This window comes from Manis pentadactyla, chromosome 2 (assembly GCF_030020395.1).
Source record: "Manis pentadactyla isolate mManPen7 chromosome 2, mManPen7.hap1, whole genome shotgun sequence".
NCBI lineage: Eukaryota > Metazoa > Chordata > Mammalia > Pholidota > Manidae > Manis > Manis pentadactyla.
Genome location: NC_080020.1, coordinates 30429457 through 30501545, shown reverse-complemented (window position 1 = coordinate 30501545; position 72089 = coordinate 30429457). Strand labels below are relative to the sequence as shown.

Genomic DNA, 72089 nt, shown 5'->3' with positions numbered 1-72089 from the left:
ACATCTCCAGCCTCATTGGAAAGCTGCAGAATACTGAGAACCTGACTAATGATACTTAACATTTACCAAGTTCTTAATGCACCCAATCCACTGAGCTAGGCCTCTTTACATGAGCTGTATTTTTTGGCTCCTCACAGCTCCATAAAGTAGATACTGTGTTTCCCCATTTACAGATGGAGAAACTGAGACAGGAAAGAACTTACCCATGCTGGGAAATGGAGTGTGGGTAAAATTGTAACATTTCCAGAATATCTTGCCTGGCTTTAGTGCATTTGCATGTCCTCAGGGGTGGAGAGAAGTTCATCTCCATGTCAATGGGTAATTACCTGGACAACCAAGGGCATGTCTAAACCTGAGAGTTCAAAGGGAGGGGCTGGCTTGCTTGCTGGCTTGCTTCTTCAGGAGCAGAGAGAGACGGCCCTGGACTGCAGTTTGTAAGCAATACACAGGTTTTAAACTTTATTTCTCCCTTTGACTGATTTCAGTTTTTAGAGGTATTTTGCCCCAGGATTTCCTCTTCCTGGACTTACAGAGCCACTCACGTTGAAGCGGGCAGCACAAAGCCAAAGCACCTGCTCATGTTGTCAGGAAGTACTATCACTGTCTTGGTGCGACCAGAAAAAACCCAAGACTATAGAGAGTTGATAACCCACACAAACATTCATTTCCCAGCAGTGATACTCACTCCCTGAACTCTTCTAACCACAAACACTTATTTTCTGGATCTAAAACTAGAGCTCCAGGTTGGTACTACTGCTGGTGGAAGATATTTAGCATAGCATCTGTGCATTCTGAAAGGTAAACTCATGTGTGACGGGCAGAAAGTGTAAAACTCACACAAAAATGCAAGGAGCAATGTAGGAAATCTTGAATCACAGACTTACTGTTTGGAAGTGACCTCTGAGAACAGGAAAATCTAGCTGTTGGGGTTCCTCTGCAGCATTAGCCCACAGTCTGAGAGTTGAGTTTCTCTAATGGAATCATTCACAGCAGTTGTCAAACAAGAGTGTGATTGAAACCACCTGGAGGGCTCGTTAAAACACAGATTGCTGGGCCCCACCCCCAGAGCTTCTGACTGGCCTAAGATTTGAGAATTTGTGATGCTAACAAGTTCCCAGGTGATGATGATAACGCTGGTCCAGGGCTACGCCTGGAGACCTACACCCCACTTCTTTGAACAATGGAGAATTGAGGCATAGCAAGATGAAGTGGCTTGCCCAGGATCACACTGGGCAAGGATCTCTCTCTTCAAGCATGTGGTGACTTTATTATTTCTCCTCTCTCTTTTCCTGTATAATTTTTCCGATATGTTGCTTTTCCTTTAGAACAACAGAAAACCTGTCCAGTACCAGAATAAATGTGTGGAGTTAGAAAGTGATTGCCTTGAAAAATAAGAGTCAGATCATGCTTCTACAACAAATGATCTTGGAGTCATACTTAAATCCTTCTGAGTTTCTCACTCTTTTATTTAACAAGCACTCTCAGACATTCTCATGCTCTTGTGACCTTTGGCTAAGGTCAACACCATGGAAGTTAATGAAAATTCTGTTTGGAGTCAGACATCCTAGTTTTCCATAAAAACCTTCAGATTCATGTTGCTCCTCCATGTGATTCTTGCATCCTGCATGTCAGAAAAAAACAAGAGCCCATGTCCAATTCTAGTTTTGCTTTGGGCTTTTAGTTCCCTTTTCTAGCTTAAGGTTTTGGGGTTTTTAACTTATAAAGTGAGGCGTGTAATGTCTAAGGTCCCTCTTTCAGCTCCAACTTCTAAAGAGCTGAGTGGAAGTAGAAGAACTAAAGGAAGCCAGAATGACGGTGAATTGTTTAAACAGCACCCCCATTCCATGTAACCACTGGGAAAGAAACACACAGTCCCAGGAGAGTAATGTCATGGGGATGGCGGTGAACAGAAGCAAGGAAGGGGGAGGTAGGGAGCCATGCAGGGCCTGATCTGAAAAGATGGGAACAAATGAATCAGCACATTCACTGCAACTCATTCTGTTTACCAACCTCCCCTTCCCTTCAATGAATAAATAGATCAATGACACATGTAAGGATTTTTCAAGACCACTTTCATTTGTAATGATTTCTCATTTATGCTTAGCAAGAAGACCAGAGAGGCAAAGGATGCTTGGGCATTTTTACAACAAGAAAAGATGCTGTGAAGGGACACAGTATATTGGTCATTAAAGGACATTCACTCCCTGCACAGCAGCAAAGCATATGCCAACCAGAAATGTTATGAAGCCAGATTTGCCCCCATTTAGGTAAAAAGTGAAACTGTCAGAAGACTCCAGCACTATCATTTCAGAATTAACACCTGTCAAGGAGAAAAGGGAACGATCTCAGGTGCATAATCTGTCTGAGATCAAGGTCAGAAGTGAACAGGTCCTTCTGATTTTATTCATTTTTCCACAGGTACAGAAAGATTACATATAGCAGATGGAGGCTTCTAGCATAAAATAAGTTCCTGTGGCTGCATTTACTTGCAACAACAAGAAATATATGGCTACAGATGACCATCTGTTTCTTAATTTTAAGATACAGGGCAAAGAAAGTTTTTCAACTTTAGTTTTTGGATTTACTGGATATCCATTATTATTTTTAAGCACGGACATCATTAGCAACTCCCATACTGCATTGTTTGTCATCTAAAGTCCTGCATATTGTATTAGGGTAATTCCAGATGTCAACCTACATATATCAACAGCCCTTTTTATAAAAATGACTATGTTTGCAAATAAACACACATTCCTGTTAAGAGCACAATTTGCTTTTGTGCATTCTTCTTTGCTCTGAGTGATATATTCACACAGAAATGGAACTGTTTCTGGGATTATGGGAGATGAAAAGCTAACGGGATCCATTGTTTCTATCCTGAGACTTCCAGTTCAGACCCAGCAGATTAAAACAAAGGGAAGGCCTGACACCAAAGGGCACATATTACTCATTAGACTCCTCGTGCGCCTGGTGACTAATTGAGAGCTGTTCTGCTGATGCCCTGCAGAAGTTGAGAGACGGGGGTCTTCCCACACAGCTCCTGAGAAGTAGGCCATCCTGCTGTGAACACAATGCCTGGAACCTGTTCTGGCAGGAGGAACAGCACAGGCAAGATGCAGAGCTTTCGAGGGAATAGCAGACGTACTGAAGCACTCGCCAAAGAGAGAACGTGCTGGGTCACTCAGGATGGAGAGCTCGAGCCGACCTGATGCCAGGGATGAGGAAAGCCTCATTCTGTGGGTCCTGCTTCTGATTTCTGCTGCCAGTTTGTCATGGTGCACCGAGAAGCTAAGAGTTTGTAAGCCAATCATGTCTTCAGTGGGACACCTAGAAGTGGAAAACCTGGTACAGCACAACAATACAAACAAAAGTGTTATGAAAATATCCATGCTTCGACACTTCAGAACATCAAGCAAAACCCCAAAGAATACAATTTACCTAGTTAGATGCTGTCTGGAGTTTTCCAGATGCCAGTTTGAGAGTCAAGCTACAAAGAAGTCCCAGAAAATCCCCATAAAGGCTCAGAGCAGAGACTCCTAAGATGGATTCCCAGGCCTTTCTTTCCCCCAACAAAGAATGGCAGGAAGGACATAATATCCCCACATCCTTTACAATCATCAATATTTTTAGGGCTGTCACTGGAAGGAGATTGATTTAGGACATGTGCAACACCAATATATTAAAACAGCTTTGTCTTATTTATCTGATGTAGGTTCACAAATTAGTAATCTAACATTAAGAAACTACATTATTCAGATAGAGTTTTGCCTCCTGAACAAATTAACAGATGCAAAAGACAAAACTTCCCACCTTTCAGAGATGTGGTTCATCACTAGCTGCTCTAAGATGGGCACATAATAAAATACCCCACCTCTTTAGACACAATATGAGGGCAAACTATTTTAACTAACACTGTCCAGGAAACTAAAGATCTGAACTTATTACTGACTCAGGGGAAAGTCATTATAGGCTTTTGCAGCTAAAAATATTACCACCAATCCTGCATCAGAACTAATGGGATTCAAGGCAAGATGGCGGCGTGAGTAGAGCAGCGGAAATCTCCTCCCAAAACCACATATATCTATGAAAATATAATAAAGACAACTCTTCCTAGAATAAAGACCAGAGGACACAGGACAATATCCAGAACACATCCACACCTGCGAGAACCCAGTGGCTCGTAAAGGGGGTAAGATACAAGCCCCGGCCCAGCGGGAGCCGAGCGCCCCTCCCCCCAGCTCCCGGCGGGAGAAGAGCAGGCAGAGCAGGAGGGAGACGGAGCCCAGGACTGCCGAACACCCAGCCCCAGCCATCCGGCCAGAGTGCAGACACAGTACATGCCCAGGGGGCCCTGGATACTAGGGAAATAGGACAGCAAGAACAGTGAGTGGGCACCGGAGGCCTGGCGCCAGAGGACATAAGAAAAGCGAGTGCCATTTTTTTTTTTCTGTTTTGTTTTGGTGAACGCTTTTTGGAAGTCTTAAAGGGATAGGGACCCCAATACTAGGGAAACAGGGCAGCAAGACTGGTGAGCAGATGCCTGAGGCTGGCGCCGGAGAATAAAGATAAACGAGCAGCTATTTTTTATTTATATTTATATTTTTTTATTTTTTTAATTTAAAATTTTTTTTTTTTTTTTTGTGGTCGTTGTTTTGTTTTGGCGGGTGCTTTTTGGAAGTCTTAAAGGGGCAGGGCGGGCCACTTAATCCAGAGGTAGGGAATCCGGGATCTCTGGGCACCCTAACCCCTGGGCTGCAGGGAGCAGGGAGGCCCCTTACGGAGATAAATAGCCTCCAGGCCGCTCCCCCTCCAACACGAATCCACCATTTTGGAGCAGCTGCCCGAGCCAGGCCACGCCCACAGCAACAGCGGAGATAAACTCCATAGCAGCCGGGCAGGAAGCAGAAGCCCTGTCTGCGCGCAGCTGCCCAGCACAAGCCACTAGAGGTCGCTGTTCTCCCAGGAGAGGAGGGCCACAAACCAACAAGAAGGGAAGTTCTTCCAGCCGTCACTCGCCCCAGCTCTGCAAACTATTCCTATCAACATGAAAAGGCAAAGCGACAGGCAGACAAAGATCACAGAGACAACACCAGAGAAGGAGACAGACCTAACCAGTCTTCCTGGCAAAGAATTCAAAATAAGAATCATAAACATGCTGACAGAGATGCAGAGAAATACGCAAGAGAAATGGGATGAAGTCCGGAGGGAGATCACAGATGCCAGAAAGGAGATCGCAGAAATGAAACAAACTCTGGAAGGGTTTATAAGCAGAATGGATAGAATGCAAGAGGCCATTGATGGAATTGAAATCAGAGAACAGGAACGCATAGAAGCTGACATAGAGAGAGACAAAAGGATCTCCAAGAATGAAACAATATTAAGAGAACTGTGTGACCAATCCAAAAGGAACAATATCCATATTATAGGGGTACCAGAACAAGAAGAGAGAGGAAAAGGGATGGAAAGTATCTTGGAAGAAATAATTGCTGAAAACTTCCCAAATCTGGGGGAGGAAATAATTGAACAGACCACGGAAATACAAAGAACTCCCAACAGAAAGAATCCAAGGAGGACAACACCAAGACACATAATAATTAAAATGGCAAAGATCAAGGACAAGGAAAGAGTTTTAAAGGCAGCTAGAGAGAAAAAGGTCACCTATAAAGGAAAACCCATCAGGCTAACATCAGACTTCTTGAAAGAAACCCTAAAGGCCAGAAGAGAATGGCATGATATATTAAATGTAATGAAACAGAAGGGCCTTGAACCAAGGATACTGTATCCAGCATGACTATCATTCAAATATGATGGGGGGATTAAACAATTCCCAGAAAAATAAAAGCTGAGGGACTTTGCTTCCCACAAACCACCTCTACAGGACATCTTACAGGGACTGCTCTAGATGGGAGCACTCCTAGAAAGACCACAGCACAAAACACCCAACATATGAAGAATCAAGGCGGAGGAATAAGAAGGGAGAGAAGAAAAGAATCTCCAGACAGTGTATATAACAGCTCAATAAGCGAGCTAAGTTAGGCAGTAAGATACTAAAGAGGCTAACCTTCAACCTTTGGTAACCACGAATATAAAGCCTGTAATGGCAATAAGTACATATCTTTCAATAGTCACCCTAAATGTTAATGGGTTGAATGCACCAATCGAAAGACACAGAGTAACAGAATGGATAAAAAAGCAAGACCCATCTATATGCTGCTTACAAGAAACTCACCTCAAACCCAAAGACATGTACAGACTAAAAGTCAAGGGGTTGAAAAACATATTTCAGGCAAACAACAGTGAGAAGAAAGCAGGGGTTGCAGTACTAATATCAGACAAAATAGACTTCAAAACAAAGAAAGTAACAAGAGATAAAGAAGGACACTACATAATGATAAAGGGCTCAGTCCAACAAGAGGATATAACCATTCTAAATATATATGCACCCAACACAGGAGCACCAGCATATGTGAAACAAATACTAACAGAACTAAAGGGGGAAATAGACTGCAATGCATTCATTCTAGGAGACTTCAACACACCACTCACCCAAAAGGATAGATCCACCGGGCAGAAAATAAGTAAGGACACGGAAGCACTGAACAACACAGTAGAGCAGATGGACCTAATAGACATCTATAGAACTCTACATCCAAAAGCAACAGGATACACATTCTTCTCAAGTGCACAAGGAACATTCTCCAGAATAGACCACATACTAAGCCACAAAAAGAGCCTCAGTAAATTCCAAAAGATTGAAATCCTACCAACCAACTTTTCAGACCACAAAGGCATAAAACTAGAAATAAACTGTACAAAGAAAGCAAAGAGGCTCAAAAACACATGGAGGCTTAACAACACACTCATAAATAATCAATGGATCAATGACCAAATCAAAATGGAGATCCAGCAACATATGGAAACAAATGACAACAACATTAAGCCCCAACTTTTGTGGGACACAGCAAAAGCAGTCATAAGAGGAAAGTATATAGTAATCCAAGCATATTTAAAAAAGGAAGAACAAGCCCAAATGAATGGTCTAATGTCACAATTATTAAAATTGGAAAAAGAAGAACAAATGAGGCCAAAGGTCAGCAGAAGGAGGGACATAATAAAGCTCAGAGAAGAAATAAATAAAATTGAGAAGAATAAAACAATAGCAAAAATAAATGAAACCAAGAGCTGGTTCTTCGAGAAAATAAACAAAACAGATAAGCCTCTAGCCAGACTTATTAAGAGGAAAACAGAGTCAACACAAATCAACAGTATCAGAAACGAGAAAGGAAAAATCATGACGGACCCCACAGAAATTCAAAGAATTATTAGAGAGTACTATGAAAACCTATATGCTAACAAGCTGGGAAACCTAGGAGAAATGGACAACTTCCTAGAAAAATACAACCTTCCAAGACTGACCCAGAAAGAAACAGAAAATCTAAACAGACCAATTACCAGCAACGAAATTGAAGCGGTAATCAAAAAACTACCAAAGAACAAAACCCCCGGGCCAGATGGCTGTACCTCGGAATTTTATCAGACATACAGGGAAGACATAATACCCATTCTCCTTAAAGTTTTCCAAAAAATAGAGGAGGAGGGGATACTCCCAAACTCATTCTATGAAGCTAACATCACCCTAATACCAAAATGAGGCAAAGACCCCACCAAAAAAGAAAACTACAGACCAATATCCCTGATGAACGTAGATGCAAAAATACTCAACAAAATATTAGCAAACCGAATTCAAAAATACATCAAAAGGATCGTACACCATGACCAAGTAGGATTCATCCCAGGGATGCAAGGATGGTACAACATTCGAAAGTCCATCAACATCATCCACCACATCAACAAAAAGAAAGACAAAAACCACATGATCATCTTCATAGATGCTGAAAAAGCATTTGACAAAGTTCAACATCTATTCATGATAAAAACTCTCAGCAAAATGGGAATAGAGGGCAAGTACCTCAACATAATAAAGGCCATCTATGATAAACCCACAGCCAACATTATATTGAACAGCGAGAAGCTGAAAGCATTTCCTCTGAGATCGGGAACTAGACAGGGATGCCCACTCTCCCCACTGTTATTTAACATAGTACTGGAGGTCCTAGCCACGGCAATCAGACAAAACAAAGAAATACAAGGAATCCAGATTGGTAAAGAAGAAGTTAATCTGTCACTATTTGCAGATGATATGATACTGTACATAAAAAACCCTAAAGACTCCACCCCAAAACTACTAGAACTGATATCGGAATACAGCAAAGTTGCAGGATACAAAATCAACACACAGAAATCTGTGGCTTTCCTATACACTAACAATGAACCAGCAGAAAGAGAAATCAGGAAAACAACTCCATTCACAATTGCATCAAAAAAATAAAATACCTAGGAATAAACCTAACCAAAGAAGTGAAATACTTATACTCTGAAAACTACAAGTCACTCTTAAAAGAAATTAAAGGGGACACTAACAGATGGAAACTCATCCCATGCTCATGGCTAGGAAGAATTAATATCATCAAAATGGCCATCCTGCCCAAAGCAATATACAGATTTGATGCAATCCCTATGAAACTACCAGCAACATTCTTCAATGAACTGGAACAAATAATTCAAAAATTCATATGGAAACACCAAAGACCCCGAATAGCCAAAGCAATCCTGAGAAAGAAGAATAAAGTAGGGGGACTCTCACTCCCCAACTTCAAGCTCTACTATAAAGCCATAGTAATCACCAATTTGGTACTGGCACAAGAGCAGAGCCACAGACCAATGGAACAGACTAGACAATCCAGACATTAACCCAGACATATATGGTCAATTAATATTTGATAAAGGAGCCATGGACATACAATGGAGAAATGACAGTCTCTTCAGCAGATGGTGCTTGCAAAACTGGACAGCTACATGTAGGAGAATGAAACTGGACCATTGTCTAACCCCATATACAAAAGTAAACTAAAAATGGATCAAAGACCTGAATGTAAGTCATGAAACCATTAAACTCTTGGAAGAAAACATAGGCAAAAACCTCTTAGACATAAACATGAGTGACCTCTTCTTGAATATATCTCCCCGGGCAAGGAAATCAATAGCAAAAATGAACAAGTGGGACTATATTAAGCTGAAAAGCTTCTGTACAGCAAAAGACACCATCAATAGAACAAAAAGGAACCCTACAGTACGGGAGAATATATTTGAAAATGACAGATCCGATAAAGGCTTGATGTCCAGAATATATAAAGAGCTCACATGCCTCAACAAACAAAAAACAGATAACCCAATTAAAAAATGGGCAGAGGAACTGAACAGACAGTTCTCCAAAACAGAAATACAGATGGCCAACAGAAACATGAAAAGATGCTCCACATCGCTAATGATCAGAGAAATGCAAATTAAAACTACAATGAGGTATCACCTCACACCAGTAAGGATGGCTACCATCCAAAAGACAAACAACAACAAATGTTGGTGAGTCTGTGGAGAAACAGGAACCCTCCTACACTGCTGGGGGGAATGTAAATTAGTTCAACCATTGTGGAAAGCAGTATGGAGGTACATTAAAATGCTCAAAGCAGACTTACCATTTGACCCAGGAATTGCACTCCTAGGAATTTACCCTAAGAATGCAGCAATCAAGTAAGAGAAAGAACAATGCACCCCTATGTTTATTGCAGCACTATTTACAATAGCCAAGAATTGGAAGCAACCTAAATGTTCATCGATAGATGAATGGATAAAGAAGATGTGATACATATACACAATGGAATACTACTCAGCTATAAGAAAAGGGCAAATCCTACCATTTGCAGCAACATGGATGGAGCTGGAGGGTATTATGCTCAGTGAAACAAGCCAAGCAGAGAAAGAGAAATACGAAATGATTTGACTCATCTGTGGAATATAAGAACAAAGGAAAAACTGAAGGAACAAAACAGCAGCAGAATCACAGAACTCAAGAATGGAGTAACAGGTACCAAAGGGAAAGGGACTGGGGAGGATGGGTGGGTAGGGAGGGATAAGGGGGTGGTAAAGAAGGGGGGTATTAATATTAGCATGCATGGGCAGGTGGGAGAAAGGGGAGCGCTGTACAACACAGAGAAGGCAAGTAGTGATTCTACAACATTTGCTATGCTGATGGACAGTGACTGTAAAGGGGTTTATAGGGGTGACCTGGTATAGGGGAGAGCCTAGTAAACATAATATTTGTCATGTAAGTGTAGATTAACGATACCAAAAAAAAAGGCAGTTCCTGTGTGGAGACCTCCAATGAGTCCTACACAAGGGTACAAAGGGCATATGAAAGTGTAGGCAAAGGGTCTGTTTGTGTTTATACAGAGAATCAAAGCCTAATTGGGCTACCCCAAAAATGAACTAAGATACGATATGAAAAAGAACTTCCAACATCAGCACTCTCTAGAAGACTCATGCCAGAAGATGATCATCAAAAAACCCCAACAAAGATCCACGCACTGCTACAGTTGTAGCTGCATTCATCCCACCAGTTCCTGGACTTGCCATGGGAATGAAGAAGGAGATATCTAAACTGGCCTGTGCATACAGTAAAACAACAAATTTGACTGGATCTATACTGTTGGAACTCAACCAAGAATTAGGAGAAGTGCAAATTGTAGCGCTCCAAAATCTTACAACTACAGACTATTTACTGTTAAAAAAACATATGGGATGTGAATAGTCCCCAGGAATGGGTTGTTTTAATTTGTCTGATTTCTCTCAGACTGTTCAAGCTCAGTTGGACAATATCCACCATATCATAGATAAGTTTTCACAAATGCCTAAGGTGCCTAACTGGTTTTCTTGGTTTCACTGGAGATGGCTGGTAATTACAGGTATGCTCTGGTTATGTAACTATACTCCTATTATGTTAATGTGTGTGCGCAATTTAATTAGTAGTTTAAAACCTATACATGCTGAAGTCACTCTACAAGAAGATATGTCAAGGAAATAATCAATTTTCCCATGTTTTCTTCCGCCTGCTACTTCTATAGCTTTTCTTCTTCCTTCCTAATTACAACCCTTAAATAGAATTCGTGCCTCATATCAAATTTACCGAGTATCATAATTCTTCCAAGTGGTAAAGATACCTCAAGACAAATGCTGGGCATAGAAGCCACAGGGCATAAATATGCAAAGAAGTAAAAAGCTAACCTTTTCAAACAATAAGGCTTCCCTCTCACTTAGCAACTTCACATTTCCCTGTATGGCCCCGGAAGATGACTGGTTAGCCAGAGACGGGTAAGATTCCTCAAGGGAGGAACAACCTAAGACAGGCACAGTCACAGGGGGGCCAACAGGTGAGAAATTGGGGATCAACAGAGGTGAGGCTTAGAACCTCACCCCCCCGTCCTGAGAGAAATCTTCTGTATCTGTGGATGTTTTATTGCCCTTGTCTAGCTTGGATTAACACAGTCTATAGGCACACACCTGATCATCTACATTTGCTCTCTTACAGCACTAAACTATGTTTTCTACCTTTATCTTGTATCTACCTACCACTTCAGCATTTTATTAAAAATAATAATAATAAAGAGAGAAATGTGGTATCCACATATAAATCAAGTATAAAAATCAAATGAGTATTCATATTTGAACTGACTGTTTATAGTTCATAATGCATGAGCAAAACCGAAAGTTTCTGTGATGACTGCCCTTGTACTGTTCACCATGTAACTTATTCACTATGTAAGAATTTGTTCTCCATGTAAGAACTTGTTCGTTATGCTTCAGAAGATTGGAGACTGATGAAAATTAGGCTTGGGGTGGATTAATGATTGTGCATTGAGCATTGACTCCCCTATACAGAATTTTATTGTTGTTAACAACCATTTGATCAATAAATATGAGAGATGCCCTCACAACAACAACAAAAAAGTACACACTTCCAATTGTAAAATAAATAAGTAACCGGGATGTAATGTATAGCATAAGGAATATAGTCAAAATATTGTAACAACTTGGTATGGTGATAGCTGGTACCTAGAATTATCATGTATATAAATGTTGAATCACTGTGTTGTATACCTGAAACTAATGTAATGTAATACTGTGTGTCAACTACCCTTCAATAAAAAAATAATTATCTACAAAAAAAAAAAAAAGAACTAATGGGAGGCTCACTACTCCTGCCTGCTAGCCTGTGTCACTGTGAGCCAGCTCTGTGACATAAGTTCTTTATTCTTACATTGAACCAAAGATCTGTTCTCATGTAACTTCAGAAAAGCAAGCCTGACTTGCTATAAGGAAACTTGGAGCTCCACAAATCGGTATTTTTCACAAGCCAGTCCTTTGCATTGATACTTATAATGTGAATATGTCTACACTGAACTCCTTTCATAAAATAGTGACTCACATTGGCCTTTAACACCATTTTATGCAAAGCAACAGTGGGCCATTAATTCTTAAAAACAAAAAGACATGGTGGAATTTCAGGGGTGGAATTTTGTTGACTCTTAGCATTTGGGGTTATTCCAGGTACAAATATTCCAAGGTTCTGGAATCGAGCTGTTCCGTACAGTAACCACTACATGTTAACTCCAAAAAACTATTTTAACTAAAATTAATTAAATTTGAATAAAATTAAAAATTCAATTCCATAGTCACTATTACCATATTTCAGATCCTCCATATTAAAAAGCATAACACAAAACATATCCATCATTTCAGAAGTTCTATTAAACTTTGTAGCTCTGGGAGGAGGGGTTCCCCCACTCTGGGGCAAGTTCTCTATGAATTTGGTGAGACTGAAGAAAGGCAAGAGAAAAAGTTGGGGGTTAAGGGAGTTGCCAAGTTCATTCTCGTGGCATTCACAGGCAGCTCAGTACACACGGCCGGTTTGAATGTGCTCCCCAGGTCAGCTACAGGTTCTGCTCCCCAGCAGTCTTAATCCTCTAGGCAGTAGGCCTCAGTCTCTCCTCGCTCCCCACCCTCCAAGCTCCCTGCTCCCAGCTTGGGCTTAACTCTGCAGGAGCACCAGGGCTCCACAGCTCTCTCTCTGCTCTCCCTGCAGTGCCCACCCCCCTGCCCCCACGCTCCAGGGGGAATTCTGTGGGCAGGTCCCTACTGGCTGGTGGATGCCTGACCAATTCCATGCCAGGAGCACAGGGAAAGGTGAGAATGGGTGTTTCCTTGCTACTCCTCCCCTGGGACAATGCTCCAGTGACTTACCAGCAGCTTTGTCACAGATAAACATCCCATAAATGTGCAAGCATACTCTTATTATAAACACAATGGTTGCTATTAAGGCCAGGTGGGAATCCTGGTCAGAAAGTTCCATTTTCCCCACAGAGCTACTCTAAAGCTTAAATTGGGAATCTTCTGGTCTCTCTAGTTCCACATGCCATTTAATCTAAAACCTCTGGTGTAAAATTTAGATTTTCAGCTGGGAGTCTTTGCTACCCAAATAAATCAGAGTTCTCTTATTTAGGAATAAGAGAATGATTCTCAGGTGACAACTGTTGTAACATAAAATGAGCTGATACAAGTAAAATGTTTGACACAGGGTATGATATATAGTAAATGCTGAATAAAAGTGAAGAGTAGGGTAGGAAGAGAGTAAATATCTTGTTATCTTCACTTTTGAGTTATTATCTAACAGGTTCATCTCTGTTGTATTAATACAATATTTCCCAAACTTGAGTCATTTGTGTACCATCATTGTGATTTTGCCAGGTTCATATACCATTTGTGCTATTATTTAATATTTTCTTTAAATCAACTTGACTTTTAAACTTAACTTTAACTATACTATTCCCATAAATAAGTGTGGAGAAAGTGAAGGTTCCTATGGCCAGGATTCTCACCTGGCCTGATCGGCTTGCTCACTGCACACGTGTGGGCAATATATTGTTACTGACTCTATAGAAAGAGCTCCGCCTGGTGCTCTGGGCTGCACGGCTGCAGGAGACCAAAAGTTGGAGTGGTGGCAGCGCCAAGGACAGACATTGAGATGGCTGTGGGGGTGGAGAGACCCAGACGCAGAGACAGACTTCCTGCAAGACGGGATTCTTGTGTTTGACTTGCCACTTGGGAATAAATTTGGGTAGGAAAGTTTCACCCCAAGAACATTCCACTGTCTTTTTTTCAGTCTCATTGAATCCATAGTGAACTTGTTCAGGGCTGAAACCCATTGGCAAGACAATAGGAAACCAACATTCCTCTAATAAAATAAAAATTATAACTATTAAAATAAAAATACTCATTTTGGATATTACCTGAAACCATTGCATAGGCCACATTTCAGAAAACATTTCTCTATTGAATGCTCTGGAATAAATGACCTTTGTGATTGATTGCCTCAGGTTTGCATTGGTCATTAATCAATCTCTGCTATTTATTTGCTTCATCTAATGCTGTAAGATGGAGATAATTCTTTAAGCATTTTTAGTTATTAGCAAAATGGGCGTTTTCTTTAGGTTTAACCAAACTTTAATGAGAATTGATAGCAAGAAGAATATGATTATGGGACTTAACAGAAGCAGACACATTCAGCAGCTTTGTATTTTCTCAGATCCAGACAGAATCCTGTTGAGAAATAATCATGAAACACATTGAGAACTTTACATATGCCTTTATTTCTTTTCTTTCCTTTGTGGTCACTAATTTATCTTTATTTAACTTTCCTGGCCAAACCCCTTGACAGGACATTCAAAGTCCTCAGGATACCTCCCATGTTGTTCCACGTACTCTAAGGATCCATTCCACAGCTTTCAGCAATAAGCTATTATTGTTTATATAGAGAGCTTGGCCCAGTGCTCGGGGCGGAGGCAGAGACACAAGTGCTCGACCTACCACCAGGAGAACAAGCCGAGTAATAAACCCTTTCACCCCAAAGAACGTTTGCTGTCATTTTCTTCGGTCACATTGAATCCATAGCAAACTTGCCAGGGCCTGAAACCCACTGGCAAGATAATTGGTGAAGTCAGCAGGGCTCACTGTTGACCAAGGAAAAAGACAGGCTGCCCTTATGGGAGGGATGCTTCAGGGAGCTGCCCCTCTGAATGGGGAGACAGTGGAATGTCCCCCAGTGGGTAGGTGGTCTGAGGTGGCTTGCCTCCTAGAGGACTGGGCCCCACCCCAGGACTGGAGGCAAGTGGAGGTGATACCTGAGGTAGTAGGGGTGGCCCTTGGTATAGTAACCAGAGCCTTTGAGAGACGGGTGCCCATGAGGCAGTGGGGTCTGTGGGTTGGCTGCTTCTCAAAGTATTAAAAGAGTCTACAGAAGAGAAGGACACGCTCCTGAAAAAGATCCAAGAAATGGCAGCACAAGAACGCAAGCTGCAAACTTCTGTGGATTCCCTGAGGAAGGAAATGGCATTGATGCAAGAGGAGGCAGCACGAGAACATCGGCAGCGAGGTGCCATTGAGGAGGTAGAAGATTCCTTACAGAACAAGACAACAGTGCTGCCAGGTGCTCTGAAGGAGGAAAAGGCCATCAAGGAAAAAGACAAACTCCTGAGGGAAACACAGGTGGAGGTGTCATGAGAACACCAGCTGCAAAGCATTGAAGTGAAGGTAAGAGAGCTGCTGAAGACTGAGCTGGCATTGCTGCAAGGCATGGTAGAAAAGGTAAAGGTTGTAGCAGAGGAGGCACTCGGGGGAGGGGAGAGAAAGGTGCCATCAGCCCCGGAAATGGAGGAGCTGGGGAAGGATGAGGGGTGGTGCCGGAGGCAGTGGCCCTTTCTGTATTGAAAGCATGCCTAGTGATTGTAAAGAAAATAAAGACCCAGCAGCCGAGAGTTCCCCAAGGAGAGGAGCAGCCCCCTCCCCAGGTCATGGAGCACTCTGTGCTCCACCCATACACTCAGGCTGAGCTGGTGGATTTGGGCTCCCAGCTTAGGCAGACACCCTCGGTGTCAATATCAGCTTGGTTCCTGGTTCTGTGGGACTTAGGGGTGGATGGAGTTGTTCTGTGGAATTCAGATATGGGAAAGCTGTCTTCCATGACAGTGCAGCCTGCCTTGAGGCAGCGATTACACAATGCACATCAGACCCCAGGGAGTCATTCCCTCATCGATTGGCTTATGGCTGCACTTCATCCTGTGTGGCCCAATCCAGGTGATCTACCATCCTCTCCTGTTAGATGGCAGACATATGCTGAGTCCCAATAGGTGTTACAAGACCTAGGCATAAGAAAGGCCATCCATAGTCCAGAGAATTGTGGCCCAGATGAAGAAATTTTCACTACTTGGATGAAAAATATTGTGCTTCAAACGGCTCCCACATCCCTCTTTGGGTCTCTAGTGGCCATTCTTTCCCCTCACTTAGGGCATCCCATAAGTGAGGTGGCACATACAGTAACAGACTTAGGAGAGGCAGAAGCAATGAGATCACAGAAAGAAATAAGATCTGCTATTCACAAGAAGAATGCAAAGGGCCCCATGAAGGTTACAAGGACCCAGATCTGGGTTGATTTAATACAGGCAGGAGCAGATGGAGGGAAATTAGATGGGAAGTCAAATAGGATCTTACTAGAGCTATGACAACAACTGAAGTCAGAGCAGCAGTTCCAGCCATTAAGACCAAAGTGGCAGAGGTCAGACACAGAGCCACGAGTCTGGCCTGTGTGTTTGCAAGACTTCCTGCTGGAGAGTGAGCCAACCTCACTCAAACCCACACATGAAGATGATTGGGGAACACAGTTTGGCTGAGGGGAAGGTCAAGGTATCTGCCCTGAGGGACCAGGGGGGACTAGAGGCCACATGTTGAAATAGCTGTCCATTGGTCCCCAGTGAACATACAATGTGTCCTGGCTCTGGTGGACACAGGGGTTGAATGTTCACTGATTCATGGTAACCCTGAGTGGTTCCCCGGGACCCCCACTATCATTGATGGATATCGGGGGAAGGCTATCAGAATGAAACAAGCCCAAATCCCTTTTGGAATAGGGTGTCTACCCTCAAAAGAGTATACTGTGTATATATCTCCTATCCCTGAGTATATTTTGAGGATTGATATCCTGCAGTCTATGGTTGCAGACCGTTGAAGGTGAGTTCAGACTGAGAGTACGTGTGGTGAAAGCAGTTCTGAGGGGACATGCTAGGCACCCACCCATAGCTTTGCCTGTGCCTCGGCAGGTGACTAATACCAAACAATACAAACTGCCTGGAGGGCATAAAGAGATTGCAGAAACTCTCCAGGAGATGGGAAAGGTGGGTATTATAAAGCTCACCCATAGTCCTTTCCATTCCCCAGTGTGACCAGTAAAAAAGCCATATGGCTCAAGGCATATGACTGTGGATTACAGGGAACTGAATAAACTTATAGCTCCTATGCATGCTGCAGTCCCCTCTATTGCAGTCCTGATGGATACCCTCAGTCATGAACTAGGAACATAGCATTATGTGGTAGATCTTGCTAATGCCTTCTTTTCCATTGACATTGAGCAGGAAAGCCAGGAACAGTCTTCTAGGCTACTGGAAAGTGTTTATCCCGCACTTGGCACAGATTCTGAAGTCCTTGTACCAGTTGGTACAAAAGGGCATCCGGTGGGACTGGGATGAGACATGTACATCTGCCTTTACTAAAGTAAAACAGGCAGTCAAGGCTGTGCAGGCCTAGAGTGTGATAGATCCATCAAGGCCCCGTGAGCTGGACGTTCATGTGACTGCAGACAGTTACGGCTGGGGTCTCTGGCAGCGGCTTGAATAAACTTGCTAATCTATGGGATTCTGGTCACAACTGCAAAGAGGCAGAGGTATGATACACTTTGATGGAAAACAACTGACTGCCATGGTCACGCCTTGCTGGCTACTGATCCCATCACTGGAATAGCCCCGATAAAGGCAGTAACCTCCTATCCCATACTGGGGTGGGTAAGAGACCGGACCCAAAAGCCAAGGAGTGGTGTGGCAACAAATGCCTGCACTGGCCAAGTGGGGTGCTTACCTACAGCAGCGTAGTGCCCTCTCTAGTAGCCCCTTGAGTGAAGAACTCCAACACTTATTGGGGCTGGTGACATATACTAGTGAAAAGCAGGAAGAACTTGCTTTTGAACCGTTAGTAGCAGAGAGTCCCTATCAGGAGGGAAGAGCCCCTATACCCGAAGATGCATGGTACACAGATGGCTCCAGCCATGGGCAGACCCCAAAATGGAGGGCCATAGCTTTCCATCCTAAGACTGAGACAATATGGATGGAAGATGGTGAGGGGAAGAGCAGCCAATGGGCAGAGTTGTGGGCTGTGTGGCTTGTGATCAGCCAGGAGCCCTCCCCTGTAGTTGTCTGCACTGACAGCTGGGCTGTCTATCAGGGCTTGACCATGTGGCTACTAACCTGGTACCTTACCGACTGGCTGGTTAGTCACTGACCCCTTTGGGGGCAAGAATTGTGGCAAGACTTATGGGCCTGTGGTCAGATTAAAATAATTACCGTCTACCATGTGACAGGTCATTTGCCACTGGCATCCCCAGGAAATGATGAGGCAGATAGATTGGCCCAGATACATTGGTTAGAAGGAAAGCCTGCTTCTGATATAGCCCAATGGCTACATCAGCATTTGTTGCATGCGGGGCAAAAGACAATGTGGGTTGTAGCCCATTGGTGGGGCTTCTTATGACCTTTGAAGAAATTAGTAGAACCCAGCAGGAGTGTGTCGTGTGCTCCAAAAGGGACTTACACCGAGTTCCACAGCAACATGGAACAATAGCTAAGGGGCTTATACCCCTCAGGTGGCAGATAGACTACATTGGGCCTCTACCTGTGTCAGAAGGATATTGGTATGCAATGACTTGTGTGAACACAGCTACTGGACTTCTGGTTGCTTTTCCTACCCATTGTGTAGACCAGCAGGTGACCAAAAGAGGCCTGGAGCGTCTCTTTGCTGCCTATGGCCGACCACAGGTGATTGAGAGTGATCAGGGCACCCATTTTACTGGGCATACCCTGCAAGAATAGGTGCGACAGCTGGGAATCAAGTGGAAGTTTCATGTCCTATACAATCCTACTGCAGCAGGCATGATAGAGAGGCACAATGGCTTGTTAAAATCTGGACTAAAGTCAGATACCAATAGTCGGTGGGGATGGTCAGTCCACTTATGGACCATGCTATGGCATTTGAATGAGAGACCCCGAAAGGGAGCTTTGAGCCCCGCAGACATGTTAACACATATGGCTGCCTCCCCTATACAACTGCAAGTACAAACCAAGGAAGAATCACTGAAGCCAAGGTTCGGCCACCAGAATAACATCATGCCATCACCAACTGCACTGAACCCCGGAGACTCCATTGAGTGGACCTTTCGACACATGGACCAATGATGGCTGGCTCTCCTGGCACCTTGGGGACAAAGCCTTACAGCTGGCCTACTGTGTATTCCTGAAATAACAGCAGGGTGGCCGCCAAAGGTCACAGTAGTATATCCTGAATGGCCAGAAGGTATGAGCATCTTACCAGGGAGTTTTGTTTTATTATTATGGCCAGAGCATGCACCTCCTGTAGCACTATATATAGATCTCTCTGTAACCCCCATGGGGAAAGGAGTAAAAGTATGGTATACTAGACCTGGACGTGACCCCTTCCTGCTATAGTCCTATCACAGGACCACTCTCTTGCATGCATTCTACCTGATGGACAAGATTTACCTATGTTGGTGGCATTAAAACATGTGTCTTATCACCCCCAAAGTCTTTGTGGATTGGGAACTTCCTCTGGCTTGAGGATTATTATAATTTTTGTTATTAGGAACCTCCTCTGGCTTGAGGATTATTATAATTTTTGTTACCTGTACCAAAATCTTAATTTTTGTTTTTATCTCTAATCTGTTGTTACCCTCTGTTGCTGTTGTGGAATCTGGTTACTGTGCTCCAGCTTTCTCACACAGGGACCATTGTGGAAGATTGAGAGCATGTAGACTGTAAGGTGAGAATACTGGAGGGGTGGAGTGTGGGGAAGTTGGGGTTCCTATGGCCGGGATCCTCACTGAACTTAAACCACCTGATGATGTAACTGGCCTGTTGCTAGGCTACCGCTTCCACAACTGTAGGCAATAAGCTATTATTGTACTATATAGAGAGCTCGGCCCAGTGCTTGGACGGAGGCAGTGATGCTAGTGCTCGATCTGCTGTCAGGAGAACAAGTCAGGTAATAAACCCTTTCACCCCAAAGAACGTTTGCTGTGATTTTCTTTGGTCACATTGAATCCATAACGAACTTACCCAGGACTGAAACCCATTGGCAAGACACATGGCCAGAGCAGTTCTGGCATTTTCAAGTTGCTCTCGGCCTCATGATTACCTCCTATGGAAACTGGCAATTTTGCCTTCCATTTAACCACTCAGCCTATGAAGAAGCTAAAATAAGACCATTTTGTGAATGTTTCTGGAAAAGTGAGAAGTGCTATACAACATAAGATGGCATCCTCTAAGTCAACCGCCTTCCTGCTGAATGGGCACCATACCCAGAGTAGCTGGCTCATCACCATTATGTGCTGTGTGACCTTGGGGAAGTACTGTACCTCTCTGTGTCTCCATGTCATTCTCTGGAAAATGAGATGCACACACCACCACACAGGGTACTGTGGAGAGTCAATGGGTTAAAACAAACAAGGCACCTAGAATGGAGCCTGGCAAAGGGTAAGCTCTCAGAACATGTTAGCTATTATTATTATTATTGCCTCCAAAGAGTAAGCTCTGAATTCAGGCAAATTTAGCTACAAATCCCAGCTCCACAACTCACCTAGTGTCAGGTGAAAGGGTCATGAATCCACTCCTGTCCCATGTGCCAAGGAAATGGAGTCTCTTTAACCATCTCCCTAACAGACCAGCTCTTTCACACAAGCCCTCACCCCATGGGTGGTGGGAAATGAGCAAGCAAACAATCAAAAAACCCTAGATTTCATCTACTCCAGCCAACCTAGACTGTTCAAATTCCACTCGCTTTAAATATAAATGTTCTGTCATGGGTTTCCACTCCCTCCCCTGCTCCTCTCCAACATTCAGACCAAGAATATGGGAGGCAGATGTATGTAAACTTGAGGCGGAGAAGCAAATGCCTCCCTAACTTTTGTGACCTGGGCACCTTGCAGACCTCACTCTAGTCCCAGCCTTGGGGCAAGAGTACCCCGGTCTCATGCCGGCCTTTGGGTATGAGCCAGCCACTTGGGAGCCTGTTCTGTCCCTTGCATGTTCTGCTCCTGCTGAAATCAGTGCCTGACATGTCTGGTCTCTCTTTTGATGTCAGCCTGGAGAGGTTCTCTAGTCGACTGGATCTCCCCCAAGCTCTTGCTAAAGCCACTGAGTCTTCCACACAAAGCCCCACATGGCTGACGGAGGTGCCAGGATGTCCACACCACAAGGACAATGAAGGCAACTTAGAAAAGCTAAACTTTGGCCTTCTCCCTGCCTAACCACACTGGGCTGCCAAGTTTCCCTTGATGCAGCTGTCCCCCAGTTTGGAGCAGGGCAGCCTGCAGGAAGCTCAGAGCCCCCGAATGTGCCTCAAGGCCAAAGCCCCTGACCTTGTCACCTCAACTAATCCCAAATTCCATGGTGGAGGGATCAGAGCCCACATGCCCAGCCTCACTTCTCCTGCCACTTCCTCCCACCAAAGCCCTGGCCAGAGGCCCAGGATCCTACCTTTCTCATCAGATGTTGCCCTACCCTCCTGCTAACTGGGCACATTGCCAGATAGCCTAGCCAGCAGGTGGAAGGGGGTTCTTCACTCTGTGGAAGAAACTATGATGTAAATCTTCCAAGTTTTCCTCTTGATGTGTTAAAAATAACTCTAAAAATAAATCAATGTCCTGCCCTCTCCCTTTCCTCTTCCTACACTCCCTCCTTCTAAAGCCTGGAGTTTACTCCTACTATCTTGTCCCTAATTCTAAGGTTGAATGTCAGAAGCTGATTAACTTATACTTAAATCTTTGCATTTCTGCTATGATGTGCCTAATGCATCCACCTCCCGTCTGAGGCCTGGCTGGGGAGTCAGTAAAGTATATGGACAAAGCAAAGAAGAAAGTGTATTTAGTATTTTTTCATAACATTATCATGGCTGCATTTGTCACCTGGGTCAAGTTCCATATTTTTTTGATCTTCAGTTTCATTATCTGGAGAACAAATTAATAATGGTTCTGAGCTATAGAATAATTGGAACAATTAAAATTTTGTGTGCATATAAAGACATGTAAGCAAATAGCCATAAAAGCATTATTCATAATAATCCAAAACTGAAAAAAATCCAAATGCCCATCAATTGGTGAATGGAAAAATGTTGCACATTCCTATAACAGAACACTGTTTGGCTATAAAAATGAACAAACTTGATACATGGTACTACACAGATGAATCTCAAAAAACGTTAGTCTAACTGAAAGAAACCAGACTCCAAAGACTACATATTGTATGATTCTCTTTATATGCCATGTCCAGAAAAGACAAATAAACAAAAACATGACATAAAGCAGCCTGGGGCTGGGAGTAGGACTGAGCTCGACTGCAAACCGTCACAAGAGAACATGTCTGGTGCTGGAAAGGTTGTGAACCTGGTGTTATGAAGAATTGCACAACTCTGTACACATATGAAATCATTGAATTATAAATTTGCAGTGAGTACCTATTATGTTATGCCTCGTTTTTAAAAGTGTATATATGTTTGCACACAGAGGAACATATGTGATATACACACAGACAATCCTGGCACAGAATAATCACTTCAAAGATGTTGTGTTATATTATTGAAATGTTTATTATTGCTATTAAGCCTCTCATTTCATATCACTTACATGACAGTTGTCCTAAAATAACTTGATTTTTTTATTTTTAAAATAAAATGTTTAGAGGCTTATCAGCTTATTCATGTTACCTATTATCAGATTCCTAGTATCTTCAACAATTCTAGGAGCTATACAGAAACTTAACAAATGTTCCCATTACTTCATTGAACTTTAGAACAAAAGACAAACATACATTGTTAGAGTATTATTAGAATTCTCAACTGCTCCTTTGCCAGATGTGAAAGTCAATTTCCAAATCACAATACTTGAGACTAAAAATAAATAGAAATTAAAGCATTCAGCACACCTGCCTCAATCAGGTGCTAGCATTTTTATAGAACGTTAATATTTTTACCCTGCCATTTGGTTTTTATAAAAGATGCTTCTTTCTTAATGTTTAAAAGCATAACTTATGTTACCTACTTAGAGCTTAGAGCCATTTGCTCCTATTTATAAGGTAATGTCTGTTTTAGCAGAAAAAAATCAAAGGCACACATGCACAGCTCGTGAACCAAGCAGTCAGGCAGACTCGCTCCTCCTGCTCTTTCCTGAGGGAAGCTCTTTTGTTTTACACTAGTTATGACTGACCATCCAGCCTGCATTCTCCATGGGCCAAGGCCTGTTAGGCTTCCCTTCCATTGGCCAGTTTCCAAGGCCCATTCTTCTGTCTCCCCAGACTGGTCTTTTCTCCCTAGCCAGGCAGGTTCCTAACTCCCCAGTCCCCCGACCCACATCCATCCATCCCTCTTGCTCCCCTCCTGCCACTGAGATTTTGCTTCTGCCGTTGGCCCTGCCATGTGACCGTCCTCTTCCAAGCCCAGCCCAGGCTCGGCGGCCTGGCTCGGACCCCTTGCTCTGCCCGACCAGCTCCAGCCATCCTTTCATGCAGCACCCAGGACGGTTTACCCTCTGGTGGCTGGCATGCATTTATTTCAGAGTAAGTGGCACTTTTTTTCTCCCACATGAATTAGGTTACAAAGACAAAGGCCAGTGCTTCTACGTCATTGAGAGACCTCTGGCTCTACAAGGGGTTCATCTTTCCCTGCACACTCACTCACAGGCCCATGCTCACTGGGGAAATGGCCTGCTGAACTGGCCACACTACTGAATCCCTCTCTCTCTCTTTCTCTTCCCCTCTCCCTTCCTCCCCTTCTCCCTCTCTTTCAGTCACCCCCCACCTGACTTCTCTCTCTCTCTTTTGCTCTCTCTCCCACAGGTGAATTCCCCTAGCTCAGTGGATCTCAAAACCTGGTCCCCATCATCAGCCTTACTTGGAAATCTGTTAAAAATGCAAATTCTCAGACCCCACCCCAAACCAACTGAATCTGAAATTCTGATGGTGGAGCCCAGCAATTCCAGGCCTAACCAGCTCTCCAGGTGATTCTCATGCACACTTAACTGGAGAACCACTGCTCTAAAGTAAATGCCCGTGTGGTGCAACACCGCTGTAATTGAGATCCGTGTGGCTACATCCTTCAGAATCCTCACTCCTAAATTGTCGGCCACCCCATTACAAAGACTTCTGACACCCTCCAGACGTTTTGTCTTTATTGTAGCCAGACAACCAAAAATGAGGGAGGGAGCAAATCAACTGGTTAACTTCCCGAACTGTTTCCAGTGCAAAGCTGACATCATTAATCATAATCATCAGAGATGCTAACAGCACTAGAGAAGTACTTTAGGTGAAACCCGCCTTGGCCTGTGCTACACCAGAAACAGTTGGGAAATGGTCAGCTTCTGCCAGATGGAGAAGGAGCAGTGTTAACGGGAAAGACAATTTGCTGCAAAGCTCTGACGGGGACTTAGAAAGTGTAACAGAGGGTCTTGCCAGTGGTTTTCAGACCCAGGCAAGTTCACCATGGACTCAATCAGACTGAAAAAATGACAGTGGAATGTTCTTGTGGTGAAAGGGTTATGCCCAACTTTATTCCCACGGTGGCACGTCAATCACTAGAATCCCCCATCCACTTAGAGCCAGTCTGCATGCAGAAAGCTGGTCTCTGCCTCTGGGCCTCCCCACCCCTGCAGCTGTCTCAGTCTGTCCTCAGTGCTGCCACCAGTCCAGTCTCTGCTCCCTTACAGCCATGCCACCGTGTCACCCAGAGCACTGGGTGGAGCTCTTTATACAGAGTCAGTAACAACATATTGCCCACACATGTAGTGAGCAAACCAACCAGGGCCAGGTGAGGATCCTGGCCAAAGGAAACTTCACTTTCTCCACACGCCACAATGTAAAAATTTTTATTTAAGAAAAAAGTGGAGACAAGGGCACAGAAGGTCTCTCTCAAACAGCAGACACAATGGATCTATTAATGGAATACAAAGTTGTATTACTTTTAATTTTTAAGAAACTCTTCTTAAGGTATCTGTCTTGCCAATGGGTTTCAGCCCTGGGCAAGTTCCCTATGGATTCAGTGTGACCAACGAAAATAACAGCAAAACGTTCTTGGGGTGAAAGGGTTATACCCAACTTTATTTCCAGGTGGCAGGTCAGTCACTAAAATCGTGTTCACTCAGAGTGAGTCTGCCTGCAGCAAGCCAGCATCTGCCTCTGGGCCCCTCTGTCTGCACAGCCATCCCTTACACCCGTCCTCCGGGCCTCCCTGCACAGTCGTCCTGCACAGCCATCCTCTGGGCCCCTCTGTCCTCACAGCCATCCTCTGGGCCTCTGTCCTCAGCACTGCCACCACTCCAGCCTCTGCTCTGCTCTCCTGCAGCCTTGCAGCCCTGCCACCATGTCGTGCCCAGAGCACTGGGCAGAACTCTTTATATAGAGTCAACAGCCATGTATTGCCCACAGGTGTGCAGTGAGCTAGTCAACCAGGGCCAGGTGAGAATCCTGGCCACAGGAACTCTCATTTTATTCACATTCCACCCCTCCAGGATTCTCTCTTCTCAATCTATGTGCCCTTAGTCCTCAATGGGGACTGTGCAAGGTTTTTCCTTGATGGTCTCTTCCTCTTTCAGAATACCTGGGTCCTTGTAACCCTCACGAGGCCCCTCAAATTCCTCCTGTAACAGGTCTTATTTCTTTCCACGTTCTTGTTGCTTCAGCTACTGGATGTATCACCTTGCATTTTGTAATCGCTGCCTCAAGGCAGGCTGCACTGTCAGGGAAGACAGCTTTCCCATCTCTGATCCCAAAAGAACAATTCCATCCACCGCTAAGTCCCACAGCCACTGGTTCAGCCTGAGTATATGGGTGGAGCATAGAGTGCTCTACGACCTGGGGAGGGGGCTGTCTCCCCATTCACAGGGGCAGCCTGCTGAAGCACCCCTCCCATAAGGGCAGCCTGTCTTTTTCCTTGATCAACAGTGAACCCTGCTGACTTTCGCCAATTCTCTTGCCAATTGGTTTCAGCCCCGGGCAAGTTCTCTATGGATTCAGTGTGACCAAAGAAAATGACAGCAAAATGTTCTTGGGGTGAAAGGGTTATACCCAACTTTATTTCCAGGTGGCAGGTCAGTCACTAAAACCATGTTCACTCAGAGCGAGTCTGCATGCAGCAAGCCGGTCTCTGCCTCTGGGCCCCTCTGCTCGCAGCCATCCCGCACAGCCACCCTCCGGACCTCTCTGCACAGTGGTCCCGCACAGCCATCCTCCAGGCCTCTCTGCAGTCGTCCTGCATGGCCATCCTCTGGGCCTCTGTCCTCAGTGCTGCCACCACTCCAGCCTCTGCTCTGCTCTCCTCCAGCCTTGCAGCCCTGTCACCGTGTGGCACCCAGAGCACTGGGCGGAGCTCTTTTTACAGAGTCAACAGCCATGTATTGCCTACAGGTGTGCAGTGAGCTAGTCAGCCAGGGCCAGGTGAGAATCCTGGCCACAGGAACTCTCATTTTATCCACAGTATCATTCTTATTTTAACACTTGGAGCCTCTAAGAAGACATCCTCTTTTCTGTGGTCTGAAAAAAATAATACACTTGAAAATTCTTTAAAAAATAAATAAGAGTAGAAGTAAATGAATTTGCCTTAACAAGGCAAGTTTTTACAGATATTAGGAGAGAGGGAAATTGGGACTTATGTGAATAAAGCTGTTAACGCTGAGCACTTCTTGTACATAAAGCTCTCTGCTAACAGGTGCTTACCATCTCCACCAGGAAGCCACCATCATTTCTCACCAGAACCATTGCAAGAGCCTTCTTACAGTTTCCCATTTCCATTCCTGCCCTGCATATAACAGCCAAAGGTAATTTTAAAGCATAAATCAGCTCACCTCCCTCCCTTGTTCAATTCTCCACTCTGAGACTGCCATCACACTCAGAATAAAGCCCACAGCCCTATCCTTGACCTGCTCTACCCTTGGTGACCAGTCCTCTTCCCACACTATCACCAAACTTCTGTCCCCCTACTCTGCCCCTTCCTTGTGCCACTGCAGCACCTCTTGCTTAATGCTGTTACTTACACACACCAAGCAGATTCCTCTACCTCAGGGCTTTCGCACCAGCTGTTCTCTCTGCCTATGATTCTCTTCCCTCCACAACCACATGGCTGCTTTCCATGCATCCACCTCTGTTCAAAATCATGATAACAGAGAGGCCACCCACAGAAAGCCACACATGCTGCCATCTCTTCAGTCTCCCTTCCCTCCCTCACCCTCCTTTGTTCTCTTCATACCTGAAATATTTTTTATATATTTTTATATATTTTTTTAATATATATTTTATATATATATCTGATATCTTATTTTTTAGCCTTATACTCCTTGAGAATATTAGTTCCAGAAGAGCAGAGATTCTCTCTGTTTTGTTCGCTTCTATATCCTCAGCACCTAGAACACTGCCTGGCATGAAGTAAGTGCTCAGCAAATATTTGTTGTATGAAATAGTTGTTAAAAGGATGAGAGAATTAGCTAGGTACTAAGGATACAAAACGGTAAGATACAGATCCCTGCCCTCAGTGAGGTTTGTGCCCTCACAGTCAGGTGTATATTTATGTCCTTTCTCCACTTAAAGAAATTTAAATTGGTGGCAGATGTCAATATGCTTCTTGTATTCATATTTGAATTGTACAAACATATTAGTGCCTTAATTGTTTTTGTGAGCCGTCTGGTGAGTCAAATTCATCTACTAGGACACATAAGGACAATTGCTTTAAAATTCTGTGTCTCCTTAAACACCAATCTGTCACCATTCACTATACGTAGCCACATTACCTCACTCTGTCTGATAGTGGAGCCAGGTGTCTAGAAGTTACTTAATAACCGATAGGTAACTTTTCTCAAATGTCAGCCCCAAGAAAACAGGCACCATTCACCTTTAAAAGCTTCTAACTGTAAGAAGGTCAACAAGATTTATGGTTTACCTCCTGCGTAAAATACTTCACTTTGTAAGTGATTCCCCAGAGAGCTGGCGAATACTCAATAACCTTTCTTCCGTGAAGGCAAACAAAATAATCGTTACTATTGGAAATTCAGTTTGCTCATTAAATCAGAGTAGCATGTCATGAAATTGACGTCAGCAATATTTTTCCCCTTCCATGGTTCGTTTTAAAGTGGGTAACATTTATAAAGTCATTCTCTCTTACTTAACCAGTTGTGGAATAAAATGATTTTTAAAACACCCTTCAGATAAACCTCACCCTTTCTATTATTTTTTTCCCTTGCTTGTGTCTTTTTATACATTGTACTGATGAGATAACTTAGCTTTTAGCACAAACCAGGGCCTGTTGGTGGAAACTCTTGTTAGACCAATACTTGCCGCCAGGCTACTGGCAGGGTGCTTGTTACTGGTCCACAGGAAACCGTGAAAATTGTCAGTTCCCACAGCAGGAGGCCTTGGGAGGACCACTGATTCTCACTGGAAAAGCACTCCTTGCCTGGCTTGTCATGGAGGGTTTTCCTGTGGAGACAGACGCTCTCCTTCCAGGGAAGTGGGAATCCATGCAGACTCGGGGCACATGCAGAGATGGGATTATCAACTAACACAGTCAATTCACAAAGGCTCAGGTTCAGTCTTTGGGATATTTTAAATCTTCCAGTTTGTTTAAGAAATCTTATTAAACATTCACTTATCTGACTTAAAATTCTTGCATGTATTTTCATAGGAGGCCTTTTCATAGGAGTCCTGAGTTAGGGTCTGCAGGGGCACTGCTATCCAGTGGTTGGTTAATATTTTGCCAATAAGCCCTGGTTTGTACCAAGAGCTAACTTATGCGTACAATGTATATAAAGACGCAACCATGCCTAGGGATGTTCTGGCGGGGTGAGTGATTCTGCTCTGTGGTCCTCTGCTGTGTTGTCCCCTAAGCAGCAGACCCAAGGACACAACAGGGGACAAAACACAAAAAGGGGGCTGTGAAGTTTTATTATATATGGACTCCTGACATTGAAATAGGGGATGAGAGGAGAGTGAGGGAGGTGTCTTAGTAAAAGAGAATGAAAAGCTTTTCCTGACATGTCAATGAAAAATTCAAGCAGCTTCAGGACCTAAGATCTCTCAGATTCTCTTGGGTATAAAGGAAAGAAAATAAACAAGATGCAAAAAAGGACCCTAAATATGAAGAAAGATAGAGGGTAGAGGCTCCTTGAGAGACTAGGTTGGGTACCTGGGGAGCCTCTTGTCTCAGTAACAGCCTGACACTCAAGTTGGTTTTTATTCTGAATGATTTGTTGATAATAGTTCTGAATATATGAAATATATACATCTATAATATCTGGAAACCAAAAGACCTAATAAATAACAGGAAACGACATTAGGGAAAAGCCTTTCAAAACATTAGAGAAAACATTAGCAGACGACTTTACAGTACCCAGAGTTTTTATGGACATAAACAACCCCAGGGAGAGCTGGCAGCCCCAACATACTGTGATTTTAGGAGGAGCAGCCCACCCCCAGTAGTTTCCCAATGGACTGCCCAGCAGCATGCAATCAATCCCAGCAACATTGGTCTTAGTCTTATGGATTTATCCCATTTTAAAACGTTTAATATATTTGTTCAGAGGCATCTGCCTTATCAGTTTAGGACCCTCAGTGTCAGTGACAGAGATGCTCAGCCACAGCTCCCCTGTGGGTTCTGAACTCAGGCAAACCTCAGTGTGAACCTCATTTCCACCACTCATGAGCTGAAGGACCCAGGCAAGTGCCTAAACCTCCAAACTCTGGTGGCCTCACAAGCTCTGATGAGGCCCATCTCACAGGTATCTTTTAGAGTCATTGCTGTAGTTAAACTAGATGATGTGAGTAAAGCATTTGTGACAAGCCCTGGAGTAGATTCAACCCAAGATGTTGGTAAAAGAGAAGGGGCTGCAGGAGGTGCCTGATGGAGCTGAACAGGGGACAAGAAGCTGAGCGGGAAACACCATCCCCAGGTGGAGAGAGGACCTGAGAATCATTTACAGACAGGTTAACTGAAAATGTTCTTAGAACCAACCTGGGCAGGTGGATTCTGAATCTATGTGTTACTCATCTTTTGCCTATGGGTTTCCAAAAGTTAACTCAAGGGAGGGTTTAACATATCTTTCTCAAACTGAATTGAATTTGTGAACTGGGCCAGACTTCAGACTTGTATCTAGCGGTATCTTACCCCACTCAAATACACCTACGTCTGTTGTTTTTCACTTTTAATACTAAATGGAATATTTAAGGACTGATTTATTCCTTTATTTATTTCACATGACTAAGAATGGTGTGTGGAATTGGCTAAATATTTTTTAAATTACTGTTAAGTAGTTCTCATGTATCTACAAAACTTCTGCACCTCACACTGCAGAGGAAAAGAAAGAAAAGGAGCAGACCCCCATTTTAAAGAGGGGAAAGAAACTCTTAAACAGGCACACACAGTTTCAAAAAAACTAGGTGTGATGTGGCCTTTTACAAAGAACAGCAACAATAACATACTGTTTTAAAACAGAGAAAATATCTCTTTAACAATCTAGCTTTTAAAAAAGGTCAGAGAAGTTTAAGGTTTACTCAAGTGTAAATGTCAATTGGAATAAGTGATATCTGTGAGAAAATGGGGAGACCACTGACCTTTTATCCAAAAGAAGGCTAGAAATGATGTCTAAGGAGGATGAAGGGAGGAAAAAATTCGTACAGATCTTCAGCAAGGGAAAGAAGCCAGGATGAGGGAAAATCTAATTAACTGAAATTGTTATTTCCACACACAGAATGCTTTTAGTTGCAAAGCCATACCCAATCTGTTTTTTTTTTTCTTTAAGGTGATGTATTATTAACTGATCTACCTGCAGAGGAGGATTTACTCAGGTCTCAGTGTGACCTCAGACATTGGCTTCATTCTCAGAAACCTTCTCCCCTGGTAGTGCCAGAAACTTCCATGTTCACACAGAAAGAATCTGCTCACTGGATAACTTAAACGTAATCCTTCAATTTGGTCTTCTCTTATTTGGTCACACCTGGACTCTCGGCCCACCCAGAGCCAATCTTAGTGGCCTTGGGGCCCTCAACACCTGTCCCTGGAGCTGAGAGTTAGATCCCTCCCTCCCAAACCACATGGCTTGGAACACTGTGACACATGGCAAGAAGATGGAAGAGGAACGGATACAAATTAAGCAATAAAAAGACATGCCCACCACATAATGACTAGGCTCCTATTTAAATATAAAACATCATCCCTAGGATTAAGCCACCCTTTCTTCAGAAGTTTGAAATGAAGTAACTTGCCTCCTGAAGAGAAAAGAATTCAAGCATCCTTGTGAACCTCACAAATTTTTTAGAAGCCATATTTATCATTTAAAGAAATTGTATCTATGAGGAAGCACCACAAAATGAACTTAGGTGAAATATGTTTATTTTACTAAAGTCAATGGAAAAACTTTTTTATTGAAGTATAGCTTATATACAATATTATATTGATTTCAGGTATACAACACAGTGATTTGACAATTACATACATTATGAAATGCTCACCACAATAATTGTTCTTACCAGATATATTACAATGTTATTGACTATATTCCTATACTGTACTTTTCATCCCCCATAACTTATTTATTTTATAATTGGATGAATGTGCCTCTTGATGCCCTTCATCTATTTCACCCAGCCTCCAGCTCCTTTCCCTATGACAACCACCAGTTTGTTCTGTGTTTATGACTCTATTTCTGGTTCTTCTTGTTTGTTTGTTAATTTGTTTTACTTCTTAGATTCCACAGATAAGTGAAATCGTGGTCTTTGTCTTTGTCTGACTTACTTTACTTAGCCGGTCCACCTGTGTTGTTGCAAATGGCAAGAGTTTATTCTTTCTCGTTGCTGAGTAAATAATAATCCATTGCCTACCTGTACCACATCTTTTTTATCCATTCGTCTATCAAAGGACATTTAAGTTGCTTCCATATCTTGGCTATTGTACATAATGCTGTAATAAACATAGGAGTGCATGTATCTTTTCAAACTAGTGATTTCACATTCTTTGGGTAAACACCAGAAGTGGAATTACTACTGGTTCATATGGTATTTCCATTTTTAACTTTTTGAGGAACCTCCATACTTTTTCCACAGTGGCTCCACCAATTTACATTCCCACCAATAGTACAAAGGGTTCCCTTTTCTCCATTATCTGCACCAACATGTTATTTCTTGTCTTTTTAATTCATGTCTAGCCATTCCAACAGGTGTAAGGTGCTATCTCATTGTAGTTTTGATTTGCATTTCCCTGATGATTAGTGATGTTGAGCATCTTTTCATGTGTCTGTTGGTGATCAGCATGTCTTTTCTGTAAAAATGTGGAAAACCTTTAATTTTATTATATATTCAATATCATTAACCTAGACTAGTCTATAAAATCTTTCATAACCAAGCACTTACATGCCTTTCCATCTTTATCTCTTAACACTATGTTCTTACCCCATACTTTCTATACAGTCACCATCTTTACCAGGCTTCTCATCATTTCCCCCAAAGAATCATAATTTCTACATATGTATGATTACAGATTGACTGTTTTCTTTAATCCTATTTTACTACCACTATTGGCTTATCATATATACTTATTTTTAATAATTTTAGTTTCTGCCCTAAGATTAATAATCTACCTTCAGGTATTATATTACTTCATATAGAGTGTAAGAACCTTACAACAGTGTGCCTCCAATTCCTCCCTCCCATCCTTTGTAATGCTATTGTTATGCACTTTATCTTTATATACATTACACCCTGAAATACATATAAACATTTTTGCTTTAGAGAGTTATCTTTTACAATGGTTAAAAAATGAGAATAAAATTTATTTATAATTACCTTTATTTTTACCATTTTCAGAGCTCTTTAACATTTCTTGCAGCACAACTCCACTGGAAATAAATTCTCAGCTTTTATCTGAAAATGTTCTTTATTTTAACTTTAATCATGAAATATCTTTCCACTGAGTATCAAATCCTGGGTAACCAGGGTGGTTTTTTTTTATTTTTACCTTTTTTTTTTTTTTACTAAAGATGTCACTCTATTGCCCACTGACTTAAATATCTTCTAAAAGAAGTCAGCTGTAATTCTTCCCTTTACACCTATGTATATTATGTGTCTTTTCTCTGTGGATATTTTCAATATTTTCTTGTTATTAGTGGTTTTCAGCAGTTGGAGTGTGTGTTCAGTTGGGTTTGTTTTTGTTGTCATCTTGCTGGGTTTTTAAAAATCCATTGTGGTGCTTTCTGAGCTTCCTAGCCCTGTAGCTTAGTATCTTTATTTTTGGAATGTTCTCAGCCTTATCTCTTCAAATATGTACCCATTCTCTCTCCTTATTTTCTTTCCTATATTCCAATTACACAAATGCCAAACCATTTGATATTGTGTCACAGCTCTTGGGTATTCTGTTACTGTGCTGCAGTTAGGGCAATTCTTCAAGTTCACTAATTCTTTCCTCATCTGTGACAAGTCTACTGATGAGCTCCTCAAAAAAATTCTTTAGGAGGGGTGGAAGATGGCGGCGTGAGTAGAGCAGCGGAAATCTCCTCCCAAAACCACATATATCTATGAAAATATAACAAAGACAACCCTTCCTAGAATAAAGACCAGAGGACACAGGACAATATCCAGACCACATCCGCACCTGAGAGAACCCAGCGCCTTGCAAAGGGGGTAAAATACAAGCCCCGGCCCGGAGGGAGCCGAGCGCCCCTCCCCCCAGCTCCCAGCGGGAGAAGAATAGGCAGAGCGGGAGGGAGACAGAGCCCAGGGCTGCCGAACACCCAGCCCCCACCATCCGGGCCAGAGTGCAGACACAGTACGTGCCCAGGTGACCCTGGATGCTAGGGAAACAGGGCAGCAAGAACAGTGAGCGGGCACTGGAGGCCGGGTGCCGGAGGACATAAGAAAAGCGCGTGACCAATTTTATTTTTTTTTGCTTTTTTGCTGTTTTGTTTTGGCGAGCGCTTTTTGGAAGTCTTAAAGGGATAGGGACCCCAATACTAGGGAAACAGGGCAGCAAGACTGGTGAGCAGAGTCCTGAGGCTGGCACCTGAGAATAAAGAAAAACGAGCAACCACATTTTTTTTTAATTAAAAAAATTTTTTGTTTTTTTTAATTTAAAAATTTTTTTCTTTTTTTTTTCTTGGTGGTCGTTGTTTTGTTTTGGCGGGTGCTTTTTGGAAGTCTTAAAGGGGCAGGGCGGGACACTTAATCCAGAGGTAGAGAATCCGGGGATCTCTGGGCACCCTAACCCCTGGGCTGCAGGGAGCAGGGAGGCCCCTTACGGAGATAAATAGCCTCCCAGCAGCTCCTGCTCCAACGCGACTCCACCATTTTGGAGTAGCTGCCCGAGCCAGGCCACGCCCACAGCAACAGCGGAGATTAACTCCATAGCAGCCGGGCAGGAAGCAGAAACCCTGTCTGCGTGCAGCTGCGCAGCACAAACCACTAGAGGTCGCTGTTCTCCCAGGAGAGGAGGGCCACAAACCAACAAGAAAGGAAGTCCTTCCAGCCGTCACTAGTCCCAGCTCTGCAAAATATTCCTATCACCATGAAAAGGCAAAGCTACAGGCAGACAAAGATCACAGAGACAACACCAGAGAAGGAGACAGACCTAACCAGTCTTCCTGACAAAGAATTCAAAATAAGAATCATAAACATGCTGACAGAGATGCAGAGAAATACGCAAGAGAAATGGGATGAAGTCCGGAGGGAGATCACAGATGCCAGAAAGGAGATCGCAGAAATGAAACAAACTCTGGAAGGGTTTATAAGCAGAATGGATAGAATGCAAGAGGCCATTGATGGAATTGAAACCAGAGAACAGGAATGCATAGAAGCTGACATAGAGAGAGATAAAAGGATCTACAAGAATGAAACAATATTAAGAGAACTGTGTGACCAATCCAAAAGGAAGAATATCCGTATTATAGGGGTCCCAGAAGAAGAAGAGAGAGGAAAAGAGATGGAAAGTATCTTAGAAGAAATAATTGCTGAAAACTTCCCCAAACTGGGGGAGGAAATAATTGAACAGACCACGGAAATACACAGAAACCCCAAAAGAAAGGATCCAAGAAGGACAACACCAAGACATATAATAATTAAAATGGCAAAGATCAAGGACAAGGAAAGAGTGTTAAAGGCAGCTAGAGAGAAAAAGGTCACCTATAAAGGGAAACCCACCAGGCTAACATCAGATTTCTCAACAGAAACCCTACAGGCGAGAAAAGAATGGCATGATATATTTAATACAATGAAACAGAAGGGCCTTGAACCCAGGATACTGTATCCAGCACGACTATCATTCAAATATGACGGTGGGATTAAACAATTCCCAGACAAACAAAAGCTGAGGGAATTTGCTTTCAACAAACCACCTCTACAGAACATCTTACAGGGACTGCTCTAGATGGGAGAACTCCTAGAAAGAGCACAGCACAAAACACTCAACATATGAAGAATCGAGGAGGAGGAACAAGAAGGGAGAGAAGAAAAGAATCTCCAGACAGTGTATATAACAGCTCAATAAGCGAGCTAAGTTAGGCAGTAAGATACTAAAGAGCCTAACCTTGAACCTTTGGTAACCACGAATTTAAAGCCTGCAATGGCAATAAGTACATATCTTTCAATAGTCTCCCTAAATGTTAATGGGTTGAATGCATCAATCAAAAGACACAGAGTAACAGAATGGATGAAAAAGCAAGACCCATCTATATGCTGCTTACAAGAAACTCACCTCAAACCCAAAGACATGTACAGACTAAAAGTCAAGGGATGGAAAAACATATTTCAAGCAAACAACACTGAGAAGAAAGCAGGGGTTGCAGTACTAATATCAGACAAAATAGACTTCAAAACAAAGAAAGTAACAAGAGATAAAGAAGGACACTACATAATGATAAAGGGCTCAGTCCAACAAGAGGATATAACCATTCTAAATATATATGCATACAACACAGGAGCACCAGCATATGTGAAACAAATACTAACAGAACTAAAGGGGGAAATAGACTGCAATGCATTCATTCTAGGAGACTCCAACACACCACTCACCCCAAAGGATAGATCCACTGGGCAGAAAATAAGGAAGGACACGGAAGCACTGAACAACACAGTAGAGCAGATGGACCTAATAGACATCTATAGAACTCTACATCCAAAAGCAGTGGGATATACATTCTTCTCAAGTGCACATGGAACATTCTCCAGAATAGACCACATACTAGGCCACAAAAAGAGCCTCAGAAAATTTCAAAAGATTGAAATCCTACCAGCCAACTTTTCAGACCACAAAGGCATAAAGCTACAAATAAACTGTACAAAGAAAGCAAAGAGGCTCACAAACACATGGAGGCTTAACAACATGCTCCTAAATAATCAATGGATCAATGACCAAATCAAAATGGAGATCCAGCAATATATGGAAACAGATGACAACAACAACACTAAGCCCCAACTTCTGTGGGACACAGCAAAAGCAGTCTTAAGAGGAAAGTATATAGCAATCCAAGCATATTTAAAAAAGGAAGAGCAATCCCAAATGAATGGTCTAATGTCACAATTATCGAAATTGGAAAAAGAAGAACAGATGAGGCCTGAGGTCAGCAGAAGGAGGGACATAATAAAGATCAGAGAAGAAATAAATAAAATTGAGAAGAATAAAACAATAGCAAAAATCAATGAAACCAAGAGCTGGTTCTTCGAGAAAATAAACAAAATAGATAAGCCTCTAGCCAGACTTATTAAGAAGAAAAGAGAGTCAACACAAATCAACAGTATCAGAAACGAGAAAGGAAAAATCACGATGGACCCCACAGAAATACAAAGAATTATTAGAGAATACTATGAAAACCTATATGCTAACAAGCTGGGAAACCTAGAAGAAATGGACAACTTCCTAGAAAAATACAACCTTCCAAGATTGACTCACAAAGAAACAGAAAATCTAAACAGACCAATTACCAGCAACAAAATTGAAGCGGTAATCAAAAAACTACCAAAGAACAAAACCCCCGGGCCAGATGGATTTACCGCGGAATTTTATCAGACATAAAGAGAAGACATGTTACCCATTCTCCTTAAAGTTTTCCAAAAAATAGAGGAGGAGGGGATACTCCCAAACTCATTCTATGAAGCCAACATCACCCTAATACCAAAACCAGGCAAAGACCCCACCAAAAAAGAAAACTAAAGACCAATATCCCTGATGAACGTAGATGCAAAAATACTCAACAAAATATTAGCAAACCGAATTCAAAAATATATCAAAAGGATCATACACCATGACCAAGTGGGATTCATCCCAGGGATGCAAGGATGGTACAACATTCGAAAGTCCATCAACATCATCCACCACATCAACAAAAAGAAAGACAAAAACCACATGATCATCTCCATAGATGCTGAAAAAGCATTTGACAAAGTTCAACATCCATTCATGATAAAAACTCTCAACAAAATGGGAATAGAGGGCAAGTACCTCAACATAATAAAGGCCATCTATGATAAACCCACAGCCAACATTATATTGAACAGTGAGAAGCTGAAAGCATTTCCTCTGAGATCAGGAACTAGACAGGGATGCCCACTCTCTCCACTGTTATTTAACATAGTACTGGAGGTCCTAGCAATGGCAATCAGACAAAACAAAGAAATACAAGGAATCCACATTGGTAAAGAAGAAGTTAAACTGTCACTATTTGCAGATGACATGATACTGTACATAAAAAACCCTAAAGACTCCACCCCAAAACTACTAGAACTGATATCAGAATACAGCAAAGTTGCAGGATACAAAATCCGCACACAGAAATCTGTGGCTTTCCTATATACTAACAATGAACCAACAGAAAGAGAAATCAGGAAAACAACTCCATTCACAATTGCATCAAAAAAAATAAAATACCTAGGAATAAACCTAACCAAAGAAGTGAAAGACTTATACTCTGAAAACTACAAGTCACTCTTAAGAGAAATTAAAGGGGACACTAACAGATGGAAACTCATCCCATGCTCATGGCTAGGAAGAATTAATATCGTCAAAATGGCCATCCAGCCCAAAGCAATATACAGATTTGATGCAATCCCTATGAAACTACCAGCAAAATTCTTCAATGAACTGGAACAAATAATTCAAAAATTCATATGGAAACACCAAAGACCCCGAATAGCCAAAGCAATCCTGAGAAAGAAGAATTAAGTAGGGGGAATCTCACTCCCCAACTTCAAGCTCTACTATAAAGCCATAGTAATCAAGACAATTTGGTACTGGCACAAGAGCAGAGCCACAGACCAATGGAACAGACTAGACAATCCAGACATTAACCCAGACATATATGGTCAATTAATATTTGATAAAGGAGCCATGGACATACAATGGAGAAATGACAGTCTCTTCAATAGATGGTGCTGGCAAAACTGGACAGCTACATGTAGGAGAATGAAACTGGACCATTGTCTAACCCCATACACAAAAGTAAACTCAAAATGGATCAAAGACCTGAATGTAAGTCATGAAACCATTAAACTCTTGGAAGAAAACATAGGCAAAAACCTCTTAGACATAAACATGACTGACCTCTTCTTGAGCATATCTCCCAGGGCAAGGAAAACAACAGCAAAAATGAGTAAGTGGGACTATATTAAGCTGAAAAGCTTCTGTACAGCAAAAGACACCATCAATAGAACAAAAAGGATCCCTAAGGTATGGGAGAATATATTTGAAAATGACATATCTGATAAAGGCTTGACGTCCAGAATATATAAAGAGCTCACATGCCTCAGCAAACAAAAAACAAATAACCCAATTAAAAAATGGGCAGAGGAAATGAACAGACAGTTCTCCAAAAAAGAAATACAGATGGCCGACACATGAAAAGATGCTCCACATCGCTAATTATCAGAGAAATGCAAATTAAAACTACAATGATGTATCACCTCACACCAGTAAGGATGGCTGCCATCCAAAAGACAAACAACAACAAATGTTGGCAAGGCTGTGGAGAAAGGGGAACCCTCCTACACTGCTGGTGGGAATGTAAACTTGTTCAACCATTGTGGAAAGCAGTATGGAGGTACATCAAAATGCTCAAAACAGACCTACCATTTGACCCAGGAATTGCACTCCTAGGAATTTACCCTAAGAATGCGGCAATCAAGTATGAGAAAGACCAATGCACCCCTATGTTTATCGCAGCACTATTTACAATAGCCAAGAATTGGAAGCAACCTAAATGTCCATCAATAGATGAATGGATAAAGAAGATGTGGTACATATACACAATGGAATACTACTCAGCCATAAGAAAAGGGAAAATCCAACCATTTGCAGCAACATGGATGGAGCTGGAGGGTATTATGCTCAGTGAAACAAGCCAAGCGGAGAAAGAGAAATACCAAATGATTTCACTTATCTGTGGAATATAAGAACAAAGGAAAAACTGAAGGAACAAAACAGCAGCAGAATCACAGAACTCAAGAATGGACTAACAGGTACCAAAGGGAAAGGGACTGGGGAGGATGGGTGGGTAGGGAGGGATAAGGGGGGGGGAGAAGTAGGGGGGTATTAAGACTAACATGCATGGGGGGTAGGAGAAAAGGGAGGGCTGTACAACACAGAGAAGGCAAGTAGTGATTCTACAACATTTTGCTATGCTGATGGACAGTGACTATAAAGGGGTTTATAGGGGGGACCTGGTATAGCGGAGAGCCTAGTAAACATAATATTCGTCATGTAAGTGTTGATTAGTGATACCAAAAACAAAAAAAAAAAAAAAAAAAGGGCAGTTCCTGTGTGGTAACCTCCAATGAGTTTTACACAAGGGTATAAAGGGCATATAAAAGTGTAGGCAAAGGGTCTGTTTGCGTTTATACAGAAGATCAAAGCCTAATTGGGCTACCCCAAAAATGAACTAAGATACGATATGAAAAAGAACTTCCAACATCAGCACTCTCTGGAAGACTCATGCCAGAAGATGATCATCAAAAAACCCCAACAAAGATCCACGCACTGCTACAGCTGTAGATGCACTCATCCCACCAGCTCCTGGACTCGCCATGGGAATGAAGGAGATATCTAAGCTGGCCTGTGCATACAGTAAAACAACAAATTTGACTGGATCTATACTGTTGGAACTCAACCAAGAATTAGGAGAAGTGCAAATTGTAGCACTCCAAAGTCTTACAACTACAGACTATTTACTGTTTAAAGAACATAAGGGATGTGAACAGTCCCCAGCAATGTGTTGTTTTAATTTGTCTGATTTCTCTCAGACTGTTCAAGCTCAGTGGGACAATATCCACCATATCATAGATAAGTTTTCACAAATGCCTAAGGTGCCTAACTGGTTTTCTTGGTTTCACTGGAGATGGCTGGTAATTACAGGTATGCTCTGGTTATGTAACTATACTCCTATTATGTTAATGTGGGTGCGCAATTTAATTAGTAGTTTAAAACCTATACATGCTGAAGTTACTCTACAAGAAGATATGTCAAGGAAATAATCTTCCCATGTTTCTTTCGCCTGCTACTTCTATAGCTTTTCTTCTTCCTTCCTAATTACAACCCTTAAATAGAATTCGTGCCTCATATCAAATTTACCGAGTATCATAATTCTTCCAAGTAGTAAAGATACCTCAAGACAAATGCTGGGCATAGAAGCCACAGGGCATAAATCTGCAAAGCAGTAAAAAGCTAACCATTTCAAACAATAAGGCTTCTCTCTCACTTACCAACTTTACATTTCCCTGTATGGCCCCGGAAGATGACTGGTTAGCCAGAGACGGGTAAGATTCCTCAAGGGAGGAACAATCTAAGACAGGCACAGTCGCAGGGGGGTCATCAGGTGAGAAATTGGGGATCAACAGAGGTGAGGCTTAGAACCTCACCCCCCCGTTCTGAGAGAAATCTTCTGCATACGTGGATGTTTTATTGCCCTTGTCTAGCTTGGATTAACACATAGTCTACAGGCACACACCTGATCATCTACATTTGCTCTCTTACAACACTAAATTCTGTTTTCTACCTTTATCTTGTATCTACCTACCACTTCAGCATTTTATTAAAAATAATAATAATAAAGAGAGAAATGTGGTATCCACATATAAATCAAGTATAAAAACCAAATGAGTATTCATATTTGAACTGACTGTTTATAGTTCATAATGCATGAGCAAAACCGAAAGCTTCTGTGATGACTGCCCTTGTACTGTTCACTATGTAACTTATTCATTATGTAAGAATTTGTTCTCCATGTAAGAACTTGTTTGTTATGCCTCAGAAGATTGGAGACTGACGAAAATTAGGCTTGGGGTGGATTAATGATTGTGCATTGAGCATTGACTCCCCTATACAGAATTTTATTGTCGTTAACAACCATTTGATCAATAAATATGAGAGATGCCCTCACAAAAAAAAAAAAAAAAAAGGACAGACTTCCAATGGTAAAATAAATAAGTAACCGGGATGTAATGTATAGCATAAGGAATATAGTCAAGATATTGTAACAGCTTGGTAGGGTGATAGCTGGAACCTAGAATTATGTATATAAATGTTTTATCACTGTGTTGTACACTTGAAACTAATGTAATGTAATACTGTGCGTCAACTACCCTTCAATAAAAAATAATTATCTAAAAAAAAAAAATTCTTTATCTATGATTTGTGTGTGTGTGGCATATCCATGTGACTCTTACAGTTTCCATCTCTCCAATGAATTTCTCTATCTGTTCACATATGTTGTCCACCTTTTCCACTAGATCCTTTAACATATTAGTTATAACTACTTTAAAATCACTGATAGTTCTAACATCTTGGTTGTTTCTGAGTCTGGTTCTGTTGTTTGTCTCTTGACAATGGCTTTTTTGACTGCTGTATTGTGGGTGTCTCATAATTTTTTTATTGAATGCCATATATTGTGTGTAGAGCAATGAGATTAATGGTATTTATGCTTGGAGATGGATACACTCTTCTTTGGTCAGGCCACTGGGGACAGGGTTTGAGCCAATTTACAGATTTCTTCAGCAGAGGCTAGAAATGTGCTCACACAGCTAGACCTGATCTTTTGAGCCTCTTCCTTTTCCTCTAGCACCAATGGGACCTTAACTATTTCTGAGGGTTACAGAGTGCTGCCCTTTCCCGGAAGTTTAAGTTACGGTTATGGGCAAGAGGGTGGGTTTCTGTCCTTTTCTCACAGAGGCCAATCCCCTCTGCCATGTGTGCATCAAATGAGGATGGCTTTCTTGGTCTCTTGCACTACCCCAAACTTCCTTGTTAACACTGGTGAAGATTTATAGAGAAGAGCCTGAGAGTAGATGCAAACTCCTCTTGTATCAGGGGGTCCCCAGTTTCTCTTATTTTATGCTAGGTCCTACTCAGCCTAAAGAAATTCATTAAAATGTTATTTGATCTCTTCTTACCCATTTGTATGGCAGCTTCCCCTCTTCCTGTCTTTTGTCACAGAGGAAATGGTCCACATGTCCAGTCTCTCCTTGGAGGGACCTCTTCCATCTCAGAATTCAGGCTTGTGTTTGTTCTGTGACCTGAGCAATCTATTATGTCAAAAACAAATTATGATTTTTTAGTAGCTGAATTTTTCTCATTGTTAGAATGGGAGTGATGCTTTTGCCAAATATTTGCATCCTCCTAAATAGAAGCACAGTTCCTCTATGCTTTTCTACATTAATTAATAATAATAAAAGCTAATGTTTATTACATACTTATTGTGTATGGTCATGGTACTACGGAATTTACATAGATTACCTCATTTTATCTTCACCTTCATTACATCCATTTCCTAGGTTGGGAAACCAAGATAGAGCACTTAATTACTTGCCAAGGGTCTTGCAAATGCTGAATGGTCAAGACTGAATACAAACACAAGTACTCTGATTCAAGAGCAATGCTATGATCCTTTACTGTTGCCTTTGCCCTATGAGCTCCTTGAGGACAAAGACAAGCCCTTATTCTGTATTTATTGTTCCAGAGTCTATCACATTGCCTCATTCAAAAGAGGCATTCAGTCAATGTTTATTGAAGGAAGGAAGTAATTCTCTTTCTTCTGCCCCTGAAAGTCAAAGTGGGGCTTGGAAGCAATAACCTGGTGATAGGCTCGCCCTGTCTTGTCTTCCCAACTTCTAGTCTCCTACAAAGAAACTATATGTCATCAAACATGAGAAAAAGTACCCAGTACTTTGAACAATCTCCTCCCCATGCTGAACAAGTCAATCCATGACAAGAAAGTAATGATTAATGGATTCCCTGCCAAGAGATGCTTGCTTGATTAAGAGGGATTATGGCCCATATTTCATAAGTTTCCCTAAACTTCAAACACAAAGATTAAAAGTTCAGACTCTGCTCAGTCAAGCTATGGCTTCACACCGTGTACCTTTGCCCTCCTCTCACCCTGATTAAGCAATAAAAACTTAAAGAGAAAAGTCTATGAGTTGTATTTCTCTCTATCCCACAGAGTACCTAGTACAAAGCTCTACAAATACCTGTTGAATTAACTTCAACTGCTCCAGTGTTGCAGTCCAAACAAACCATTTCAGAGTGACATTCTTCCACTGAATGCTAAAATCCTTTAGGACACATATAATTCAAAGGCTTGGCACCAAGCTGTTTGTGGGATAAATCAGTTTTATCCAAGATGGGTGGATGTCAATTCTGAATCTTTGCACTTGATATTCTCCTTCTTAGTCTTCTATCTGAAAGGACACTGGGCCTTGGAAGTACAAAATACAGATTCTTGCCCAAGTTTTGCCATTTATTAACATTAAAAACTAGGGGTAATGATATCCCAAATGCTGATTTTTGTGATAATTGAATGAATTGACAAATGTTAAAGTACCTCAGAAATTATAAAGTATAATACAAATGTCTGTATTTTTATTAAGTCAGTCCTGCTTGGGTCAATGCATTTAAATTTTATGCTTAATAAATGGAATGACCATAATAGTAATAACCAATTTTTATTTAAGGTTTACCATGTTTGGGGCTATAATCTAATTTAACCCTCACACACAGTCTCTATGTGTTAGGACTATCATTAGTTCCACTATGTAAGGAAACACTGAGGCTCAGCAAGGCTAAAGAGCTGAGCCAAGGTCACACAGTAAGTTACAGACTGGCTTTTTAAACCCAAGCAGTCTGGCTCCAGGAACGCTACTCCTAAGTACAGCACTCTGCTGCCTCCGGAAAGGAAAGCAGACATTTTGTTAAAACCTAGTTATGAGAAAACTGGCTAGAGAATGAGATAATGGGACATCTGATGGGTTCTGTCTTTGACTATCATGTCTCCTCTAACAGCCATGAAAGTTTCAAGGGGGAGCACTGCAAAAGAGAATCTGGTGGAGGCTGTACTACCTCTTCTAACATGGACTCCGAAGTCGCCACAGTCATTCACCTCACTCTGTTCACTAAAAGCGAGTCACTGAGGCCGACCCATATTCAAGGGGAGGAGAAATAAATCCCGTATTTTAATGAAAGGCATGTCAAAGAATTTGCTGATACACTTTAAAACCACCACATCAGCTATTTTCTCCAACTTCAGAATGATCTGAGCATCCCAGCTCCCATAGTCAAATCTGGCAGCTTTTAGCTGCTCTGACACCCGCAATATAAGCTCAACTACATTCTTTAAGGAATGACTCTGGAACTACAGGAAGCTGGCTTTTTGTCCACTCTGCCCAATACAACCTTTTCCCTTCCCTCTTCTGAGCTCAGTCCCCAATGTTGATCTGAGCTCACAGTACCCACTCTCTCATCATGACAGTGCCTCAATAGTTATTCCATATTTCAACCCGTGTCTTATAGAACTGTCTTTCTGGTCTCCTCATCCAGGTCATAGTCTCCCAGAGTGCATTAAATATGTATTATAATATCATTTCTGAGTATCTTTCACAGTATTTTAAATAGAGCTACACTCATAGATTACGGAATAGAGAAAAGGAGGAGGGAATTTTTCTCTTCGTTACTTTCTGAGAACACCTGTTCCTCTTAGACCCACTCTAAATGTTACACTATGTGAACTATAAGATACACATATACACACACTGTATTGGTCACTCTGAAAATTATGTGAAATATCAGATTCTCAGACATCTGGAAAGTCCTTAAAGATCACCTAAGGTACAACTATCCTATTTTTTCCTCGAGTTTAACAAATGTTTCGCTTATTTAATTCATAATAAATCTACAAGGAAGATACTATTACTATCTGAATTTCTCCCATGAGAAAAATGAGGCTAACAGCATGATATTCCCCAGTCTACACCAGTCAGTAAGTGGAAGCTTAAATCTGGATCTTCCTGAGTCTAAATCCAGGAACATCATCAATGAGGGATCTCAGGCCCAGAGAGAGGCAGGGACTTGCCCAAGATTAGGATTTGAGCTCCCTGACTCCCAATCCAATGTTCTACTCAGATGAATAAGAGAAAATACTTCCCTCACTAAATTCGAAATTAGAATCAGTTCACCCCAACCTGAAATTTCAGACCATATCATTTGTCTTCATTTGTTTTTCTCTTGGACCTGAATTCAAATAAGTGAAAAAGCGTGGAAGGGCAAAAAAAAATCATAAAAAGAGGGAGTTCTGATAATACAACATCTTGCTACATGAAAAGGTCAAGTGGTGTTCTGTTTCAGTCTGTAATGGGCTGCAATTTGAGCAATCCCAGCCATGAAATACCCGGCAATTTTCTGACCTTTTTAGCTGTGGCTGAAAGTAGTTCAATTCATGGGACGTTTTATATCTATATTTGAAACTAACTAGAACGTGTTTCTAGATACTCTTCTCTCACGATATAAAATATAATTTATGAGCACGTGTGGTAGACATTGGTTACTGGTGGAGTTTTACTTTGTTTGCTATGCTTGTTTTGGCTTCCATGGGCCTGAATGTCCTTCTTATCATTGCAGATGTGCAACCTTAGGAATTCTGGTGAGAGGCAGGGTTCGCCTCCCACCACAGAGGCTGAAAATGTAAGACACTCCTCTCCCAGCTTCGCTTGCAGCTAAGACACGGGATTCTAATCAATCAGATACCTCTAACCTGGACTTTGAGTAAGAAGCCTGTGATACAAATAAGCGAGGACAGAGGAGTATCTACTTGAAGTGGGGACAATGGCAGCAGAAGCTTCCAGTTTCCAAAGACACCAGTCAGGCATAGCATCCTCTGCCCACTGCTAGTGGCAGTGCAAGCCATGACATCCAGCATTCTACAGGGGGCACAGCAGTGTCTTCACAGACTGGATCGTAGCATGATGTTGGCAGCGGTTGTAGCTGCAGCCCATTATCTCTTGTTTCTGGCCATATTCTGCACCTGTATCTCTAACCTTCACAGGGATTTGGTGAACAAATCAGTATCACTTTAATGAATTCCTTTCCTGTTTAAGTCAGCCAAAGGCATTTTCTTTTGTCTATAAACTAAGAACATTCCGGTACATCAAGGAATAAAATAAAAATGTAATGAAAATACTGGGGATAGGGTGAGGTAGAATTTCTATTAAAAATTATAGTCAAATGTTCTTAATGAAAAATTTCACTCAAACTGATTCATGTGTAAAGGAGTCAGTGCATCTGTCTACTATCACATTTTCACAATTTGTCCATGTTTCTCTAGATAACCTCTGTTTTTGTCAAAAATACTGTCAGTGTCCTCATCACTCAAGCTTGAAACCCCACAATTATCTTCATCTCTTTCTTCTCCCTTATAACCATTAACCAAATGCTTCCTATTTTTCCTAATAATAACCTCTCAGATGTCTTCCTGCCTTCATACTCCCAGTGGCCAAGTTAATACAGTAAAGTATCACCTCCTATATGAGCTACTGCTAAAATGTTTTTGACTGGCCTACCCGTCTCTAATGTCTCTTGTGCCAAATTAATTTTCCCAAGACCCTGTTTTGCCTCATCACTCTCCAGATCAAAATCTTTGATGGCTGACCATTGCCTACAGGATAAAATCCAAACTGTTCAGCATGATATAAGACTCCTCATGATCTGATGCCTTCTTACTTTTCCAATTTGGCCACCACATTTCCAGATATTCACTATAATAATATTTGACAACAGGAAATATTTTTAAACATAAAAAACATATAATTTTTTTAATGAAATCCAGAGATATAATGCATGCTTGAATAAAGAATATGTACAATTAAAAATCACCAAAATTGTTGCAATATTATTTTTATAGCTACAATGTTAAAATAACTAATACTAAAAATAACTGTCATCTACAAAACACTTATTACGGGCCAGATGCTGTTCTCAATGTCCTATTAGTATTTGTTGTATAAATATTGTAGCAACTTTATAAGGTAGTTATTATTACATGCAGGAAAACTGAAATGTTGAGGGGCTGAGAAATGTATTCAAAATCATTCAGCCAATATATGCAGAGTGAAAATTCAAATGCCACCAAGTCAATTTTTAAATAAGAACCATACTTTCTTAAAGGCAGATTATCACAAGAGTAGAACAACTACATAAATGTATAAATTATTTTGTGATATATGGTTTAATTCAATTAGAAAAGAATATTGTTAAGCATCAGTTTCCCAACAGAACCTTATTAGCATCTTATAGACTATCAGTGTTCTATGCATAATAACTTAAAAAGCTTGTTAAAAATCCAGACTCTCAGCCCCCACTGTGCAGGAAATATATTCCAGCAGGTCTTGCATGGAGCTGAGTACCATGCATTTTTATTAAGCAGCTGAGTGACGCTGAGGCAGCCAAGGCGCCTGGTCCGTGACTCTAGCTTTGAGAAATCCTGAGACAGGTAATCACTGCGGGGTATTGGTCATGACACCTGGGTTCTGTTTCCGCTGGCTCTGCCACTCACTTGCTGCATGACTTTGAATAATTATTCAACTTGTATCATGTTTAAGTGAAGGAGGATGGAGTAGACTTCACCAACTTTTCACCACAAAACCCAGTCACCAATGTTCTAGTCCAGGAGGGCCAAAAAATCATATCTCACATACTCAAACTGTCCAATTGGTGGTGCCTGACTGAAGCTCTCTGTTGGGAAGGATTCTGAGGTGCTATTTCAGATCAGGAGGGGAAAAAAAGATGATCATTCAGAGATGTATGTTATGCATGCAGGAAGGAGACTGGAAACATGTGTTCTAGATAACTGAAATTCACAACATACAATACAGATCTATCATCCCTGTTTGCTCCAACAGATGTTCCTTTATTCCAACCGCCCCTTTAACCCTATTGAAATCATCCTTCTAGTTCCACCACAAAGGCTCCAAAAAATGCTTTCTTGTCACCTCTTTCTACATTCCAGTTTTTATACTTCTAACAAGTTAATTGCTTCATTCTTCCTTGAAACATGGATAGTAGTTTATCTGCTTCCTCAAAAGAAAGTAAGGTCACTGAATTGTTGGGGGCTATAGCGAAATAACAATCTAAAACGCTTAGAACCTAGAATATAATTGTTATGTATTGTTATCTATTCAGCTTTAAAATTCTAGACTTCTAGGGTAAAAGTTACTAAACATTGGTGATGGTGCAATAGATAATGATGCTTGAAATGAAGTTGCAACTCAGAAGCCTGCACAGCTCAGAAGGCTGGAACAGCATTCCTGCCACAGTTCTGGCCTGACCCACAATATTTTTCAGCCCCGGCTCTATGTAAGGATAATCTAAAGTCTCTCTACCTTATAATTATGGGGTCTGCCAGTCTTCAAGTGGGACCTCTTGTCAATTAGGAACCTTTAATGTATGTGACTGTCTAATTAGCTCTCTCACTGTAGAAAACAACAAAGCTAAGAGTCCAGGCTGTGGGTCAGACTGCTTGATTTTGAGTCCTGGCCCCCTCATTTCCTTACTGCGTGACATTAGACAAGTTGTGTTGTAACTTAGTGCCTCAGTTACCTCCGCTGTTAGATGGGAATAATTATAGTACTTACTTCATAGAATTTTAATGGAGAAAAAAATATATAATCTACATATAGTGCTTAGAACAGCCTAGCACAGCACATAGCAAGTCCTCAGGAAATGTTAGTTGTGAGTCGCCATCATGAGGCCACAGAACTCGTTCTAACCAGGTCCTGCCACAGACTCACATGACCTCAGAAAAGGTCTTTTGCTTCTTCAACTGTAAAACAAGTTGACCAGAACAGATGAACAGATATTCCCGGAGTGGGATCCACAAAACCTGAAATCATCTTTCTTGTGTCCCAATAAATTTCATCCCATTTAACTTCTGTTCCTTTGTTCAGTCAACCTTGGATGTGATCAACAGTCAGACCTGAAGGAGTCTGGAGATTGGAGCCACCATGACCCCAGCCTTCAGTTCAGGCTCCTTGACTTCACTGTTACGAGTTTCGGATGACTCAAGAAATAAAGCCTGAAGCTCTCAGCATCCCTCTGGTCCAGGTTTTCTGACACTTCCTCAGGCCTCACTGCAACCCCAATCCTAACTGGTGGAGGAGAGACCCTTGGAAAAGGGAAGGAGGCCTGAGATACAAGTATCTCCAGGTCATTGCCCTACTCTTTGCCATCCGTCAAGACCTTCCTTGGTCCTTCCAGCCTCCATCTCAATGACCCTAGATTGCTGCTTCAAATGGTTGGGTGGCCTGCATATTTCAGTTTACTACTGTACCTTTCTAAGAGCTCCTGAAACAAAGTCTTGCAGCTCCAAGTCCCTGTGTACAGACCCGCTTGTGAGTTTTCCCTTTAATGCCTGGCATCTTTGCCCAAGTACTTTTAGAAGTGGTATGAGCCCAAACAGCTTCCTGGCCCACTGCAACTTCGTACATGAGATCATGGCTTTAAATCTCAAAATCACAGTATACCTGGTTATTAATAGCAGGGGATTTCAGCTCAACATAATGCCCTGGTAGACTGCCAGCAGTCCAAGCTTAACATCCTCCAGGGTGTGAAATTAAAAGGAAAAAAAATCCTAAAAGCCCGAAAGTTTCTGTTCATTTGAACAGGAGTTTTAACTCCTTCTCTGCAACTTCCATTAGCTGTAAGAGCACTACACTTATGGTTCAGAATCAATTCTCTGAGTGCTCCTAGGGGAAGTGACTGTCGTCCTCCTCTTTATAGCCTTAGTGACTAGTACATAAGTACTTGCAGGACACTGCATTATTGTTCAATAATATTCCCTTCCTCCTCTTTTCTCCCATAGGAGGAACATGTTTCATTGATGTTGGGCTTGGCCATGTGTCTTGCTTTGGCCAATAGAATGCTAACAAATGTAATATAGCCAATGCTGAAAATGTGTGCATGCAGTGGGACTGGCTCTCTTGAACCTCTGTCACAAGCATGAAAAGAAAATTTCTAGACTAGCTCACTGGTCCCAGCAGCAGTATAAGAAATTGGGTGAGCACAATGAGATATCACCTCACACTAGTAAGTATGGCCAACACCAAAAGACAAGAAACAACAAATGCTGGTGAGGAGGCAGAAAAAGGGGAACCCTCCTACACTGTTGGTAGAAATGTAAATTGGATCAACTGCTGTGGAAAGCAATATGGAGGTTCCTCAAAAAACTAAAAATAGAAATGCCATTTGACCCCAGGAATTCCACTCCTAGGAATTTACCCAAAGAAAACAAGATCCCAGATTCAAAAAGACAATATGCACCCCTATGTTTATCACAGCACTATTTACAATAGCCAAGATATGGAAGCAACCTAAGTGTCCATCAATAGATGAATGGATAAAGAAGAGGTGGTATATATGCACAATGGAATATTATTCAGCCATAAAAAGAAAAGAAATCCTACCATTTGCAAAAACAAGGATGGAGCTAGAGGGTATTACTCTCAGTGAAATAAAGCCAGGTGGAGAAAGACAAGTACTGTATGATTTCACTCATTTGTGGAGTATAAAAACAAAACAAAACTGAAAGAACAAAATAGCAGCAGACCCACAGATTCCAAGAAAGGACTAGTGGTTACCAAAGGGGAGGGAGAAGGGGAGTAAGGGGCAGTATAAGTCTCAATTATAATATAGGTAGGTCATGGGGAAGGCAGTATAGCATCGAGAAGACAAGTAATGACTCTATAACATCTTACTATGCTGATAGATAGTGACTGCAATGGGGGTGTGAGGGCTTGATAATATGGGTGAATGCTAAAACCACAGTGTTGTTCATATGAAATCTTTATAAGATTGTAAATCAATGATACTTAAATTTAAAAAAAGAAAGAAAGAAACAGGGTGAACAGAACTCAATGGCTCCTGCTGAACCCAGCCTATAAACAGAGAAGCCCCAGCCAAACCAACTCATGAGCTAAATAAATGCATTTTTTTACGTCATTGAGATTTTAAAGTCACTTTTTACATAGCACACTATACAAAAAAGACCAATAAAGGTCTCAATCAAAGAGTGGATAAATGAATAAGTATCAGGACTTCAGTATGTCATATGCCAGTTATTTATCTCCCAGAAAATGACAAGAGAGAAACCAGGTCATTCATCATTAACACATAATTCCAATACTGGTTTTCTCCAACTGGGGATAATGGCATCAGGGTGTCATGGCCACATCTGAAAAGTTAGTAAACACGACCCATTACTTGTTATTACTTAGCATCAGGCTAAGGAAAGGGGCAACAATTTACAGTTCTGTTATATACTCTCTTTCCTTCATCAACCTTGTCTCCATCCTACAGGTAAGAAAACTATCACTTTTGAGAAGGGCAGAAGTGTGTTCTGAAGTCACACTCTGCTGGGGGAAAAATCTAATCTCTACTGTAATAAAATTCTAAAGAATTTAAAAGAATCAAGAATTCCCAATAGCATATAATTGAATCTGTTTTCGCTACTGTGGTAAAACTGGACTGAAAATTAAAAATTCATTACCTAGTGCAGTTTACAGAATCTGTTTTTCAGCTCCTTGGAAAAGGTTCCCAGTCCACACAATGTAGCAAATATAAGAACACAAAAATCACCAAGCCAGGTCAGATTCCTAGTACCCTTCAGCACAGAGCTCTCTGACAGTTGAAGAAACAAAGTCTTCCTTCATGAAAAGTTAGATTACAAGCAAAAGACCTCTGGTTGCCTTAACAAATCATCTTGGTTCTGTCATTCAAGTAAGCTGCTGATGGAAGTATTTAGTATGAGACTTACCTTAGGCTGCAAACAACCATAAAAATAGATAAATCAAGGAAGCCACTGTTTTCAGGCACTGGACAAGAGGCAGTGCAAGGACTGCACCCCTAAGAGACAGGAACTCGTGAGCTAAGCTGCAAAGTCATCCCAGCAATATGTCTGGGGACAATTTCCCAATGAAGGTGCAATAAGCTGAAGCCCAAGCAGAGCGTGGTGGTCCTGCCAAGTTGAAGTGGCAAAGATCGATATTTGGGGCAGCTGAAACATCTGGAAGCTATGGAGCAGACACTGGAGAGAACTACAATAGAGAGGCACCGCAGAAGTCATATTGGGGTTCCCCAAAAGTCCTGGCCCAAGGGCTGAGCTCACCTCCACAGGATGAGACTATGCTTACCAGAGACAGGCCGCTATGAGCTTGAGAATGGAAAAGAGGTGCTAGAGATCAAGACGTACTAGATAACGATGGAAGGCCTGCCCTGTCTGAGTAGAAGAACTTGTTAAGCACCTAGGCAGCAAGCTGACATACCAGAAAGTTTCCCTTTTGAGTATGGACCATATTTACTTTATAGCAGCCCAACTCTAGATTGGCCCTAACAGTACGTTAAGCAGGCCCTGGCTAGATCCACAAAGGAAACAACTTAGAACTTGAGTCCCACCAAATTACCTTGGGCTTTTCACAGAGATGACATAATAACATATAAAACCAAGTCTACGTAATTAAGGTGATCAGCCAGTAATTGAACTGACTACCAAACAAAAGTAAGCCAACTTCAGAGGAAGATTACAGAATCCAGGGTCTATAAAACATCATCAATGAGCAGTATGTAATAAAATATTACAAGGTGAGAAAAAAAACAGAAAAATGTGAAGGAAAAAAAGTCAAGATAAACAGCCACCTAGGTATTTACCCAGTAGAGATGAAAACTTACATTCACACAAGAACCTGTATACAAATACTAAAGAAGCCCTACTCATAATCACCAAAAACTGAAAACAACTCAAATGTCCTCTAATGGGTGAAGGGATAAACAAATTTTTGCTCCTCCATCCAATGGAATGCCACTCAGCAATAGAAAGAAATGAACTATTAGACACTTATAAGAACAAGGATGACTCTCAAAGGCATTATGCTAAGAGAAAGAAACCAGTCTCAAAAAGTTGCATACTGCATTGTTCCGTTTATATCACATTTGGGACAAAGCAAAATCATAGCTATAGAGAACAGAGAAGTAGTTGCCAAAGTTTAGGGATGTAGAAGGGCTTGACTACAAAGGGGAAGCACAAGGGAATTTTCTGGATGATGGAACATTTCTATATCCCAATTCTGGGGGTGGTTACAAGAATCTATGTATGTGTTAAAAAGTCATGTATTAAAATTCACATATAAAAAGTACTTTTTTTATACCAAAAAAGTAACTTCTACTACATGTTAATTTTTCAGACAGAGCTTAAACTCTGCAAGGAAAGGGGATATAAAGGAAATATTACAAACATCTCTAATAAATCAAGTATCATATATCTGAACCATATATCAAAAGTCAGCCAAAGGATATATAGGGACAATTCACAGAAGGGGAAATATAAATTGCTTTTAAATATTTGAAGATATGTTCAACCTCACTTTTATACTCATTGGATTGGCAAAGATCAATGGGTCTGAGAATGTATTGTGTTGGTGAGGATTTGAAGACAACAGACATTCTAATACATTGCTGACAGAAGGTAAATTGATATAACCTTACTAGAGGAAATATTAGTAAGATCTATCAAAATGTTTTTAAAATGCATATGCCATTTTGCCTAGCAATTCTACTTCCAGAAATTTATCCTACAGATTCATTTGCACATATGTCAAATGACCTATGGACCAAATCATTTACTGAAGCCTTGTTTGCATTAGAAAAAGGTGGGAGAAAACCTAAATGTCCAACATGTTACATGTTACATAAAGTATGATATATACATACAATGCAGCAAAAAATGAAAAACTCTCAAGTTCTGAAATGAAACACTACTATTAAGTGAATATTATTAAGTAGAAAATGTAAAGTAAAAAACACTCTAAGATGTAAAAAAAATAGAGAAAGAAAAGGCACCACAAATTGGCATAAAATGTCTTCAGAAAGATACATAAGAAACTGGTTAAATTTGTTGCCTATGAAGGGGAGACCAGGACGGCTAGAGAACAGGGGGCAAGAGGAAAATGTTTAACTATACATCTTCTGTTCCTTCTCAATTTTTATCCATATGATTGAATGACCTGTTCCTAAGTAAAACACATTTTAATCCCTCAGAGCCTTTTGAGAAACTCTGTTGTGACCTAGATTATTTGAAATCAATCCTTCACTGACGGAAAGTGTTCATTGCACCACTGTGATCTGCCCCTCAGGGATGAGGACTGAGGTCAGCACAATCCTATCAACCAGATCTGTCCTTATAGGTTTCGTTAGACCACTTGTGGCTCAAAGACAAGTCAGAACATAACCAGGAACAAAAAAGTCTCTTTATGTCAAGGACTCACATGCAATGCCCTTTTTTATTTTTTGATCCACAAAGTTTGGCATCCCATGAAGACTTATTTTCCCATTTTCTAAATTAACCTGTGGATTATTGATCATATTTTCTGATGGAGGTAACAGCCAATTTCAGGGTCTAATACGAGAGATTTTGTATGAGTTCCTAAATTCTGCCCCAAATCATCTATTTGGCATGTGCTGATCCCTAAAATTCTTAGAATCATAGCAAGAGTAATAATAATAATAAAATAGCTAAAGTTTATGAGCAGCTATCATGTGCTTAGTTTAGGTGCTGGATGCCTTACTGCGCACTTACCTGAACCATTTCGATTTCAGAGTCAGGTACAGTTCTTGGAGATCTTGCAGCATTGCAGGTGGGTTACCGACTGGAGGGAAGGAATATAAACACATGTTTACATACAAACCTTTTTAATATGAGAAACTGAGACTTAAAGTAGCCTACTCACATGAGATAATCCCATTAGTGGTAGATGCAAGATTTCCAGATTCAGATGGGGGCAGCCTGGCTCCAGAGTTTATGCCCTATCTGTTACACAACACCACCTGTAACTACAGAATCCTTGCGCAGGAGAAAATCTTGAGTTCTTTGTCTTCTAGTTAAATCTCTTAATTGCTACAGGACACTCTCTACAACATGCTTGACAAGATGCTACCCAGCCTGCTAAGTGACAGGGACCTCAAGACTTCCTGAGACACCCATGCCATCACACGATGTCTCTAGCTGTTAAAAAGTTCTTCTTCCCATGGAGCTCGAACCACCTGTTTCCCTGGCACTCCCTTTTGCTCTCCTCTGGAGTGACACACAATGGGCCGTAACCTCTGCCCCAGGACAGCCCTTCTAGTCTTCAGGTCTGCTCTCCTGCCTTCTCTCTTACCTCTCCTCTTCTGGCTGGATCCTTAACTCCTCCTGTGCAAAGGATCCAAAGGCCTTCATTTCAGTACTGATTTGCTTTTCTATTTTACACATCAACTCCATGAAATATAACTTACATACAATAGAGAACACAGACTTCAAGTTTAATGGGTTTTGACAAAATTTCAAATGAGACCATATTAAACCCACACCCCTATTAAAATATAAACTATCTCCATCAGCTCAGAAAGTTCTTTGGTGTCCTTTCCCAGGAGTCCTCCACCTATCCCCACCCTAGGGAACCACTGATCTGATTCCTAGCACCACAGATTAGTTTTACCTATAGTCATATAGTAAGTATTCTTTTGCATCTGGCTTACTTAATTCAGCAAAACATTTTTGGGATTTGTCATATTGTAAATTACAGTAATGCACTCCATTTTTATTGCTGAATAGTATTCTATAGTGGAAATACACCATAATTTGTTTATCCATTCTCCTGTTCATGGACATTTGATTATTTATGGTTTGAGGATATTTTTTTTGGTATCACTGATCTACAATTACATGAGGAACATTATGTTTACTAGGCACCCCCCCTCACCAAGTCCCCCCACATACCCCTTCACAGTCACTGTCCATCAGCGTAGTAATATGCTGTAGAATCACTACTTGTCTTCTCTGTGTTGCACAGCCCTCCCTATGCCCCCCACCACCACATTATACATGCTAATCGCAAGGCCCCCTTTCTTTCCCTCCCGCCTTATCCCTCCCTTCCCACCCATTCTCCCCAGTCCCTTTCCCTTTGGTAACTGTTAGTCCATTCTTGGGTTCTGTGATTCTGCTGTTGTTTTGTTCCTTCAGTTTTTTCTTTGTTCTTATACTCCACATATGAGTGAAATCATTTGGTACTTGTCTTCCTCCATCTGGCTTATTTCACTGAGCATAATACCCTCTAGCTCCATCCATGTTGTTGCAAATAGAAGGATTTGTTTTCTTCTTATAGCTGAATAATATTACATTATGTATATGTACCACATCTTCTTTATCCATTCATCTACTGATGGACATTTAGGTTGCTTCCATATCTTGGCTATTGTAAATAGTGCAGCAATAAACACAGGGGTGCATATGTCTTTTTCAAACTAGGCTGCTGCATTCTTAGGGTAAATTCCTAGAAGTGGAATTCCTGGGTCAAATGGTATTTCTATTTTGAGGTTTTTGATGTACCTCCATACTACTTTCCACAATGGTTGAACTAATTTACATTCCCACCAGCAATGTAGGAGGGTTCCCCTTTCTCCACACCCTCGCCAACATTTGTTGTTGTTTGTCTTTTGTATGGTGATGATCCTTACTGGAGTGAGGTGATATCTCATTGTGGTTTTAATTTGCATTTCTCTGATGACTAGCGATGTGGAGCATCTTTTCATGTGTCTGTTGGCCATCTGAATTTCTTCTTTAGAGAACTGTCTGTTCAGCTCCTCTGCCCATTTTTTAATTGGATTATTTGCTTTTGTTTGTTGAGGTGTGTGAGCTCTTTATATATTTTGGATGTCAACCCTTTATCAGATCTGTCATTTATGAATATATTCTCCCATACTGTAAGGTACCTTTTTCTTCTATTGATGGTGTCCTTTGCTGTACAGAAGCTTTTCAGCTTGATATAGTCCCACTTGTTCATTTTTGCTTTTGTTTCCCTTTCCCAGGGAGATATGTTCATGAAGAAGTCGCTCATGTTTATGTCCAAGAGATTTTTGCCTATGTTTTTTTCTAGGAGTTTTATGGTTTCATGACTTACATTCAGGTCTTTGATCCATTTCGCATTTACTTTTGTGTATGGGGTTAGACAGTGATCCAGTCTCATTCTCTTACATGTAGCTGTCCAGTTTTGCCAACACCAACTGTTGAAGAGGCTGTCATTTCCTCATTGTATGTCCATGGCTCCTTGATCAAATATTAATTGACCATATATGTTTGGGTGAATATCTGGAGTCTCTATTCTGTTCCACTGGTCTGTGGCTCTGTTCTTGTGCCAGTATCAAATTGTCTTGATTACTGTGGCTTTGTAGTAGAGCTTGAAGTTGGGAAGTGAGATACCCCCCTGCTTTATTTTTACTTCTCAAGATTGCTTTGGCTATTCAGGGTCTTTGGTGGTTCCATATGAATTTTAGAACTATTTTTTCCAGTTCGTTGAAGAATGCTGTTGGTATTTTGATAGGGATTGCATTGAATCTGTAGACTCCTTTAGGCAGGATGGCCATTTTGACAATATTAATTCTTCCTAGCCAAGAGCATGGAATGAGTTTCCATTTGTTAGTGTTCTCTTTAATTTCTCTTAAGAGTGTCTTGTAGTTTTCAGGGTAGATGTCTTTCACTTCCTTGGTTAGGTTTATTCCTAGGTATTTTATTCTTCTTGATGCAATTGTGAATGGAATTGTTTTCCTGATTTCTCTTTCTGCTAGTTGTTAGTGTATAGGAAAGCCTCAGATTTCTGTGCATTAATTTTGTATCCTGTAACTGCTGAATTCCAATATTAGTTCTAGTAGTTTTGGAGTGGAATCCTTAGGGTTTTTTATGTACAATATCATGTCATCTGCAAATAGTGACAGTTTGACTTCTTCTTTACCAATCTAGATTCATTGTATTTCTTTGTATTGTCTGATTGCCATGACTAGTACCTCCAGTACTACGTTGAATAACAGTGGGGAGAGTGGGCATCCCTGTCTTGTTCCCAATCTTAGAGGAAAAGCTTTCAGCTTCTTGCTGTTAAGTATGATGTTGGCTGTGGGTTTGGCATATGTGGCCTTCATTATGTTGAGGTACTTGCCCTCTATACCCATTTTGTTGAGAGTTTTTATCATGAATGGATGTTGAATTTGTCAATTGATTTTTCAGCATCTATGGAGATGATCATGTGGTTTTTGTCTTTCTTTTTGTTGACATGGTGGATGATGTTGATGGATTTTCAAATGTTGTACCATCTTTGCATCTCTGAGATGAATCCCTCTTGGTCATGGTGTATGATCCTCTTGATGTATTTTTGAATTCGGTTTGCTAATATTTTGTTGAGTATTTTTGCATGTATGTTCATCAGGGATAGTGGTCTGTAATTTTCTTTTCTGGTGGGGTCTTTGCCTGGTTTTGGTATTAGAGTGATGCTGGCTTCATAGAATCAGTTCAGAAGTATTCTCTCCTCTTCTATTTTTTGGAAAACTTTAAGGGGAATGGGTATTATGTCTTCTCTGTATGTCTGATAAAGTTCTGTGGTAAATCCATCTGGCCTGGAGGTTTTGTTCTTGGGTAGTTTTTTGATTACTACTTCAATTTCTTTGCTGGTAATTGGTCTGTTTAGATTTTCTGCTTCTTCCTGCATCAGTCTTGGAAGGTTGTATTTTTCTAGGAAGTTGTCCATTTCTTCTAGGTTTTCTAGCTTGTTAGCATACAGATTTTCATAGTATTCTCTAATGATTCTTTGTATTTCTGTGGGGTCTGTCGTGATTTTTCCTTTCTCGTTTCTGATTCTGTTGATGTGTGTAGAGTCTCTTTCTCTCTTAATAAGTCTGGCTAGGCATTTATCTACTTTATTTTCTCAAAGAACCAGCTCTTGGTTTCATTGATTTTTTCTATTGTTTTATTCTTCTCAATTTCATTCATTTCTTCTCTGATCTTTATTATTTCCCTCCTTCAGCTGACTTTAGGCCTCATTTGTTCTTCTTTTTCCAATTTCAATAATTTTGTCCTTAGACTATTCATTTGGGATTGTTTTTCCTTCTTTAAATAGGCCTGAATTGCCATATACTTTCCTCTTAGAACTGCCTTCGCTGCTTCCCACAGAAGTTGAGGCTTTGTGCTATTGTTGTCATTTGTTTCCATATATTGCTTGATCTCTGTTTTAATTTTATCATTGATCCACTGATTATTTAGGAGAATGTTGTTGAGCCTGCATGTGTTTGTGAGCCTTTTTGTTTATTTTGTACAATTTATTTTTAGTTTTATACCTTTGTGGTCTGAGAAGTTGGTTGGTAGAATTTCAATCTTTTTGAATTTTCTGAGGCTCTTTTTGTAGCCTAGAATGTGATCTATTCTGGAAAATGTTCCATGTGAACTTGAGAAGAATATGTATCTGCTGCTTTTGGGTGTAGAGTTCTATAGATGTCTATTAGGTCCATCTGTTCTAGTGTGTTGTTCAGTGCCTCTGTGTCCTTACTTATTTTCTGTCTGGTGGATCTGTCCTTTGGAGTGAGTGGTGTGTTGAAGTCTCCTAGAATGAATGCATTGCAATCTATTTCTTCCTTTTCGTTAGTATTTGTTTCACATATGTTGGTGCTCCTGTATTGGGTGCATATATATTTATAATGTCCTCCTTTATCTCTTGTTACTTTCTTTGTTTTGAAGTCTATTTTGTCTGATACTAGTACTGCACCACCTGCTTTTTTCTTGCTATTGTTTGCATGAAATATCTTTTTCCATCTCTTGACTTTTAGTCTGTGTATGTCTTTGGGTTTGAGTTGAGTCTCTTGTAAGCAGCATATAGATGGGTCTTGCTTTTTTATCCATTCTATTACTCTGTGTCTTTTGATTGGTGCATTCAGTCCATTTACATTTAGGGTGATTATCGATAGGTATGTACTTATTGCCATTGCAGGCTTTAGATTCGTGGTTACCAAAGGTACAAGGGTAGCTTCTTTACTATCTAACTGCGTAACTTAACTCACTTATTAAACTATTATAAACACAGTCTGATAATTCTTTATTTCTCTCCCTTCTTATTCCTCCTCCTCCATTCTTTATATGCTATGTGCTTTATTCTGTACTATTTAGTGTTTCCTTTGACTGCTTTTGTGAGTAGTTGATTTTATTTTTTGCCTTTAGTTAGTATTTGGTTGGTCTGCTTTCCTTGCTGTGATTTTATTTTCTCTGTTGACATCTATTTAGCCTTAGGAGTGCTTCCATCTAAAGCAGTCCCTTTAAAATATCCTGTAGAGGTGTTGTCAGAGGCAAATTCCCTCAACTTTTGTTTGTCTGGGAATTGTTTAATCCCTCCTTCATATTTAAATGATATTCGTGCTGGATACAGTAGTCTTGGTTCGAGGCCCTTCTGTTTCATTGCATTAAGTATATCATGCCATTCTCTTCTGGCCTGTAAGTTTTCTGTTGAGAAGTCTGACGATAGCCTGATGGGTTTTCCTTTGTAGGTGACCTTTCTTCTCTCTCTGGCTGCCTTTAATACTCTGTCCTTGTCCTTGATCTTTGCAATTTTAATTATTATGTGTCTTGGTGTTGTTTTCCTAGGGTCCCTTGTGTTGGGAAATCTGTGGGCTTCCATGGTCTGAGAGACTATTTCTTCCCCCAGTTTGGGGAAGTTTTCAGCAATTATTTCTTCAAATACACTTTCTATTCCTTTTTCTCTCTTCTTCTTCTCTTAACCCTATAATGCGGAGATTGTTCTGTTTCAATTGGTCATATAGTTCTCTTAATATCCTTTCATTCCTGGAGATCCTTTTATCTCTCTCTTCCTCAGCTTCTCTGTGTTCCTGATCTCTGATTTCTATGCCATTAACGGCCTCTTGCACCTCATCTAGTCTACTCTTATGTCCTTCCAGAGATTATTTTATTTCTGTATTATCCCTCCTAACTTGATCCTTTAGCTCTTGCGTATTTCTCTGCAGGTCCATCAGCATGGTTATGTCCTTTATTTTAACTTCTTTTTCAGGAAGATTGGTTAAATGTATCTCCCCAGGCTCCCTCTCAGGGGTTGCCTGGGTAATTCTGGACTGGATCAAATTCTTCTACCTTTTCATGGAAATAGAGGTAGTCATAGGCAGTTCTCGCATGTGTCAGCTGGGAGAACAACATCCCATACATGGGGAGCAGCTTCCAGCTGTATTTCCTGAGCTGCTATGAGCAAGGCAGCCATCGGGGCAGCCCAGAGCCCCTCAGGGAGAGGCAGGCATGCCAGGTGTGCTCTCCGGCAAGAATGGTGACCTTTCATGCCCTGTCCCGGCTTCCTCTGTCTGTGCTGGACTGCCACGCGCTGGTGGGGCCTCTGAGTCTGACCCAGGCAGCTGCAGAGGAGGCTCTTGGCGGTTGCTGTGGGTGTGGTCACTCTCAGGCTGCTCCCCTGCTGTGGCAAGGCCAAGCCGGAGGCAGAATGGATGGAAGGCTATTTATCACCATGAGGGGCTTCAGAGCTGTGCTGTCGCCCAGGGGGTTAGGGATCCTGGAGTTCTCCCAGATTCCCAGCTGCTGGGCTGAGTGTGCCGGGATGCTTCCATCCAGTGGTGAGGCCCCTGTCCCTTTAAGACTTTCAAAAAGCACTTGCTTTTCTTTTGTCCCAGGGGCGCCAGCTGCGGGGACTCACTCACAGGTTTTACTTTTCTGTTTCCCTAATATCCAGCACACCATACAATGTGTGTCTGCGCTCCTGGTGCAGATGACTAGGGCTGGGTATTTAGAAGTCCTGGGCTCACATTCCCTCCACCCTCAAACTTCTCTCCTCCCACCAGGGAACTGGGGTTGGGGGTGTGCTTGGGTCCTGCCGGGCCGCAGCTTGTATCTTACCCCCTTCATGAGGTGCTGGGTTCTCGCAGATATAGATGTAGCCTGGCTGTTGTACTGTATCTTCTGGTCTCTCTTTTAGGAATAGTTGTATTTGTTGTATTTTCAAAAATATATATGGTTCTGGGAGGAGATTTCCGCTGCCCTACTCATGCTGCCATCTTGGCTCCTCTTGGTTTGGTGATATTTTGAATGATGTTGCTATAAGCATTTTTATACAAGTTTCTGTTAGAATTTATATTTTCCTTTCTCTTGGGTAAATATACCCAGGAGTGCAATAACTGGTTTCATGGGTAGGTGTATATTTATTTTTCAGGGAAATGCAATTAAAACCACAGAGAGATACCACTTCACACCCAATAAAAGAGGTATCATTAAAAAGACTGATGACCCTCAGTATTGGCAAGCATGTGAAACAACACTCCTTTCAAAGAAAGAGTCTCCAAATTGCATATACAATATACATCTCATGGTGTTGGTTGACCAGCTCCAAGTAGAGTTATCTCCTCTGTTCTGGGCCCTTAGCATCCCTTTGTTAATCCAGCTGGACTTTGTCCTAGCTCCTGCTGACCTAGTCATCAAATGATATTGGGAAGACCTTTTTCCATTTACTACTGTTATGCTTATTCCCTCAAACCTCTTCCATGCAAATGATTTTCCTAATCTGGATGCTATGCACAATACTCATATTTTAATGAATTTAAAACAAATTACACTTGTCCCCATTATAAAGAGGATATCACTGTTTGCTATCAAAGCAATCAAAAATAGCACATAAGAAAAACTAAAATTAAAATGTTTATCAAATATCTATAAAACAATATCTACAGAGCAATGTCTATAAAACAAAACAAAACAAAAAGACTATAAAATTAGAAAAAGAGGAATGCAAGCTATTAGGAATAAAGATACTTAACTATATTTTAGTCTAGAAAACATTTCCTGTACATGATCTCATTTAGCGTCACAACCATTCTGACAGGTAGGTGTTTGTATTGCTCCTATTTTGTAAATGAGGAGGCAAGTTCAAAGAGGATATGTGCTCAAGATCACACAGTTAATAAGGTATCAAATCATGAACTAAAACCAAGCTCATGGTGACAAATTATGTGATTCTTCTGCCACATTGCACATCCTGCCCTGATTACTCTAAATATCCCAGGAGTAACCCAAATCCATTTGACCAAATTGCAATAGATTTACTGAGAATGACCTTTGGCCACCAAATTATGTCCCCTGATGGGTAAAGTTAAAATACATCTTTTAAAACCCTTTGATGAGCATTTCCTTTTTTCCTTTTGCCTGAGTTCAGGTAGCAGCCTGCCACAGAGGCAAGAACACTGACTTGAATCAAGAGACTTGCATTCTGATCCTGCCTCAGCCAATGACAAGCTCCAGGACCTTGTGCAGAGATAAAATGGTAAGAAAAAAGAACATGGGCGATAAACATAGGGGTTCATATGTCTTTTTGAATCAGGAACCTTGTTTTCTATGGGTAAATTCCTAGGAGTGGAATTACTGGGTCAAATGGTATTTCTATTTTCAGTTTTTATTGCTGCTCTATAGCCAAGATATGGAAGCAACCTAAGTGTCCATCAGTAGATGAATGAATAAAGAAGATGTGGTACATACACACAATGGAATATTATTCAGCCATGAAAAGAGTATAAATCATACCATTTGCAACAACATGGATGGAGCTAGAGGGTATTACGATCAGTGAAATAAGCCAGGCAGAGAAAGACAAGTACCAAATGGTTTCACTCTTTTGTGGAGTATAACAACAAAGCAAAAACTGAAGGAACGAAACAGCAGCAGACTCACAAACTCCAAGAAGGGACTAGAAGTTACCAAAGAGAAGGGGTTGGGGAGGGTGGGTGGGGAGGAAGGGAGAAGGGGAGTAAGGGGCAGTATAATTTGCAATCACAATATAGGCAGGTCATGGGGAAGGCAGTACAGCACAGAGAAGACAAGTAATGACTCTACAGCATCTTACTATGCTGATGGACAGTGACTGCAATGGAGGGATGAGGGCTTGATAAGATGGGTGAATGTTGAAACCACAATGTTGTTCATGTGAAACCTTCATAAGACTGTATATCAATGATACTTTAATTTTAAAAAAAAGAATGTGGGCTTTGGAGCCAAAAAAAAGACCTGGGTTCAAGCCAGCTACTAACTGTGTGACTTTGATGAAATTATTTCACCTCTCTGAGCATTAATTGCCCCATCTATGAAGTAGAATAATAGTATCTATCTTGCAAAGTTATTGTGAAGATTAAATGAGGTGATGTACAGGGTCTACAACAGCAGGTGGTCAGAGAATGAGAAAGGCACTCATGTCATAATCATCACCATCCTCATCATCATGACTTGTTACTTTCTTAAGAGGAGACCAGATGAGCTTTAAGCTCATGAGCAGCTTTGTCTGATATTCCTTGAGTCTGTTTATGACCCTGTCTTCACTCATATAACAGAAAACTAGTTTAGAAATTCCTTTGACCCAGGTTCCAAACAATTAAATGGTAACTATCTTACTCTCTAGAATGGTCCAACCTACTATGTGTCAACCACCCTGTTGGGCAGGGAGTGAGTATCCAGAGAACCTGACAATTATCCTGTTTATTGAAATATGCATATTTTTCCCTGCAGGGGGCACTGAGAAACAGTGGAGATACTTTCTAAAAGTAGGATTGCTCTTTTTTATGACAATGAATGTTTGTCCACTTTTGACAATCACCATTTAGTCAGAAGGATTAATGAGAGAAGTCCTTTATTGTCCCACAGATTGCATGTTTTGTAAAATGGGAATTTTTTAAAACAGGCATTAATTAGACAAAGCTGCATATGTATTCAGATTAGGAGCTACTCGTAACAGAGCATAAATGCAGAATTAATAAAATGGAAGTTGGATACTAAGACCAATACCAGTCCTCAACACAAAACAACACAGAATTCAGAAGCATGGTAGTTCTTTTCCAGGGGACTTTAGGTGTGCATTGTTCTGCACAAAGAGAGCATTCTGAACCACAGTGTGCAAATTGATTACTTCTTAAATGAAATTCCACTTCAAAAATACCTAAAGAGCTATTATTTAAAAGAAAACAACTACAGCAAATGTTTTTGCCAAGCCAAAAATCACCTTGAAAAATAAAACATTATTCCTGAAATATGATTTATAAATCTAGATATTCATTGCATTGAGATTGCTTAATAAAACAAGGTACATGTGCATTTTCTATGAAAATTCCACTTAAACCTTTCATACACATGATTATTTATCCTTGTGATCTGCAGCCACCAACAACGTGCAAAAATAATTCATTTCTATTTCACTTCACTAAACAGGCACATCATGAGTGTGAGGCAATAAAGGGCAATTTTCCTAACATTTAGCTCTTCCACACAATGAATTAGCAGAAACGGAGAGTATCTGAAGGTTTAAGTCATTGAACAACTCTTTTCCTACGGATGAAGGATTTGTAAGAAGGAGCAGCATGAGTAGGCCATGGTGACAGGACTGGGAAGAGAGGCCCACCTTCCAGAACAGGAAATCTATTTGACTATCAATCTGCAAACTGTAATTTTATTAAAAATGTAATTACCCACAGGCCTCTTGTTTGCAGAACCCACTGAACGAATATTGACATTTGGAGCTGTGGTAAGGTCTCTGAAGGCATCCCAGAGCACTGGAACCTTTCTTAACAAGGTTAGTGTTTGTGGAGATTTTTTTTCTCCTCAAAAGACACAAAAAACCAAGAGGAAATTGCTTTTTAACAAAAGCTCCTCAGGTCAGTTATCAGAAAAGGAAAGAAAAAAAGAGAGAGACAGATGGAGGGTCTTGGGATTTCTCCTTTACCTCTTAGCTCCTGTCCATTCTACCCCAAGTCCTGGGGCCAGCTTCACAGGTGGGTACGCACTGGGCGCTCAGAGCCCTGTGCCCAGAAAGGCGCCATGTTTGCTTTAATGTTTTCTGTCACTGTCTATATTTTTAATAATTTTTGAACAAGGGCCCCACATTTTCATTTTTCACTGGGCCCTTTACAGATTACATACCCAGTTCTGCCAAGCCTTCCCACCTTATACACATACATTTATATACACACAATACAGACATCTCATCATGACCACTTGTTCTAATTCCTACTAGGTCAAGATGGTGCAATACTGCTTTGGAGATAGAAATCAGGGGGCTGCTGGGCTCAAATCCCCCTCCTGCTTAGGGCTTTGTGACCTCGATTTCCTCATCTGCATAATAGAGATAACATTCATCCCACTCACAGAATTGCTATGAGTGAGGCAAGGTATGAGATGGGAGCAAGCACTCCTTGCAGAGGAGGTCCTTTCCTCGGGGATTACTGCCTTTGGATGGGAGGAGAGGGGAGAAGAGCACCGCCTCCGGCCCACGCCTGCTGTCGCCCTCCCAGGCTGAGTTCGCAGGCCTCTCCTCTAGCTGACGAGCACAGGGGACAGCTTACTGCCCTACCCCAAGTACAGTGCGGCATTTCTTACACTCGAGGCATTCACATACCACTTTCAGGATTTCCACTGTCTACACTGCGACTACCTACTTAATAGATTTGCTTAGATCACCTTATTTTTTTTAAGTGAAACAGTTTACCTTCCAAGTAAATTTTATATCACTACTACAAATAGGAAACCAGGATCCCATATCAAAAAGAGAAGGTAATACACAGCAGTTAACATTTTTTAATGTTTATTCACATTTATTTTAACACCTAAAATCCTCCTAGATACCCCAGTGGCACCCGTATTGACCTTGTTTCCTTTCCACCGGGCCCCGAGTTCTCTAGCGTAGCCCCTGCAGTCTTATTTCTGTTTCGCCAGCTAGTGGACGGTGCACTAGGAGGAGCAGGTCCTCCGGAACTATTTACGGAATGAATACTTGTCAACAAACTGACAAGACTGAGAGCCCCTGACAAATGGGCATACGCTTTGGCTGGAGGCTTCCTAAGGCCCTAAAATCTTCACAGTCCAAAAGCAATGGATTTTTCCAATGCAGCATTCCTCAAAATGTGGTCTGAGAATGACCTGTAACAGAATCACCCAGCAAAAAAGGCAGATTGCCTAACCCCTGGCTGACCCTACTGAATCAGAACCTCTTTACCTACAGTGCAGCCTAGTGGTAGAATTTTAGGCACTGACAAACAGTAGTAGTAATAGCATATACTTGTTAGTAAAAAGAATTAACACATCGTGTTCTTCATATGTGCCAGGAATTATGCTAAGCATATTACATACATTATCTCACTCAATCCACTTAACAATTCTGTGAGGTAGGTACTTGCCAAATTCACAGAGCCATTCAGGGGCAGGGACAGCATTTCATCCAGGCAGCCTGACTCCAGAACCAGACTCCTAACCATCATATTGCACTTACGGGTAGAGAGGAAGCTTCTGGAGAGAAGTCTTACATAGGGACCCTTTGGGTTTCACCAAGTATTTTTTGATATGTAAGCTGAGTCCTGCCTGCAGTGCCATCATTATCCAAGCAGGAAGCAACACGAAAAAAATTCTTTGTCAGCACATCACATGCATTCAAACATACTTATCAAAGTTGACTGAATACAGTTGGAATAGGAAAGAGTCCTTTATTATCAAGAGCATGGGGACCTTCATTACATGGGAGGACAAAGCTGTCCCTTTCAGATTCAGAAAACCACACTGAGGAAGCCTGGGTCACTTACCTCCAGGAACGGACAGAAGGTTCTCCCGAGTGAGCGGTCCTAGCCTGAAGCAGCGAGCTCCCCAGAGCTGCCCATAGGCAAGGAAGGGCTCAGTAATCGTGATCCAAACACTCGACAGGAGATTTCTGCCCCAGCTGGGGAATTAAAGTTATTCAATTCCTGAGATCTGTTCCAAATCTCACTGTCCAGGATTCTGTGATTTTGCAACTAGCAAAAAGAAAATCAATTTAACACACTGTTTGAAATAGATGCATTTGTGTTCTGGAAAGAAAGAGAGAGAAGGAAGAAGGGAGGCAGGGAGGGAGGAAGGAAGCAAAAAAGAGAAAAAAAAAGACTGGCTAGTGTTAGGAATGATTAATGTCTCATAAACACAAGGGCAATACAGAACAGGTGCAGGCACTGCTGAGCAAGCACATTATTAACCATGAGTCAAAGGAAAACAAAAAACCCACTGAGTCAGGTGACATCCATCGTGGAAATGTTTAGTTTTCTACAGCATGGTTCCTGCTGAAGGCCTGATATGGGACTTTATGGTTCAATGCCCAGTGGAAACATTTACCTTAGCAAAAGCTAAACACATCGCACATCTCTTGTTCAATACAATTATCACTTTATGGTGGCAGGAAAGATTTTTACATAAATAAACAAAAATGTACCACAGCTTCTTCTTGAGTCTTCTGATTCAGTTTAGCCAAAGGGATGGGAGTCAGCTTCATCTAAGCTAGCTCAGTAGGTCAGTGAAGAGCAGCTGTTACAGATATGAATGTAGTCCATTCTGAAATAGTCACCAAGGGGAGAAAGTCCTAGAATGAGTCCCTTCTATGTTTTATGTCACTGTGAACTTCGTTTGGATGCTTCGTTTAGAATCTCAGATGAAAAATTCCACCCAGGCCATCTTCCCAGGGCTGCTGCTAGGCTGGACATTTCAGCAGCCTTTAAAGTCACTTTATGAACAAACTGTCATGAGTACACACATCTCCCCTCTGTGCTATATATGTGGCTCAAATAGCTTTCTGTCCACAGGCAGCAGTAACGGGCTTGGCCGCATTCTTCCCCTTGTTCCTGGGTTGCTCGCTCTTAGCCAGCTGTGCACAGGTGCCACGGCCCCTGCTGCAGTTTCCTCGTTTGTCAGTCTGGTTTCACTGTTTGGGGCATGAGGCACTTGGAGTCCCTCTGTACAAACTGAGTTAGGTGGGAAGCATAGTTTCTGTTACTGCATTTCCTTTGGATCCCCTACCATCGTCTCTGGATGTAGAATTCCTGGATCTGGGCCAAGTGCTCTTGGAACTCTGCAGGTCCTACCCATGTTCCTCTGCTACTAACTTAAAAAAAAAAAAACTGAAACTCACTTGATTTATGTCCATTTAAAATACCCTCTTTTCTTTTGTTTTCTCTACTTTTCTGTTTGCCATCTTGTCCCTGCAATACTAAACCCTTACCAGAATTTGTCTTGCCATAGATTCTATTTAAGGTTTGCCTGAAAAGCTTGGGAAACACTTTCCACCCAAGAGTTTTTAATTTCACAAGTTTCTTTTATTGTTCCTTCAATCATTGCATATAATCTTTCTTTAAAAATTCCTATATTGTAGGCTATACTTGTCATCTCTGGCTTCTGTATCTCTCCCCTCTTTTCATCTTTATCACTTTTCTCTTCATTCTGGAGAACTTTCTAAAACTATTCTTCTGTTTCTGATGAAATTGGCTACAGTGTAGATTCTACTTTCCCTGTTTCCAATAAAAATTCCTGCTTGTGATTTTCATTTCTTTGTACTGTCTTTTCATCCCAGACATTTTAAGAAATAGTATCTTCTCTGTTTATCTTATTAAGGATAAATTATCTCCCAAATTGTGCTGCTGTTCATTGGAAGATTTATTTTAAAAGAAAGACTTTCCTCTGAATCTCTGACACTTGACTCTCCTGCTCTCCTGCTGCACATTTTCTCCCCACTGAGCTCTTCGTTTGGAGGATGGTTTCATGGTTATTTGTTCACTCTCTGTGACTTGATCTTTCTTGGGTTTTGGTCTAGACAAGTAGAGTTTTTTGGGTTTTTTATCATTGTTAATACACACACACACACACACACACACACACACACATACACTTGCTGTCTTAAATCCTATGCTCACAGAGAACATGGAAATCTTCGCATGATGAAACAGTTAAGCTTAAAGAATGGCCGAATATGGCACTCCAAAATACGCCACTTTGGCCAATGGATTATTTTGAGCTAAAGCACTTGAGAAAGGAGGTGCAGGAAGGCTGTTCTAATCTTTCCTTTTCTTCCTGAAAACGGGAGATAAAAATTCCCGTGTGAAAGGTATTCTCTCTAAACCATAAGAAAAGAAACACTTTTCAGCAGAGAATCATAGCAGGGAAAATTGTGTACCAACAGACCTTGCTAAAATAATTCTTATCTTCCTTTAACCTCTCCATATACTTCACTTTTCCACAATTGCCCCTCTTTGTTCAAGCTCATACAAAGACATACAAGTGGGTGGGATGAGGAGGACGTCAGTAAGTGGTGGGGAGGCAGGTTTTTGTACACTACTATAAAAACATGTAGATTTTTTTTAAAAACCTTTAAGTTTTACCACTTCTTTGAGCCTTCATTTCCTTATAAGGTCTCCCTTGTCACCGAAAACTTCTTTTAAATACAGAGGTATGTTTTTTCTCCTATTAATCTGTCTTATGTCAATTTAATTCTCAAATCCAGCCAAAAAACCCTAAGAGAGTGGAGGTAAAATTTTGCTTCCCCTACAAGCTAAAGAGTCCTAACTTAGATGCCCATAGGGCCAGGCGGGCAGCTGAAGGTAAGAAGGCAGAGGGACCTACATCCTCAGGCAAGGGGCCCCTGCTCAGCTCTGGTCACAATCTCGATGTTCAGCAATAAATCCAGATGCCCATACTAACAACTAATTTGGAATCTTTTAAAACATGGTGCAGACCATGTGACACACACATGCAGACTATATTTAGCCTCGGGGCTGCTCGCTAATATCCCGAGTTCATACACGCTGCTAACCTGGGTTTTCTTAAACAGACCCAAACAGGCTCTCTTCTCCCATCTCAGGGACAAGCACACTTAGTAGCAAATCTGAGAAGGGGCTTTGAGCATCAAATATGGGAGGTGGGGGCTGCACAGCAAAGTATTCACGGTCCCTTCCAACCTTAGAGCTAAGTTCCCTCGAGCCTCTCACTGTACTTGACAATCTCCCACTGGCACCCCCAACCACTTTCTGTAATCCTCCTCAGGATTACAGGGGCCTCAGGGCCCCTCAGGGGCCTCAGGAGAGCCTCAGGGGCCAATATCAGTCAATCCTATTTTGTGTCTTTCCTTGTACAAAGCATGTCCCTATTACTTTTCTCTTACCATTTTCCACTCTGGGTGTTATCATATAACATGTAACCAATGTAAAATTTATTAATGCAATATTTTATATTTTTACATTAAGCCTTCAAAATGATCTCCTTGGGAATTTTCTCTATTTTTTTTTTCTCCTGGCCAGGTCTGGAACTGGCTTTTGATAAACATTTACTGAAGTGAAAAGTATTCTTCTGCTATTTTAGACAATAAGAATGAACTTTCCAATCACCCAGTTTTTATATTTAAAGGATGAAGTAGATTCCCACATTCAGTTTCCCATCAAATCAGCATCTGAGCCCTAAGTGCCCATCTGCACCCTAGGTCCCAAGCTGCGGGGGCCTTGGACAGTTAGGTCTGTCCAAGGTTACCAACTGTCTCTGGCACCACCTGCTGGCCACTCACTGCATCCGTGAGCCACAATGGATGCAAAGGAATAAGGGTGAGCCAGGATCCGTTTGCCTTGAAAACCAGAAATATCCTTAAGACCAGCATTCAAAGGCTCAGATGGACACAACAGGAAGTTCTTCTCAGGAAAATCTCCTCTCTGCTCATCCTTTCTCTGCTTCTAGGAGCCAAACCTTTTTTTTTTCCTAATAAATGTAGCCACTGTGTTGTGTAAGGAAGAACAACCGTAACTACGACACCACGTTCACCATCTAGTGAGCATTTACAACACGGTCCGCAGGTCAGGACCTCGCACTAGTCCCAAGGTGGAAGGAGCTGCTCTGGGAGGATGAGACCCGTGCCTAGTTGCTCACAGACCACCCCTCAGCCACACGGCGTTGATAAAGAGACTTCTCCTTTCCGTGCCTTAGGGAGTGCTAGCTGACTAAACAGCAAACTCTCCAGCTCAAAAATCATCCCATGAAGCTATGAATTTTAGCATGAGGC

General features: G+C 41.4%; 1 long non-coding RNA gene across 1 annotated transcript; it reads right to left on the bottom strand.

The window, feature by feature from the left end:
- Positions 1–42511: 42511 nt before the first annotated feature.
- Positions 42512–68335, bottom strand: LOC130680467 (uncharacterized). The gene is made up of 3 exons (XR_008993502.1): positions 67834–68335; positions 55007–55076; positions 42512–42641 (listed from the first exon to the last, which is right to left on the bottom strand). It is a non-coding gene; the product is annotated as an uncharacterized LOC130680467 (long non-coding RNA).
- Between the last annotated feature and the right edge of the window lie 3754 nt (positions 68336–72089).